Source organism: Globicephala melas, chromosome 1, assembly GCF_963455315.2.
Source record: "Globicephala melas chromosome 1, mGloMel1.2, whole genome shotgun sequence".
Taxonomy (NCBI): domain Eukaryota; kingdom Metazoa; phylum Chordata; class Mammalia; order Artiodactyla; family Delphinidae; genus Globicephala; species Globicephala melas.
In genome coordinates this window covers 78263457-78335545 of record NC_083314.1, presented here as the reverse complement: position 1 = coordinate 78335545, position 72089 = coordinate 78263457, and the positions used below count along the sequence as shown (strand labels likewise).

The 72089-nt window shown below is 44.1% G+C and overlaps 2 protein-coding genes and 3 pseudogenes across 2 annotated transcripts in view; all 5 read left to right on the top strand.

The window, feature by feature from the left end:
* The first annotated feature begins 22624 nt into the window (after positions 1–22624).
* Positions 22625–24170, top strand: LOC115846994 (involucrin). The gene is made up of 2 exons (XM_060286774.2): positions 22625–23611; positions 23660–24170. The coding sequence occupies exons 1-2, from the start codon at positions 22625–22627 to the stop codon at positions 23771–23773; spliced, it is 1101 nt and encodes a 366-aa protein (XP_060142757.1). The 3' UTR covers positions 23774–24170.
* A 9048-nt stretch (positions 24171–33218) lies between these two features.
* LOC132593675 (involucrin pseudogene) lies at positions 33219–36068 on the top strand (annotated as a pseudogene).
* Positions 36069–46970: 10902 nt separating this feature from the next.
* Positions 46971–49873, top strand: LOC132593672 (involucrin pseudogene; annotated as a pseudogene).
* Positions 49874–57094: 7221 nt separating this feature from the next.
* On the top strand, positions 57095–60018 carry LOC132593670 (involucrin pseudogene; annotated as a pseudogene).
* Positions 60019–69069: 9051 nt separating this feature from the next.
* Positions 69070–72089, top strand: part of LOC132593669 (involucrin-like) — a 3112-nt gene continuing 92 nt past the window's right edge. The window contains exons 1-3 of the mRNA XM_060286745.2: positions 69070–69104; positions 70381–71411; positions 71670–72089. The exon at positions 71670–72089 is cut by the window's right edge and continues 92 nt beyond it. Coding sequence (XP_060142728.1) covers positions 70404–71411; positions 71670–71783 — 1122 coding nt within the window. The 5' untranslated portion in view covers positions 69070–69104; positions 70381–70403 and the 3' untranslated portion in view covers positions 71784–72089. The remainder of the gene's footprint in view (positions 69105–70380; positions 71412–71669) is intronic.

Sequence of the window (72089 nt, the reverse complement as noted above, 5' to 3'; positions counted from 1 at the left end):
AAACCAGATAAATATATGATAATAATGGATAATATCAAAGGAGAAGTACAGGAAGCTGGGCCTCAGGGACCTGAACCCAGAAGTGAGAGACCACAAGGATTTGCTCCATTACAGAGCAAACTGGCCTCAATTTTCTCATCACCAATAAATTTAGCTCCTATAACTAAAGAAGATGGTCATAATCATCCCTAATTTTGATGACAGAGGCAAAAAAAATAAATAAATAGGAGGTAGGAGTGGGGCTGTGAAGGGACACATTCTGTTAGTTTGGATGATGTTTGGAGAACAGACTTTAAGAACAGGTTTCTCACCTTGTGCAAATGAAGTTCGGAGTTATAGCAGAGACCACAGCCCACACACAAAAAAGTAACTAACAATCAGCATTCATGCATTCAACCAACATTGTTTATTCCCTATATGTCAGAGACTATTCTAGAAGCTTGAGGTGAGTCCGTGTGAAAAAAAAAAAAAACTTTGCCCATTTGGAGGTGACATTTTGGTGAGAGAAGAAAGACAATAGACAAAAACAGAGCAAAGAAATTATACGTAGAGTATATTGTATGTATACAAAAAGTGTTACCTAGGAAAAGAAAGTAGAACTGTATAAAGGTGATTGGAGTGAGGGAAAGAGTAGCAGATTGTAATTTTAATTAATTAATTAATTGGGGGTATAGTTGTTTTACAGTGTCGTGTTAGTTTCTACTGTACAGTGAAGTGGAGTTCCCTGTGTATACAGCAGGTTCTTATTAGTTATACATATTAGTGTATACATGTCAATCTCAGTCTCCCAGTTCATCCCACCCCTGACCTCCACCCCTTCTTTCCATATGTCCATACGTTTGTTCTCTACATCCGTGTCTCTATTGGCAGATGGTAATTTTAAATAGGAAGATGAGGGTGTAATATCTCACTTATAAAGCCACATTTAAGCAAAGACTTGAAGGAAGCAAGGGAGTTAGTGATGAAGATCTCTTGGGGAGACTATTCCAGCCAGTACAAGCAAACGGCCCCAGGTGGAGGGGTGTGGTGTTTATGCTGAGCTAGAAATGAATAAAATAGAGTCCTTACCCCCCCAAGGGATCCTTGTTTCTCCCATGTTTAGAACCCCTCAGTGGCTCCCATTGTCCTCAGGTTAAATCCAAACCCTTTCCCATGGCGTATAAGGCCCTCATCGGTACAGTGTCCACCCTTTCTCCTTTCTCCCCGCTGTGCTCCAGCCACACCGAGCTTCTCCCCTACACAGGACACCTCCATGTCCCACTCTCTATCTCCCGTTGACACCCAATCCCTGCTTAAACATCACTCCTTCTGGAAAGCATGCCAGACCCCAAACCCGACCCCATGTGCTCCCTTGGCAACCTGTGCTTCCCCTGCCATCATTCTCATCACACAGTACTGATGCCGTCTACTGTCTCTACACAGAATTAAAAGAGCTTTGAGAATGTCAGCTATTGAGCTTGTACACTTCATGTTCAGGATGGAGCCTGGTAGACAGTAGACAGTACATATGTGTGCGTTAGGCTTATGTCTTAGGTAATCGAACCATTATGTTTTTTTTTTAACATCTTTATTGGAGTATAATTGCTTTACAATGGTGTGTTAGTTTCTGCTTTATAACAAAGTGAATCAGTTTTACATATACATATGTTCCCATATCTCTTCCCTCTTGTGTCTCCCTCCCTCCCACCCTCACTATCCCACCACTCTAGGTGGTCACAAACCACTGAGCTGATCTCCCTGTGCTATGCGGCTGCTTCCCACTAGCTATCTATTTTACATTTGGTAGTGTATATATGTCCATGCCACTCTCTCACTTCATCCCAGCTTACCCTTCCCCCTCCCCATGTCCTCAAGTCCATTCTCTAGTAGGTCTGTGTCTTTATTCCCGTCTTGCCCCTAGGTTCTTCATGACCTTTTTTTTTTTTTTTTTTTAGATTCCATATATATGTGTTGGCATACGGTATTTGTTTTTCTCTTTCTGATTTACTTCACTCTGTATGACAGACTCTAGGTCCATCCACCTCACTACAAATAACTCATTATGGGTTTACTCAAGAGCTGCCTGTGCCCTTCAGGAGAGAAGAAACCAAGGGGAACCCTGCTATCCAGGCAGCAGGGGGTGCCGGTGAGTCAGTCACAGTCACAGAATATTGGGGAGAGAGAATGACAAGGTCACAGAGGCTTAGAACCTCAGAAGCTTGGCATCCGGAGGGAACAGAAACCATTTGACTTCTGATAGTCATGGATTCACTAGGCTGCTGAGGGCGGGGGCATATCTGCTGCCAGTCCAGGGAAGACAGTTTTTGGAAGCCAAGCATGAGAACCACGAATTGAAAAGAGACAAAAAAGAAGTGTCCAGAGCAGGTAACCCGGAGAAAACTTGTCGATGGGTCCTGCCTTCATGGCTGTCCATTCATCCATTCATTCATTCCTTAGTACTGAAGTCCACATAATGTCATACACTGTGTTAGATGCTGAGAACAGTGGCGAGCAGGACAGCAAGGATGCCTGTGCCCATGAAACTAACAGACCAGAGGAGAAGCCAGACAATTAGGGAAATCATGATAAAAATGTAGCGAGAAGTGTAGGGAGCACCAAGAGCTTATATCAGGGCCACAAACCCTACGGGTTAGTGTTGTTTTCCTCAAGTGATGTGTAAGCTGAGACTTCAGGTTTGAGTAGTATTCAGTGAGGGTGTGGGGATAGGTGTTCTAGGCCATGGGAAGAGCAGTACAAAGATCCAGACAGAGGCCAGCAGGATTTAGCAGGGATCTGCTCTGGGCCAGTCTGATGACATGGAAGGAACAGTGGCTAGAGATGAGGCTGGGCTGCTGGGCAGAGGTCAAGGAGAGGGCAGTGAGACAAAGGAGAGAGCACTGGCTCAGAACACATGGGACCTGAGGGCCTTGTCCTTTCCCTCCCTGTGCTTTAGTGCACAGGACTGATTCCTAAGATGCTCTCCATCTTTGATGCAGCACCCCACCCCCAATCGGGACCTGTTCCCGGGACCTGCCCAAAGGGAACGTGCTGGGAGGGGATGTCTGGAAGCAGCCAGGTGAACCCCTGGATGGGAGCTCTGGGTACCCTCTGGCCACTGGGATGAGAACTGCTCCTGTAGAAACAGCCCAGCCTGGACTTGGAAGGATGGAGTCTGACATGCTGGACTTCCTGGTGGACAGGAGGCTCCCAACTGTCAGTCCAGGGGCACTGGCTACAGAGGGATAAAGGTAAACCACAGACACAGAGGAGGAAAGAAAGAGAGAATGGAAAACAGTGACAGAGAGAGACAGGCAGGGAGAAGAAATTGTAAAGGAAGCAAAACATGCACAGAGAAAAGCAACAAAAAATTTTAAAGGGCTCACTGTCCACTCTCCCACTCCCCACCTCCCTCCCACTCCCACCTTCTTCTCTACCCTGGTCTCAGGTCTGACCCCCTCATGGGACAGATTCTGACAACACGGAGACTGCGCCAGATACCAGGCTCCTTGCACACGCTCACGTGCGCGTGCGCACACACGCACATGCACAAGCTCAGCCCCCAGGGCTCCAGGAAGCCCAAGTGCACACAGACTTTCTGTCAAACAGCTTCAAAGACCATGGAGGAGGCACCGAGCAAGGCTCCTATGGCCCTTAACTCTCCCCTCTTTTTCCCCATTTTCCTGCTGATGTCTGGGTTCTATTTTCATATCTGTGTGTCTCCTTTTGCCCTGCTTCTCCTTCCTCCTCCATCCCGGGCAAGTCAGGGCATCGACAGGGCAGAACTCTGCCACCTCAGCCTCTCTGCAGCGTCTCTTGACCTGGAGGGAGGGACTGTGTCACTTGTGCCCTACTCCCACCCCTTAGGAGTCCTGGTCCAGTGTCGTGTGCCTAAAACTGAGCAGAGACCTCTTCCCGGATGACAGAATTAGTTCCTGAATAACTGGCAGGCATAAGGTCACAACTGAATTGAGGCCAACACCCTACCCCACAAGTCACTTTTGCCTCTCAGGTGAGAACCTGCCCCTGACCCAGCTGAGGCTGCAGCCAGACTGCCAGGGACCTGGGAGTGTGGAGAGTGCAGACCCATGGTAGGGACCCCGTGAGGTGACCCTTCTCAGATTTCTTTTCCTCCTGGTGCTCTAGCTCAGGAGATGCACAGCCTAGTGGACCCCAAAGGGTAGCCACCCCGGTCTGTCCTCAGCCAGCAGCAAGCAACACAGTGACATCCTCCTCAGGCTCATGGCGGTGGCTCCTTCCCCCAGAGAAACCCCACGCCCAGCTCAGTGGGGCCCAGCTTGCACACCCGAGCTGAGTGAGGTGGATCCCCAGAAGCAAGGGCTGAGCTATGGGCCTGACACCCATCATCTGAGACAGCCGAGACCCTGGGTCTACAGCAAAGTGTGTCATCGGACAGGTTTCCTCCAGGAACCACCTAATGTAAGAATCCCGCACACCTTCCGGGAACCAGATCTGCCTTCAGTGGCAAAGAGGGGATGGTAAGGCTTTCCGTCCCACCCAGGGAACCCTCAGGGAGCCTTTGGTGTGAGGGGGAGTTGTAACTCCTGTCCCCAGGAGTCCCCCCATCCTCACGACACAGAGAAAAGAACAGAAAGATGAGAGCCATGGCTTTCTCAGCACCGGATGGAGTATTTGGAGTAGGGCTGGGAGGGGGTGGTGGATGGCAGGGCAGGGGTGGGATAGAGGACGGGGAAGAATCCACCGGCAGGAGGGACTGAGGCCAGGACAGAAGCAATCTCCTTAGGAGTTATTCACACAGACTCCAATTTTAAAGCCTGATGAACAAATACAATGAAATCTGTTTGGTCCAGCCACGCAGCCATGGTCATAAACTTCAAGTTCTTCCTACCTTGTTCTTGTGCTTCTGCGTGGACACACACACACACACACACACACTCACACACAGGTGGGTGCACACATGCACACACACAGATACACAAGTGTGTGTGCCTAGTGGAAAGCCCACGGCAGTAACTGGTTCAGCTTAAAAAAACAGTTTGGAAGGACTTCCCTGGTGGTCCAGTGGTTAGGACTCTGCACTTCCACTGCAGGGGGTCTGGGTTTGATCCCTTGTCGGGGAACTATGATCCCACAAACTACGCAGTTGAAAAAATTTTAAAAAATCAAAAAAAAAAAAAAGAAAAATCATTTTGGGCCAGTGGCTTATCTGTGGGTTCTGGAGGCTGGAGGGTGGTGGCAACTTGATCTCAGCAGTTGTCACTTGAACTCCCACACACATCCTCCTCCACCCGGGTGACAGGCTCTGACAGACCTGGCACCTCCCTGATGTGGGTGTGTGGACTTGTGGGATGAGCCCCCATCCGGGGTGCTTGCTCATTTCTTCTCCTCCACGTCTCGCCCTGGGCTAGAAGACACCCCAGGTCCCTCTGCCTGCTGACTCTGGGCCACTTCTAGACACTCTGTCCTGCTCTGGGACCTCCCAGTGGCTTTCGTCCACGTGCCATAAGAGGGACTGGGCAGAAACCATAGCGGTGCTGCCCTAGGGGCCATATATTGAGTCCTAGGTGTGTGGACTTAAGGAGAACTTTCCTGGATTTCCTGGGTGGGAGGTAGGTGGGTTGATAAGGAGCAAAGAAAGAGTTGTTTGGGTTTTTCCTACTCCTAGAAGAATCGGGAGATTACAGAAGCCCTGAATGGTTGAATTAGAGGACATCTACAAGGTCCAGTTGTTTCCTCTTCACCCCTAACGCTGCCCCCACACAAAGGAAGAGATAAAGGTCAGAGAGGTGAAGAGAGCTGCCCTGCCCCCTGGCTCAGGAGTCATAGAGCCAGACCTGGAACTCGGTCCTCCATGCCAAGAGCAATGACCTTTCTGTCTCCTTTGCTGGAAACGTCCCCAAGGCAGACACTTCCTACGTGCTGAGGGGCGTGGGGGGGATGATGCTTTCAGGAAGGGCAAGACAAAAGATCCATCTGTCTCAAGATAGTCGGTCACCCTAGAAATAGTCCTGTTGCACCTGGGTCCCTGGGTACCATGTTGGACACCAGACCAAGCACATGCTCTGGGTTGGGATGGAACCTGACTTGAATCCACTTACTAGCAACTGAGGTAGATCTCTGAACTTCAATCATACTGATAGGTAAGATGGGGTGAAAACACCAACTTCTCAGGCTGGCTGTAACCATTCATGAGATGAAGTTCTTGAAGTGCCTGCCACTGGACTCAGACTCGGCTGCCAAGGGTCACACTCTTCCTCATTAGCTAAGAGACCTTAGGCAAAATTCTTACATATTCCGGTCTTTCCTTTTCTATCTGGAAAACGGCTCCCTAGTGAGGAACCAGCACACTGACCCATATGAAGGCACAGAACTCTGGGACTGGGTTCCCTCTGAGCATCCAGCCTTGCTTTCCCAGCGCTGGTCTGTGTCATCACTCTGAAGATGGATGTATCTGGGGGTCAAAGAAGAGGGGAGTGAATGCAGGCAGCCAGCTTTCCCTCTGAAAATGTTCTTTTTGTTCTAGGACCTCCAAAACTTGAGAAGAGGTGTGACCAACCAAAATGCAGCCCAAGCTGCCCACTAAAATGAAGCCCATGCTGCCCGCCGAAGCCTCTGTGTTACATTCAGCCCACGTGCTGCTGTTTGGAGCCCAAGCCTGGGTGCACGTGCCTTAATAAGGAGACTGATCCCACTGCACCAAAAACTCAGAACAATAACTCCCTAAGCCAACAGCAGTCCCAAAGTCCAGAACTGGTGCCCAAATCAGGTCCCCAGGGGCAAGAAGCAGCCAAACAAGTAGACTGTCACAAACAAGTGGACGGTGCCATGCCCACCACCTGGTAGAGTCAGGCTAGACCTACTTTTAGAAAAGCTGATTCTCATTGACCACCAATTCCTCCCAACCAGAAGCCCCTATTTCCCTTCATAGCCTCCCAACCTAGGGAGGCCCCAGCTGGAAATGGAAGGTTGAAGAGGCTAGAAACATCTTGCCTAGCGATCCTGATATTAGATAGCACAAAAATAAAAGAGCAATACAAAATTGCCTCTGTTTCCTCCTTTACCTATAAAACCATCTCCCTTGTCCAGCCTAAGTCCAAGAAAATATTCTAGGCATGTCATCAAGGGCCCAGGACCCAGAAAACCAGAGTCCAGAAGTACAAGGCCTCTGCTGAGCCAGAATTAGTGTGACTGACTCATCCCTGTTTTAAAATGAAAGTCCCACGTTCCAGGAATCCCTCCAGTCCCAGGAAAAGGGGGCGGCCAGTCACCTAAGAGCAGGAATTCCAGTGCCCCTGGGCCCCTGCGCACCACCTTTGAGGTCAAACCAGCAAGAGCACATGCCGAGGAGTGATTCCCCTCCCTTATCCCAGAGATTTTCGTAGAGATAGAGCTCTCAGGACTCAGCACAGCACTGCAGCTGGCCCAGGCAGCAGAGTCTTATGGCATCAATACCAGCTCTACGATGGTGGAGCAAGTTGTTGGACCCACTCAGGCTCCATTCCCTCATCTGTAAAATGAGGGTAATGGTACTTACTTCAAAGGGTTTTTATGAGAATTAAATGGGATTATTCATTTAAAGTGCTTGACATAGGATCTGACACATCATGGATACTCAATGCATTGGTTCTCCTCAAACTTCCCTCTCTGTCAACAGGTCTCTATTTCTCTCCAAAGAAGCCACCATGCTCCAGCAATTTGTTCCCAAAACACACCTCCGTTAATCTAGGTGGACAGGTAGAAATAGAGAAATCAGTCTCATTCACTATACTTGTAAACTTCATTTTTTCCTGCTTTCTTGGTATACAACTGACATATTCGTCACCTTCAGAATTTTTCTAATGACCTTTTGTGTTTCTTCCCTCATGATCCTCCCTGCCCACCAATCTCCAGAAAACAACTGATCTACTTTTGGTCCCTATAAGTTAGTTTGAACTTTCAAGAATTTTATACAAGTGGTATCATCCAGTATGTATTCTCTTATGCCTGGCTTCTTTCACTTAGCAAAACTACTCTGAGACTCAAACAAGTTGTTGCATGTATCAATTGTTCATTCTTTTTTATTGCTGGGTAGTAAATGCCCTCATTGTACGGATAACACCACATTATGTCTATCCATTCATCTATTGATGGACATTTGGATTGTTTTCAGGTTTTGACTATTACAAATAAAGCTGCCCTGAACGTTCATGACAAGTTTTAGGATGGGTATATGATTTCATTTCTCTTGGATAGAGACCTAAGAGTAGAATAACTGGTAGAATAACTGGTATGGTAGGTATATGTTTTACTTTTTAAGAAATTACCCAACTGTTTTCCAAACTGCTTGTGCCGTTCTACATTCCCACTGAAAGTACGTGAGAATTCTGGTTGCTGCACATCTTTGCCAACATTTTGTGTGCTCAGTTTTTTATTTTTAGACATTCTAATTGACATGTGTTAATTGAGTTTAATTTGCATTTCCTTAATGGCTACTGGTATGAGCATCTTTCCATGTGCTCATTTGTCTCCAGGTATCTTCCTTGGTGAATTATCTGTTCAAATATTTCCTCCATTACTTTGCTGAGATGTTTGGTTTCTTATTACTGAATTCTGAAAGTTTTTAAAAGATATATATATACATTTTGATATAAGTCCCTTATCAGATAAGCTATCTGCACATATTTACCCCAGTCTGTGGCTCATCTTTTCATGCTCTTAAAGAGTTTCTTTCAAAGAGGAGGAGTTCTTAATTTTGACAAAATCCAATTAATTTTTTTTCTTTTATGGATCTTGCTTTGGGTGTCATATCTAAGAAATCTTTGCCTAATCCTAGGACACAAAGGTTTTCTCCTATGTGTTCTTCTATAAGTTATTTTTTGTATATGGTGAAAGTTTTGGACAAAGGATTTATTTTGGGGGGGGCAGTGTGGAGGGGCATATAGGGATATTCAATTGATCTTTTCTCTACTGAATTGCCTTTGCATCTTTGTCAAAAATCAACTGACCATATTTGTTTGTATTTACCTCCAAATTCTTATTTTGTTACATTGATCTATTTGTCCTTCCTGACACTCTCATCTTATTTACTATAGCTTTAATGTGTCTTGAAGTCAGATAATGTAAGTCCTCTAATTTTGTTCCTTTTCGAAGTTGCTTTAGCTATTCTAGGTCCTTTGCACTGCCATATGAATTTTGCAATAAACTTGTCCATTTCTACAAAAAAAAAAAAAGAAAGCCTGCTGAGATTTTGACTGGGATTGAATTAAATCTGTAGATTAAATTGGAGAGGAATGGACATCTTAACAATATTGAGTCTTTCAATTCATAAACATGGAATATCTAACCATTTATATAGGTCATTTTAATTTCTTTTTAAGTTTTGTAGTTTTCAGTGAAAAGGTTTTGCACATATTTTGTCACATTTTCCCTAGGTATTTCATCTATTTTGATCATAATTTAAATGGGGTTTTTAATTTCAGTTTCTGATTATTCATTGTTAGTATATGAAAATGCAATTTTTGTATAATCTTGTATACTGCTTATTAGTTTCAATAGCTTCATGTAAATTCCATAATATTTTCAATATATGTGATCAGGTCATCTGAGCATAAAGAGAGTTTTACTTTTTCCTTTCCAATCTGGATGCTTTTTATCTCTTTTTTTGCTGCCATTTGAGGATGGTCCTTCTCTTTCTACTTTGCTGGGAGTTTTTAACAAAAAATGGATGTTGAATTTTGAAAAATATTTTCTTCTGCATCTATCGAAATGATCATACAGTTTTTCTCTTTTGGTCTATTAATATGGTGAATTACATTGATTGATTTTTTTTAACATCTTTATTGGAGTATAATTGCTTTACAATGGTGTGTTAGTTTCTGCTTTATAATGATTGATTTTTGAATATTAAAACAGCCTTGCATTCCTGAGTCAAACCCTATTTGATTGTGCTGTTAGTCCTTTTTACATGTGTTTAAGTTTGATTTGCTAAATTCTTGTTACCTTTTTGCCTCTACGTTAAGGAGAGATATTGGTCTATAGTTTACTTTTCTTGTAATGCCTTTTTCTGGTTTTGGTGTCAAAATAATGTCCTTATGAAGTGAGAAGTAGTCCCTTCTCTTCAGTTTTCTGGAGTAGCTTGTGGAGAATTTGGTATATTTCTTCCTCAGGCGTTTGGTAGAATTCACCAGTGTTTCTTTGTGGGAAAGTTTTTAATTTAAAATATAATTTCTCTAACTGATTTAGAGTTTTTCAGATTATCTATTTCCTCTTGAATGAACTTTGCTAATTTTTTTCTTTTAAGAAATTTATCCATATTATTTGTTTTTGAATTTGTTGGCATAAAGTGTTTTATAATATGTCCTTAACATTTTTTAATACCTATAGAATTTGTAGCAAGGTGACCTCTTTCATTGCTTTTTTAAAAAAATTATTTATTTTTATTTATTTATCTTTGGCTGTGTTGGGTCTCTGTTGCTGCACGTGGGCTTTCTCTAGTTGTGTTGAGTGGGGGCTACTCTTCGTTGTGGTGCACAGGCTTCTCATTGCGGTGGCTTCTCTTGTTGCGGAGCACAGGCTCTAGGTGCATGGGCTTCAGTAGCTGTGGCATGTGGGCTCAGTAGTTGTGGCTTGCGGCTCTAGAGCGCAGGCTCAGTAGCTGTGGCACACGGGCTTAGTTGCTCCGCGGCATGTGGGATTTCCTGGACCAGGGCTCGAACCCGTGTCTCCTGCATTGGCAGACGGATTCTTAACCACTGCACCACCAGGGAAGTCCTTTCATTTCTGATATTGGTGATTTATGTCTTCTCCCTTTTTTTCCTGCTTAGTCTGGCTAGTGTTTTCAACAATTTTATCAATCTTAAAGAATCAGCTTTTTGTTTCATTGGTTTTCTATGTTGTTTTCACTTTTCTGTTTCACTGATGTCTGAGCTGATTTTTATTATTTCCTTTCTTCTGCTTACTCTGGGCTTACTTTGTTCTTCTCTTTTCTAGTTTCTTAACATGAAAGCCAAGGCCATTAACTTGAAGTCTTTCCTCTTCTAGTATGCACATTTAATGTTATTAATTTTCCTCTCAGTACTGTTTTAGCTAGTTTCAAAATTTTTTTATATGTTGTGTCTTAACTTTCTAGATCAAAAGACTTCCTAACTTTTTGAGTTGTCCTTTGATCTATGTGTTAGCTATGTTTTTTTTTTTTTTTTTTTGCCAAATGTTGGGAGATTTTTAAAAGATCTTTATGTTATTTCTAATTTTATTCCTCTGTAGTCAAATAACACACTTTGTATTACTTGAATCCTTTTAAACTTATTGAGACTTGTTTTATGGGCCAGAATATGCTCTATCTTGGTGAATGATCCAGGTACACTCAAAAAGAAAGTGGAATCTGTTTTGCACGGAATGTTCTATAGTGTCAATTACGTTAATTTTTGTGACAGTGTGATTTCAGTCTTCTATATTTCTAATGATGCTATGGCCACTTATCAATTATTAAATGAGTAGTGTTGATATCTCTGAAGATAACCATAAACTCTTCTATTATTTCTTGTAACTCTAACAGTTTTGATTCATATATTTTGAAAATTTTTTATTAGATGCATAAACATTTAGGGTTTATTATGTCCTCTCCATAAATTGCCTCATAATCATCACAGAATGACTTTCTTTGTCACTGGTGATATTCTTTGCTCTAAAATCTACTTTCAAGTCAATTTAGTCACTTCAGTATTCTTTTGATTGGTATAAGCAAGACATTACTTTTTCCATCACTTTATTTTCACCCTATTAGCATCTTTATATTTAAAATGGGTTCCTTCTAGATAATATATATTTGGGTCTTTTTTATTCAATCTGATAATCTCTGCTTTTTAATCAGAGTATTGAGATCAATACTTTTAATGTGATTATTGATATGGTTGAGTTTAAATCTACCATCTTACTATTTGTTTTCTATGTCTCACCTATGTTCTGTTTTCTTTTGCCTTTGTTTTTCCTTTCCACTGAGTCTTTTATATAATCCCATCTCACCTCCTCTGTTGACTTACTCTCTATAACTCTTTGTGTGATTTTGGTGGTTAAATTGTGTTGTACAGATCCATCCTTCACTTAGGATAGTTTACCTTCATATTACACCACTTCACTTGCAGCCTAAGAACCTATAAACAATATTCTTCCGTTTCTTTCCTTCTGACCTTTGTGCTTTGGTGTGATACACTTTTCTTTTACATATGTTAAAAACCTCGTAATACATTGCTATCAATTTTGCTTTAAATAATTATTTATTCTCCAAGTAGGTTTAAATAGTAAGCAAAAGTCTTTTGTTTTTATCCAGGTAGAGTGCTCTTTCTTCCTTTGTGTGGATCTATAATTCCATTTTATATCACTCCTATTCATCCTGAAGGATTACCTTTTTTTTTTTTTTTTTTTGCGTTACGCGGGCCTCTCACTGTTGTGGCCTCTCCCGTTGCGGAGCACAGGCTCCGGATGCGCAGGCTCAGCGGCCATGGCTCACGGGCCCAGCCGCTCCGTGGCACGTGGAATCCTCCCGGACCGGGGCACGAACCTGCGTCCCCTGCATCGGCAGGCGGACTCAACCACTGCGCCACCAGGGAAGCCCATGAAGGATTACCTTTAACATTTCTTAGAATACAGAGTCTTCTGGTGTTAAATTATTTCAGCTTTGAAATGTTTGACAAAGTCTTCATTTTATAAAGATATTTTACTGAATATAGAATTCCAATGTATATATAGTGTCTCTTCCAGTACACTTGCTCTGCTATTTTCTGGCTTGCATTGTGAAGAGTGAGCAATTTGTTCTTACTCTTTTTCCCTCTGTAATATGACCTTCCTTGTGCAATGTGTCTTTTTCTGTGCTGGTTTTTGTGATTATTTTCTTTATCACTTGCTAGAAGCAATTTTATTTTGATGTGGTAATATAATTTGTTTCACATTTCTTGTGCTTGAGCTCACTAATTTTTTGTATCCGTGTAGATCCCCCCACCCCGGTTTGTAAACATTTCAGTAATTGCCCTCCTACTCCATCTTTCAGGGACTTCAGCTATGCTTGTACTAGGCTGCTTGATATTTTCCCACAGCTCACTGAAGCATTGTTCCTTTTCTTTTAAAATTGTCTTTCTGTATTTCATTTTGGATCATTTCTAAGTGAGATAAGTCAGACAGAAAGACAAATACTATATTTTCTCACTTATGTGTGGAATCTTAAAAAAAAAAAGCCTCATTGAGACAGAGTGAAGTGGTGGTTGGCAGGGACTGGGTGGGGGCAGGTGGGGGAGGGAATAGGGGTAGAAACCACCATTTATAAGGTAAATAAGCTCTGGGAATTTAATGTACAAAATGGTGACTGTAAGTAACAATATTGTCTTATTTATTTGAAAGCTGCTAAGAGAGTAGATCTTAAATGTTCTTACCATACACACAAACAAATGGTAATTATGCGATAAATATGTTAACTAACCTTATCGTGGTAATTACTTTGTAATATATACGTGTATCAAAGCATCATATTGTATACCTTAGACTTACATGATTTTTATCAATTATATCTCAATAAAGCTGGAAAAAAGAGGAACCATTTCAATGGCAGAAAACTCAGGTTAGGAAGGTGCAAACTGGGGAGACTTAAATGTTTCCTCTCCCCTCCACTCAACACTAGATCAATTGCTGTTTGCTTGATTAAGCATTGGATGAAGTGGTTGGGTTACATTTAGGAGTCATAGACAAAAATTACAAACTGAATTTTTAAACTCTGATATCCTGCTGCACACACCAGAGATGCTTGTACTATGTGAGACCCAGGAAGCTGCAATGGCAAGTTAAGCATGGAAGATGGGGCTCCTTGAACCTCAGCCAGACTGAATGCTCCTCCTTCCCCAGTTAAAATAATACTATACTTACCCTGGCTCCAGCCCCCGTCATCTTTCTTGCCTCCTGGAGGTGGGCATAGCACAGACCCTCCAGAAGGGCTGGGGCTGGCTTGGCTCTATTAGCCCTCAGTGCCTGCAGGGATGCCAGGACTGTCTCTTCTAGTCTCATCCCTGAATGCAGATTTCACACTTTTGTTTGGCCTCATGGCCAGTTAGATCCACCTGCTGCTTGGAACGACTTAGAGGCAGGGGCAGAGGATGGCTGGAATTCCTGTATTGCTAGGGCTGGAGGCAGGGAGAGGAGAAATGAAACTCTAAGCACAGAAATACCACCAAAAAGCGCCAGGGCAGACGCAGGAGGAAAAATGGGGTCCTGGTTTTGCTCTCTAAAGCTTGAGACTATGAATGTGGAGGAAGGAATGTTTACAAAGTCACATGATCACTACTGCTACAAAGAAGGAGAGACTATGTAGGGGGGTGAAATTTTGGAATATTTTAATCCCATCCTTTCTCTCACACAAGACTCCCTGAGGAGCCGTCTTCCATCTTGCGAGCAGCACAGACCCCAGAGGAGGGTCTACGGCTGGATCTTCAAAACAAAAATTAAGTTTCTAAGCAGGCTTTTGGGATTCATGGCACAGATCTAAAATCTTCTACTTTCCAGAAAGCAGTCTTAAAATAATCTGAGGGGTAAGAGGAGAAGGAATGGAAGAGGGGATCTTACCTTGCCTGAGGTTAAGCCAGAGTTGACTGAGTTTATCCGGACTTGAATGCATTAAGTTTTCTCTCATCAAGAACAGTGACTAGATATTAGACGTTAAATTTATTTATGGGAAAACACAGTTACATCTTTTTAACATGAGTAGACATTCCTTCCAGAAGTATTTACGTAGGTGACAGACATATTGGACATGTTGAGGAGACCATGTGCCAAGTACGGTCCCAAGTATTGGGAAAGTCGAGAAATTAATACAGTAAAGAGCTCTCCTCTCATGAACTTACATTCTAGCGAAGGAAGAACACAAGTAAAAACCATAAGTTCAAATGATGACGAGCACTCTAATGAGATAAATAGCATGTTGGAGTGAGCGGTCTATTTTAGATAGGGTGGCTGGAGGAGCCTTCTCAGGGAAGTGACATTTCGAGTAGAGGTCTGAATGAGGTGCAGAAGTAAGTCATGGAGATATTTGCAGAAGAGGTCTCCAGGAACAGAGAAGAAGTGGGAAAGTCCCAGCCTGGATCCAAACCTCCACAGGCAGGAGCAGAGGAGTGGGAAGATGGGGTTGAAATGAACATGGGCTGTAGAGCTGTCAGGGTCTCGTGGACTTTGGTCTGTCAGTGACGACTTCCCAGCAGAGGAAGGGTAGAGTCATGAGCAGAGTTTAGAAGATGCTGGAGGAAGGGAATCAGCACTGGCTATTCTCCCATTTATCTGCTTCTCTTCCCTATAAGACTTTTTGAAAATGCTGTCTATTCTCACTGTCCCAAGCCCTCTCTTCTCATTCGCTCTTGAAGTCACTGCAATCTGGCTTTCATCCTCACCTCTGCCCTTGACTGCCTTTGTCAAGGTCTCCAATGGACTCCATGTTGCCCAGCCCAATGGGTGTTCTTGGTCCTCATCTTTACAGCATTTCCTCCAATTGTTCATCCCTTCTCCTCAATGTCTCCACTTGTTTTCTGGGATACCCCATTCTCCGGATGGGTTTCTTACCTGCTCCTTCTCAGTTTGTCCCAATTTTCTTGACTTGTTCCTTCTCATCTGACCCCTTGACACTGGAGTAATTCAGGGGATGGTCCTGAACCTCTTCTCTTTACTATCTGTATTCATTCCCTTGATGACCTCATCCTGGCTCATGACTTCACATGCTATTTATACACTGATGATTTCCAAATTTATGTCTACAGCATGAACCTTCTTCCGAACTCCGCTAGTATATCTAACTGCCTACTTGACAATTCTACTTGGGTGTGTCTAATGGGTATCTCAAACTTAACACGTCACAAAGCTCACTGTTGATTTTTCCCACAAAGCCAGCCCCACCCCTGGTCTTCTCTATATCTGTTAAATGGCAGCTCCATCCTTAGTCATTCATTCAGGCCAAGAATTTTTGAGTCATTGTTTGCTCTCACCTATACCTCACATCTAATCTGTTAGTGAGTATTACTGATTCTATTGTCAAAGCATATCTATAATCTGACCACTTCTCCCTGCCTCTGCTACTGTTACCCGAGTTCTAAGCAGCTACTGTGTGGCTGTGGTTGCCTCTTACGGTTCTACCTGCTTCCACCCTTGCCAGAGAGATCCTTTTAAAGTAAGTCAGATGATGCCAATCCTCTGTGCAGTACTCTGCAGTGGCTTCTCATCTCATTCACTGTAAAAGCCCAAGTTGCTGCATGATTTCTCCCACTGCCTGGCATCACCCACTCCTCCACCCTCACCTCTGACAGCTCTTTCCCTCATTCACACATGCCCAGCTATACTGGCCTCCTTGCTGGTTTCAGAACATGCCTTAGGGACATGGCCCCTGCTGTTCCCTCTCCCCCCACTTATCCTCACCTTGACCTCATTCCTTCATGTTCTTGCTGTAGGCCTTTCTTGACTACTCCATTTAAAATACACAACATCCCCTCCCTGAGCACTCCATAAACCTCTTCTTTGCCCTATTTTTCTACACAGTATTTCTAACACGCTTTATATTCCAGGCATGTGTTTATTTCACTTGCCACCTGCCTCTCACACTGGAATGAAAATTTTAGGAGGGTGGGGACTTTCACCTGTTTTGTTCAAGGCTGTACCCCTAAGTGTCTGGAACACAGGCACACGGGAAGCTCTCAATCTGCTCTCAATGGACAAAAGATCAATAAGGCAGAAGGTGATAAAGGGACTTCCAGCACAGAAGCACAGAGGTGAGTAAAGGTGAACTCAGGAGATGAGGGGATCTGGACCTGGCCGGGACCTGCCACTGACCCGCTGTGTGATTCCTGCCCTTCCTTCCCGTCTCTAGACTGTGTCATCCTTCGTGAAGCCAGGGTTGAACTTGATGACCGTAAAGGCTCCTCCAGCACCAACTTTCTCACATGTGGATCTTAAGCTGGTAAAGAAGCTGGTTTGGTGGTGCCTGGGGCCTGAGGCTCCCAGAAGTACTGGAGGCTGGACCACAGGGGAGAGAAAAGGCGAGGCTATAGCCGAGCACGCAAGGACTTGCCTGTAAGAGGAAGACCTGGGCTTGCCTTTCTCCCCTAAAGACTTCTGACTTCTCTCTCTCCTTCCTGCCCTCCCCCCTCCACCCCACTCCAAGCAGGCTTTCTAGTAAAACCTGAGTGACAGGAAAATAACTTTTCGGCCACTCCTGCAGTTTCCAGCTCAGGCGTCTTCTGGTTTGCAGCTCTTCAATCTTCCTCTGTGGCAACCCTGGACGCTGCTTCTCCGGTATCTCCGGTATCTATTGCACCTGGTGGACATCTCTGCCTTCCCTGGTGGAGAGGCTGGCCTGGGAGCAGACACACCCACGCTTGCTCCACTTGCTGGCTGGGGGACCCCTGCTCTGAGCCTCAGCTTCTCGTCTGTGAAGTGCAGAGGGTTAAATGAGATAGTGGATGAGGCTTGTTTAGCACCATGTCTGGTAAACAGTAGGCTTTGAAGGTTTGCCTCCTTTGCCTCCTCCCCAGGGAGACTCACAGCCCTGGCCTGTTCACCCCTGCATCCATGCCTAGGCCAGTTAGTTGTGTGCTCATGTGGCATGGCATTGAATCGTACCCATCGCTCTGTTCCTGTACCTGTCTTCCCATCAGATGGGAGCTTCCTGGGAACGGGAGCCGTGTCCCCCTAAATCTGGGGCTTTCTGAGGTCAGGGGTTGTAACTCCCTGGGAGGTTGGGGTGGTAGCCAAGGCCCTCCCCAGTACACTGACCCAACTGGGGCCCCAGAGACCAAGACTCGCCTTGACTCTGCATTGTGGCCTGGTTTGATGCAGAGAGTAAGCAGGAGGCGTGTTTTAGGGAAGAAGGAAGAGGCACTATTTGATACTCTACACCAGACAGACCCATCTGGATGCCTGGAGCAGTTAGACAGCTTAATGACAGTCAAACAATGCACAAATACAAAGAACAGATGAGGTTAGAAAAGGGCCACACTGGGGCTGAGCAGGACCCCAGCAAGACAATTAACTCCTCCTGGTGAAAGCCTCTTCTCCAGGATCAGATGATGCCAATCCTCTGTATAGTACTTTTATGTAGCCCAGAATGTGATTTCCCAGGGAGCCCCAGGGGAGGGCATCCTGCCAGCTGGAGGAGAGGACACTGAACAGCTCCTTTTCTCTGCTACTGATAAACTTTCCTGGCTTTGCCCCACTTTTTGCACCAGGGGCAGAACTCTGACTGTTCCTCCACAGGGATCAGATTCACAAACAAGAGCCAGCGATGGGGACTGAAATTGGGAACCAGCAACCCCGTAGACCAAGGAGGGGAAGCCAGAGGAAGACATAAGGAAGGCAACCAGGGCACATCACACAGGCCAACCCAGGAGGCCAGAGAGGAAGAATCAGCCTCTTGGCCCTTTCTTGGTCTTCTCTCCCTTCTTGGAGCAGCAGACGGGCATAAAAGACAAATGAGGCATGGAGGTCAGGTTCAGGAGGCCATGGAGAGGAGAGTGAGGATTCTGGGCCTGTGGGAAGGTGACCAGTGTGGGCTGCAGATTGTTAGATGATGTAGGCAACAGTGCGCTGAACAGAGGAGGAGGCCTCAGGGGATGGAGAGGAAGTTAGTGGCCTCAGAGGATGGAGGTATTGCCTCTTCGGGAAACAGCTTAGTCATGGTGACCCAAGGTGGGAACATGAGACCTCCTGGTCCAAGTCTGCCTCTCAGGACCATCTGCCATCACCCCGTCCCTTACAAAGAGTTGTCCTCATCCATTCACATCCCCCAGGATGTGAAATTCGTGACCCATTCCTCCTGCCCCCACAGCTAAGCAACAGTTCAAGAAGGTCGTTTCTTTTGGAGAGTTTCTAGCTCTGCAAGAGAAAGAGCTGGGGCCTCTTTGAGCTGGGGATGAGCTGGCGTCAGGGCCTCTGCATGTGTCATGGGATATGAGCTCATCCTCATTACACTGGGCGGGGGATGGACAGTTACCCGGCCTCTTCATGTGGGCCTGTGGGGTCACTCGCACAGACACCGAGAGGATCTCCCCTGTACACATGCCTGTCTGTGCCCCAGATGGGGCAACCTGAGGGCAGAGCATGGGGCCTCTGAGCCCCTAAAAGGCTGGGGCTCCTCCAACCCCTCCCCTGCACACACACACGTCAGCTCCATGCTTCACCCTCCTCACCACACCCTAGCTTTGCCCAGTGACCAAAGACTCACACACACTGTCTTCCCTGCAAAGCTCTCATTATGTTATGAGTCAGAGGGCGGGAGGTAGATCTGGCAGGTACTAGCCCCTGGAAACCCATAATACCAGTGTGGCTACCTGGGACTGACTGTAATGAGCTGGGGAGGGGCAGATTCCTCCTGTGTGATGTCAGCAGCAGAGCACAGGGCATGGGTGCCCATGTGTGAGGATACAGGGTTGGTTTTGCATGGGGGAGGGGGATGTCAGGGGGCAGGGTGGAGAGGGCTTTCCCAGCCCCAGAAGATGGCCATCCCTGTGCTAAGGCGGAGAACATGTGAGGTCCCAGGTGGGCTCAGGGACCAGAGAGGGCATGAGCAGAGGGTAGTATTCTGGAGGCAGGAGTCCCTCCATCTGTCTTTCCAGACTAAGCCCCAGGAGCATGGCAAAATTAGCACCATAAATAGATCTATTTGGGGCTGGGAGGGAGGTGCCTGTGAGGAAAACTATGGGGAAATCAGAATGAATCTCAAAGTTAGCCCCAGAAATGAGTATTTTCCTTGATATTGTTCTAATATTTCTTTTTTGATTAGGTTGTGAAGAAGAGAGTTCAAATGATGTTCATAAAATAAGCTATTAACCAATCATTAAAAAGAAAGGCAAGTCACAGCTCAGTTTTGTTTACACACACACACACACACACACACACACACACACACACACACACACACACCACTAAAATGCTCAATGGTAATTGTCTCCAGGTGGTGAGATGCACTGTTCTTTCATTCCTTCGACAAATGTTTATAGAGCACTGATTATATTCGACGGTTATGACAGGTTTTGGGGACATAGTGGAAAACACACCAGGCAAAACTCCTGCCTTTTAGAGCTTATTTTCCAGTGGGAGACATGGGAAATAAACAAGTGAACAAAAGCATATAAAAGGGCCCTCAATTGTTCTTAGTGAAATGAAGTGAACCAGGGAATAACTCTCTAGATGGGGTCTCAGGGAGGCTCTCTGGCAGGTCCCCACATTTACAGTGAAGGTGAAAGACACAGAGAGCCCCCAGAGGTGGAGAGCACTGGGCTTGTCCTAGTAACTGAGGACCCTCAGCGAGGGTCTTTGAACCTGAGGCAGTGGTTTGGATTGTATTCCAGGAGTGTTAGGTCATCATCAGCACCAGGGAGGGACAAACAAGCTCTAATCCCCACTCTGAAAGCTGGCTTAAGCTATTTTTAGAGAGTAGTTTAGAGAAAGTAATGGATGATCTAGTTTTGATTTTATACCTTCATGCATTTCCCCAAACATTGTATGAAATGTTTGTTTTATCACCATAAGAAGCAATCCTTATTATTTAATTTTTATGTATTATATATTTATTTTAAATATATATATATATATATTTATATATTAAAGACTTAGAATGGTCCATGCTTTGGAGTTTTGGTGAGCATGGCGTTCTTAGAAACTTCTGTAACTACAGCCTTCAGCATAGGTCCTGGATAACTTCTAGCACATGGTAGCACCTGCAAAGCCTTCTGCTTGACTTTTTGGGCCTAAAGTTGTCAGACTCAACCCTACCCCACCCCAGGAAAGAGTTTATTTCCACACAGAATGGAGTTATAGATGTGTCTCGAGAGCAGATGGGTTATGGACTAGTGGCCAAGAGAATCCCCCAACAGCCCCATCCCTTCATGAGAAGTGATTCCTCCGACCTTTACACAATATCTCCAGACTGGACATCCCAGAAAGACATATAACTTTCTATTCTGTGCCCTTGGAAATGAATCCCACAGCCTAACAATGAGGAAAAACCCATTTTATAGGTGGAGAAAGTGAGATTCGGAAGAAAAGCTTGGCTGAGGTCATAAAACAGGAGGAAAAGGGGATCAGGTTCCTGAGATGCCTCCCCTCACCTCCCTGTGCCCGGGTCGCGAGGATCACAGGAGTGAATGAGCCCCCAGAGCCCTCTGGCCAGGCAGGAGCTGTGTGTCCCTGTGAAAAGGGGCCCTGACGGGTTTTTTGCTTAAGGTTCCTATGATGAGTCAGGAAGGGGCTAGAGGAAGTAGACCAACAGGAGCGGTGAAACCAGTCCATCTCCTTCACCTTGGGAGAGAGGCGAGGCTGAGGAACAGTATAAAGGGCACCCCGGCCCCTGCTCGGCTCAGTGTTCCACTAGAAGCTTCTGCAGCCATCCTCACTAGGAGTCAGGTAAGTGTTAGCTGGCAGAACGAAGGTTGGGACCAGGGGTCTCCCATGGGCCAGAACATGGCTGGGGGTGGCCAGCCAGGTGGGTGTAGGTATCATTTGTGTGCTGGATTCAACAGGACTACTGTCCTTCTTGGAGGGCTCAGGTCACTGTGCTGAGGGCTAGGTGCCATGGTATGGAAACACAGAACAGACAGCAATCTCCTCCTACCCCATACTTTCTTGGGACCGTATTTTAGAGAGAGAGAGAGAGAGAGAGACAGAGAGTGAGAGAGAAAAGAAAGGCAGAGAGACAGAGAGGCAGAGAGACAGAGAAATAGAAAGAGACAGAGAGAGGAGTAAGATGGGGATAAAGGGGAAATATGGCCAGTTTCTCTCCTAAAACTGATTGATTTGGGCTGACTGTGATTTTGCCTTCTTTATGGAGGCAGGGTGTCCGGGGACATGCTTGTAACTCTTGGCTGTGCTACCAAAGGGAGAAATGCAGCATGGGGAACACTTTCTATTTGGAGAACCCAGGCTGAGCAGGGACAGGGAAACCCAGCTTAGAAGTAGGAGACTTGAAAGAACCAACTCCAACTCTCAGCAACCTTCCAGCCCCCTCCCACCACCACCAGCTAAAGCTCAGATGGTCAGGAGAGAAAGCAGCTCTGGAGCTGAATAGGCCAATCTGTTCATTTTACAGAGGAGAAACCTGAGGTCCAGAGGGGCTAAATGACTTTCGCAGAACCACACAGCATTTCACTGGGAGATTTAAGCTGAGATCATGTCATGTGACTCCAGTCCAGGGCGTGCACCCTCACCTCTCAGATCCTCTCGGGATGGGCTACTGATTTTCCAGGACTCGGGAGTTCTCCAGGAGACCTTTCTTTTCGTGGCACCGTCCCTCTTCCTGTCATAATCCCAGAGCTCATCTCTCTTCTTTGTACATGAAGGTCAGAAACAAGGGAGAGACAAGGATAGGCAAGAGCAGGAGGTGAAGTGGTACCCAGCCCACCTTTGCAGAGCACCTCTGGAGAGTCCTCTTTGTTGTCTCTTGGGAACAAGAGGCTCCCAGGAGGGCCTTTCCCTGCCCCTCTCCATTCCTACCCTTCACTCTGCTGCTTCTGGGGAATGATAGCCCAGCGTGGGTGGGAGAGTACCCCCACCCAAGGGAAGAGAGGATGCTGAAAAACCAGGCACTGCTGCATATTTCCAGGGGTTCATCTACTTCCTCCCCTTCAATTAACCCTCTGACCCATCCTGATTTTCAGGTTGACCTAAAGCAGCTTCCAAGATGTCTCAGCAATGTACTCTGCCGGTGACCTTGCCCCCTGCCCCCAGTAAGGAGCCCCTCAAGCCTGTTTCTCCTCCCACCAACATCCAGCAGGAGCAAGTGAAGCAGCCAACTCCACTGCCTGCCCCATTCCAGAAGGTACCCTCGGAGATCCCAGAGAAGGATCCCATGGAGCTCGGGAAGAAACACACAACTCCTGTGAAGGAGGTGCCCAAGAAAGAGTGTGAGCCACGGCAACAGGAGCCACAGCAGCAGGAACAGCAGCAGCAGCAGCAAAAGTCAGAGGAGCAAGAAAAGCATGTGGAACAGCAGCAGCAGCAGAAAGTGTCACAGGAGAAAGGAAAGCCTGTGGAACAGCAGCAGCAGCAGCAGCAGCAAGAGTCACAAGAGCAAGGAAAGCCTGTGGAAGAGCAGCAGCAGCAGAAAGTGTCACAGGAGCAAGGAAAGCCTGTGGAACAGCAGCAGCAGCAGCAGAAAGAGTCACAGGAGAAAGGAAAGCCTGTAGAACAGCAGCAGCAGCAGAAAGAGTCACAGGAGAAAGGAAAGCCTGTGGAACAGCAGCAGCAGCAGAAAGAGTCCCAGGAAGAAGGAAGGCCTGTGATACAGCAGCAGCAGCAGAAAGAGTCCCAGGAGGAAGGAAAGCCTGTGGAACAGCAGCAGCAGCAGAAAGAGTCACAGGAGAAAGGAAAGCCTGTGATACAGCAGCAGCAGCAGAAAGAGTCACAGGAGAAAGGAAAGCCTGTGGAACAGCAGCAGCAGCAGAAAGAGTCACAGGAGGAAGGAAGGCCTGTGATACAGCAGCAGCAGCAGAAAGAGTCACAGGAGCAAGGAAAGCCTGTGGAACAGCAGCAGCAGCAGCAGAAAGAGTCCCAGGAGCAAGGAAAGCCTGTGGAACAGCAGCAGCAGCCACAGAAAGAGTCACAGGAGAAAGGAAAGCCTGTGATACAGCAGCAGCAGCAGAAAGAGTCTCAGGAGAAAGGAAAGCCTGTGGAACAGCAGCAGCAGCAGCAGAAAGTGTCACAGGAGCAAGGAAAGCATGTGGAACAGCTGAAACAGGAGAAGAAGGTCTTGGGCCAGCAGCTGGATCAAGAGCTAGCAAAGAAAGATGAGCAACTGGAAAAGAAAGGGGAGCAGCAGCTGAAGCAGTAGGAGGGGTTGCTGAAGTAGCCTCTTCTTGTCCCAACTCCTGGCCAGGTCCAAGAGACCAACCCAGTCCAGCCACTGAAGGGAGAAGTCTTGACCCTAAAGAAGCAGGAGGTGTAGTGTCCCCCAAATATAAGTAACCACCCCTAGGGGCCCAGAGGCCCCTGGAAATCCCACACAAGTGAAGAGAGAGCCAGTGGCCTGGCTTACCTCCAGTCCCCAGCCTGGGTGGCCCACCTTATCTGTGAACCTGCCTGACCCTGTCCTTCTGCATGTCCCTTGGATAGGGCTTGGCGGGGAGGGGAGCTATTGCCCAGCACCCACCCCTGATGAGCCCAATCCCAACCTCAGGTGTCCAGAGCCTCTGCTTGAAGAGACAGTGACTACAGCAACTCTGACTGCATCCCCACTACTATTGTTGAATCTGTGAGTGTGTACAATAATACAGAATAAATGCTGGAAGACCTGGGATCCTGTATTCTCTTTGGCTTTTTACCCTCTGTCGCTCACCATATAGAAACTTGTGTGGGGGTTAATGGTTGCAAATGACTCTTGGCCAATTTCCAAAGGAGGACAGACATTTTGACCCCTTTTTAATTCTGCTCCCCAAACCATTCAATACATTCAACAGCTTCTAAAAATGAGATCACAACACCACCAAAAGAAAACAAAACAACTTCATTCATGCACCTGAAAGGAGCACTTAGCAGTCATGAAACAACTTCATTCATGCACCTGAAAGTAGCACTTGGCAGTCATGAAGAGGAGATAGGTTATTCTGGTTGGGGGAAGAGGATCTATTCATCTCAGTTCAACACTGCTTTACATTATAGCCCCGGAGCCCAATCCTAGCCCATGGCCAAAGGCACGGGGAGGGAGTGGAGGCTCCACCTGGGTTCTGGTCCCTGCCCAGGTTTTCTCTCCATAGAATGTCCTCATGGTTTCCAAGAGTCTTACTAACTGCTTCCATGGTTAAGGAAGACTTTAGGAAAGCAAAGAAGCAGAACTGGGCAAGATGGGGAGAGGAGAGACTCCTGGGACTGGTCTCTGAAGGAGAGAGTGACAGTGTCACTAAAGGAAGTAAAGGTTGGGCCAGCTGGAATCATGGAAGCCAAAGTGCTGAATAGCCTGGAGAAATACAGATCCAAGGTCATTGCAGTGGTTACCCTCCCTGACATTTCTGTAGCCTTTCCTGCCATCAATCACATCAGGACGTGGGGGCTCCCTCTTTCCTGGGAATCACCTGGCTCTAACTACTTAACCACATCATCTCAGGCAGGTTGTCTCAAGTTACCCAAAGCTATTTCATCACAGCCATGAGCATATGTCAGGGACATCCCTTTTGAGACTGCCATAGGCACCCAAACTCAATAGGTTGAAGGGCACTTAGTATCTCTTACTGCCCACCCAACTCCAGGGACACCCACTGTCATTCCTCCTTAGGTATTCTCTCTCTCGGGTAATGATACCTTCTCTGCATTCACCGAAGCCAGAGACAACACATCATTCTCCACTCCTTTCCTTTGCTTCCCTACTCTCCAGCAGAGACCAAGTCCTTGCTATCCTTACCCACACCTCCCAAGCTTTGACTGAGGTCATTTCTTACCTGAACTATTGCAATGGCCCTCAAGCTGTTGTCCTTTGCTCCCTGTCTCCACACACCCTGCAATCCACCCATCACACAGAGGACAGGGTGTTCTACTTAAAATTCTGATCTAACTACCTCACTCCTTGAGTTAATGCTTGTCAGCGGCTCTCATTATTCAGAGGATGAGAATGAAGGCTCAAGTCCTCCTAACAGGACAAGAGTTAGAAGGAAGTCTGAGTAGAACTGGTTGGGAAGATTGGGGGCACAGTGAGAAGTAATCAGAAACACCCAGAATATGTGCAAATGTTTTTGAAGTCTTAGGTTTTGATTTTTTCGTAGACCTTATTTCTCTGTTATTTTCTTTTTTTAATTTGTTTATTTAACTATAGTTGATTTACAATATTGTGTTAGTTTCAGCTGTACAACTTCAGATTCTTTTCCATTATAGGTTATTACAAGATATTGAATATAGTTCCATATGCTATGCAGCAAATCCTTGTTGTATATCTATTTTACATATAGTAGTAGGTGTAATAGACCTTTCTTTAGAACAGTTTCCAATTTATGAAAAAGTCAAGAAGACAGTAAAAAGAGTTACCATACACATCACACCCAGTTTCCCTTATTATTAACATCTTACATTAGTATAGCACATTTATTATTATAATTAACAAAACTGTATTGGTACATTATTATTAACTGAAGTTCAAGGTTTATTCCTATTATTTTAGTTTTTACCTACTGTCTTTTCCTGTTTCAGGATCCCATCTAGAATATCACATTACATTTAGTTGTCTTGTCTCCTTAGGCTCCTCTTGACTGTGACAGTTTCTCACTTTCCTTGATTTTTGATGACCTTGACAGTTTTGAGGGGTCCTGGTCAGGTATTTTATAGAATATCCCTCAAATTGGGTTTGTCTGATGTTTTCTTCATGATTAGACTGGAGTTATGGGTTTTTAAGAGGAAGACCACAGAGGTAAAGTGCCTTTTTCATCACATTATTTAAAGGGGACATACTATTCACATGATTTATCACTTTGATCACCTGGCTGAGGTAACATCTATCAGGCTTTGCCACTCTCCTCATCCTCTCTCCAACATCCCATATTACTGTACTGTATTCTTTGGAAGGAAGTCACTGTGCAAAGCCCACAACTAAGAAGTGGGGAGTTGGGGCTTCCCTGGTGTTACAGTGGTTGAGAATCTGCCTGCTAATGCAGGGGACACGGGTTCGAGCCCTGGCCTGGGAGGATCCCACATGCCGTGGAGCAACTAGGCCCGTGAGCCACAACTACTGAGCCTGCGCGTCTGGAGCTTGTGATCCGCAACAAGAGAGGCCGCGATCGTGAGAGGCCTGCGCAAGGCGACGAAGAGTGGTCCCCGCTTGCCACAACTAGAGAAAGCCCTCGCACAGAAACGAAGACCCAACACAGCAAAAATAAATAAATAAATTAATAAACTCCTACCCCCAACATCTAAAAAAAAAAAATGTGGGATGTTAAGCTCCCCATCACTGAGGGTGGAGTGTCATCATAAATTATTTTGAATGTCCTGTATAGGAAATGTATCTCTTCCCTCTCCTTATGTATGTATATATATATGGACATATGCACTTAATCATTTATTTATGTCAGCATGCACTCATGAATATTTATTTTATACTTTGGGCTATAACCCAGTAGTACTTTATTTTCTCTTTCATTGTGGTGAAATAAATATTACATAAAATTTACTATATTAATCATTGTACAGTTCAGAGGTATTAAGTACATTCATGTTGTCGTGCAACCCTCACCACCATCCATCTTGCAAAATTGTAACTCTGTACCTATTAAACAACAATTCCCCATGACCTTCTCCCCACAAGCACTGGCAACCACCGTTCTACTTTTTTTCTTTTTTTCTAATCTCCCTTTTTCCCCTACACCACTGTTTCTTGTAACCACTATTCTCCCCTCTGCTACTATAAGTTCAGCTTTTTTGGTCACAAATATCAGGGTTTCCTCCCTTTCTAAGACAAAATAATATATCATGTATTATATCTATATTACATCAAAATATAATATAATGTTATATACCACATTTTCTTTATCCATTCATCCACTGACATTTAAGTTATTTCCATATCTTGGCTATCATGAATAATGCTACAATGAACATGGGGTATCTCTTCAAGATACTGATTTCTAAATGAAAAAGAAATGAAGGAAACAATAGCAAAGATCAATAAAACTAAAAGCTGGTTGTTTGAGAAGATAAACAAAATAGATAAACCACTAGCCAGACTCATCAAGAAAAAAAGAGAGAAGACTCAAATCAATAGAATTAGAAATGAAAAAGGAGAGGTAACAACTGACACTGCAGAAATAAAAAAGATCATGAGAGATTACTACAAGCAACTCTATGCCAATAAAATGGACAATCTGGAAGAAATGAACAAATTCTTAGAAATGCACAGCCTGCCAAGACTGAATCAGGAAGAAATAGAAAATATGAACAGACCAATCACAAGCACTGAAATTGAAACTGTGATTAAAAATCTTCCAACAAACAAAAGCCCAGGACCAGATGGTTTCACAGGCGAATTCTATCAAACATTTAGAGAAGAGCTAACACCTATCCTTCTCAAACTCTTCCAAAATATAGCAGAGGGAGGAACACTCCCAAACTCCTTCTACGAGGCCACCATCACCTTGATACCAAAACCAGACAAGGATGTCACACAGAAAGAAAACTACAGGCCAATATCACTGATGAACATAGATGCAAAAATCCTCAACAAAATACTAGCAAACAGAATCCAACAGCACATTAAAAGGATCATACACCATGATCAAGTGGGGTTTATTCCAGGAATGCAAGGATTCTTCAATATATGCAAATCTATCAATGTGATAAATCATATTAACAAATTGAAGGAGAAAAACCATATGATCATCTCAATAGATGCAGAGAAAGCTTTTGACAAAATTCAACACCCATTTATGATAAAAAACCCTGCAGAAAGTAGGCATAGAGGGAACTTTCCTCAACATAATAAAGACCATATATGACAAGCCCACAGCAAACATCATCCTCAATGGTGAAAAACTGAAAGCATTTCCACTAAGATCAGGAACAAGACAAGGTTGCCCACTCTCACCACTCTTATTCAACATAGTTTTGGAAGTTTTAGCCACAGCAATCAGAGAAGAAAAGGAAATAAAAGGAATCCAAATCGGAAAAGAAGAAGTAAAGCTGTCACTGTTTGCAGATGACATGATCCTATACATAGAGAATCCTAAAGATGCTACCAGAAAACTACTAGAGCTAATCAATGAATTTGGTAAAGTGGCAGGATACAAAATTAATGCACAGAAATCTCTGGCATTCCTATATACTAAAGATGAAAAATCTGAAAGTGAAATCAAGAAAACACTCCCATTTACCATTGCAACAAAAAGAATAAAATATCTAGGAATAAACCTACCTAAGGAGACAAAAGACCTGTATGCAGAAAATTATAAGACACTGATGAAAGAAATTAAAGATGATACAAATAGATGGAGAGATATACAATGTTCTTGGATTGGAAGAATCAACATTGTGAAAATGACGCTACTACCCAAAGCAATCTATAGATTCAATGCAACCCCTATCAAACTACCACGGGCATTTTTCACAGAACTAGAACAAAAAATTTTGCAATTTGTATGGAAACACAAAAGACCCCGAATAGCCAAAGCAATCTTGAGAATGGAAAAAGGAACTGGAGGAATCAGGCTCCCTGACTTCAGACTATACTACAAACCTACAGTTATCAAGACGGTATGGTACTGGCACAAAAACAGAAAGATAGATCAATGGAACAGGATAGAAAGCCCAGAGATAAACCCACGCACATATGGACACCTTATCTTTGATAAAGGTGGCAGGAATGTACAGTGGAGAAAGGACAGCCTCTTTAATAAGTGGTGCTGGGAAAACTGGACAGGTACTTTTAAAAGTATGAGATTAGATCACTCCCTAACACCATACACAAAAATAAGCTCAAAATGGATTAAAGACCTAAATATAAGGCCAGAAACTATCAAACTCTTAGACGAAAACATAGGCAGAACACTCTATGACATAAATCACAGCAAGATCCTTTCTGACCCACCTCCTAGAGTAATGGACATAACAACAAAAATAAACAAATGGGACCTAATGAAACTTCAAAGCTTTTGCACAGCAAAGGAAACCATAAACAAGACCAAAAGACAACCCTCAGAATGGGAGAAAATATTTGCAAATGAAGCAACCGACAAAGGATTAATCTCCAAAATTTACAAGCAGCTCATGCAGCTCAATAACAAAAAAACAAACAACCCAATCCAAAAATGGGCAGAAGACCTAAATAGACATTTCTCCAAAGAAGATATACAGACTGCCAACAAACACATGAAAGAATGCTCAACATCATTCATCATTAGAGAAATGCAAATCAAAACTACAATGAGATATCATCTCACAGCAGTCAGAATGGCCATCATCAAAAAATCTAGAAACAATAAATGCTGGAGAGGGTGTGGAGGAAAGGGAACACTCTTGCACTGCTGGTGGGAATGTGAATTGGTTCAGCCACTATGGAGAACAGTGTGGATGTTCCTTAAAAAGCTACAAATAGAACTACCATATGACCCAGCAATCCCACTACTGGGCATATACCCTGAGAAAACCAAAATTCAAAAAGAGTCATGTACCAAAATGTTCATTGCAGCTCTATTTACAATAGTCCGGAGATGGAAACAACCTAAGTGCCCATCATCGGATGAATGGATAAAGAAGATGTGGCGCATATATACAATGGAATATTACTCAGCCATAAAAAGAAACGAAACTGAGCTATTTGTAATGAGGTGGATAGACCTAGAGTCTGTCATACAGAGTGAAGTAAGTCAGAAAGAGAGAGACAAATACCGTATGCTAACCCATATATATGGAATTTAAGAAAAAAAAATGTCATGAAGAACCTAGGGGTAAGGCAGGAATAAAGACGCAGACCTCCTAGAGAACGGACTTGAGGTTATGGGGAGGGGGAAGGGTGAGCTGTGACAGGGTGAGAGAGAGTCATGGACATATACACACTAACAAACGTAGTAAGGTAGATAGCTAGTGGGAAGCAGCCGCATGGCACAGGGATATTGGCTTGGTGCTTTGTGACAGCCTGGAGGGGTGGGATAGGGAGGGTGGGAGGGAGGGAGACTCAAGAGGGAAGAGGTATGGGAACATATGTGTATGTATAACTGATTCACTTTGTTATAAAGAAGAAACTAACACACCATTGTAAAGCAAATATACCCCAATAAAGATGTTAAAAAATAAATAAATAAATAACCTCTATGGAAAAAAAAAAAAAAGATGATACAAATAGATGGATAGATATACCATGTTCTTGGATTGGAAGAATCAACATTGTGAAAATGACTCTACTACCCAAAGCAATCTACAGATTCAATGCAATCCCTATCAAACTACCACGGGCATTTTTCACAGAACTAGAACAAAAAATTTTGCAATTTGTATGGAAACACAAAAGACCCCGAATAGCCAAAGCAATCTTGAGAACGAAAAAAGGAACTGGAGGAATCAGGCTCCCTGACTTCAGACTATACTACAAAGCTACAGTTATCAAGACAGTATGGTACTGGCACAAAAACAGAAAGATAGATCAATGGAACAGGATAGAAAGCCCAGAGATAAACCCACGCACATATGGACACCTTATCTTTGATAAAGGTGGCAGGAATGTACAGTGGAGAAAGGACAGCCTCTTCAATAAGTGGTGCTGGGAAAACTGGACAGGTACTTTTAAAAGTATGCGATTAGATCACTCCCTAACACCATACACAAAAATAAGCTCAAAATGGATTAAAGACCTAAATGTAAGGCCAGAAACTATCAAACTCTTAGACGAAAACATAGGCAGAACACTCTATGACATAAATCACAGCAAGATCCTTTCTGACCCACCTCCTAGAGTAATGGACATAACAACAAAAATAAACAAATGGGACCTAATGAAACTTCAAAGCTTTTGCACAGCAAAGGAAACCATAAACAAGACCAAAAGACAACCCTCAGAATGGGAGAAAATATTTGCAAATGAAGCAACCGACAAAGGATTAATCTCCAAAATTTACAAGCAGCTCATGCAGCTCAATAACAAAAAAACAAACAACCCAATCCAAAAATGGGCAGAAGACCTAAATAGACATTTCTCCAAAGAAGATATACAGACTGCCAACAAACACATGAAAGAATGCTCAACATCATTCATCATTAGAGAAATGCAAATCAAAACTACAATGAGATATCATCTCACAGCAGTCAGAATGGCCATCATCAAAAAATCTAGAAACAATAAATGCTGGAGAGGGTGTGGAGGAAAGGGAACACTCTTGCACTGCTGGTGGGAATGTGAATTGGTTCAGCCACTATGGAGAACAGTGTGGATGTTCCTTAAAAAGCTACAAATAGAACTACCATATGACCCAGCAATCCCACTACTGGGCATATACCCTGAGAAAACCAAAATTCAAAAAGAGTCATGTACCAAAATGTTCATTGCAGCTCTATTTACAATAGTCCGGAGATGGAAACAACCTAAGTGCCCATCATCGGATGAATGGATAAAGAAGATGTGGCGCATATATACAATGGAATATTACTCAGCCATAAAAAGAAACGAAACTGAGCTATTTGTAATGAGGTGGATAGACCTAGAGTCTGTCATACAGAGTGAAGTAAGTCAGAAAGAGAGAGACAAATACCGTATGCTAACCCATATATATGAAATTTAAGAAAAAAAAATGTCATGAAGAACCTAGGGGTAAGGCAGGAATAAAGACACAGACCTCCTAGAGATCGGACTTGAGGTTATGGGGAGGGGGAAGGGTGAGCTGTGACAGGGCGAGAGAGAGTCATGGACATATACACACTAACAAACGTAGTAAGGTAGATAGCTAGTGGGAAGCAGCCGCATGGCACAGGGATATTGGCTTGGTGCTTTGTGACAGCCTGGAGGGGTGGGATAGGGAGGGTGGGAGGGAGGGAGCTGCAAGAGGGAAGACGTATGGGAACATATGTTTATGTATGACTGATTCACTTTGTTATAAAGCAGAAACTAACGCACCATTGTAAAGCAATTATACCCCAATAAAGATGTTAAAAAAAAAAAAAAGATACTGATTTCATTTTCTTTAGATATATACCCAGAAGTGGTATTGCTGAATCATATGGTAGTTCTATTTTTAATTTTTTGAGGAACCTTCATATTGTTTTATATAATAACTGTAGCAATTTACAGTCCTACCAACAGTGTACAAGGGTTCTCTTTTCTCTACATCCTTGCCAACACTTGTTAGCTTTTGACTTTTTTATAGTAGCCATTCTAACCAGTGTGAGAGGATATCTCATTGTGGTTTGATTCATATTTCCCTGCTGATAAGTGATGCTGGGAATCTTTTCATATTCCTGTTGGAAACAGTATGGTGGAGAAACTGAGATTCAGAAGAAAAGCTTGGCTGAGGTCACAAAACAAGAGGAAAAGGGGACCAGGTTCCTGAGATGCCTCCCTCACCTCCCTGTGCCCAGGTCGCGAGGATCATAGGAGTGAATGAGCCCCCAGAGCCCTCTGGCCAGGCAGGAGCTGTGTGTCCCTGTGAAAAGGGGCCCTGACGGGTTTTTTGCTTAAGGTTCCTATGATGAGTCAGGAAGGGGCTAGAGGAAGTAGACCAACAGGAGCGGTGAAACCAGTCCATCTCCTTCACCTTGGGAAAGAGGCGAAGCTGAGGAACAGTATAAAGGGCACCCCGGCCCCTGCTCGGCTCAGTGTTCCACTAGAAGCTTCTGCAGCCATCCTCACTGTGAGTCAGGTAAGTGTTAGCTGGCAGAACGAAGGTTGGGACCAGGGGTCTCCCATGGGCCAGAACATGGTTAGGGGTGGCCAGTCAGGTGGGTGTAGGTATCATTTGTGTGCTGGATTCAACAGGACTACTGTCCTTCTTGGAGGGCTCAGGTCACTGTGCTGAGGGCTAGGTGCCATGGTATGGAAACACAGAACAGACAGCAATCTCCTCCTACCCCATACTTTCTTGGGACCGTATTTTAGAGAGAGAGAGACAGAGAGAGACAGAGAGAGAGAGAGAGAGAGAGAGAGAGAGAGAGAGAAAGAAAGGCAGAGAGACAGAGAGGCAGAGAGACAGAGAAATAGAAAGAGACAGAGAGAGAGTAAGATGGGGATAAAGGGGAAATATGGCCAGTTTCTCTCCTAAAACTGATTGATTTGGGCTGACTGTGATTTTGCCTTCTTTATGGAGGCAGGGTGTCCGGGGACATGCTTGTAACTCTTGGCTGTGCTACCAAAGGGAGAAATGCAGCATGGGGAACACTTTCTATTTGGAGAACCCAGGCTGAGCAGGGACAGGGAAACCCAGCTTAGAAGTAGGAGACTTGAAAGAACCAACTCCAACTCTCAGCAACCTTCCAGCCCCCTCCCACCACCACCAGCTAAAGCTCAGATGGTCAGGAGAGAAAGCAGCTCTGGAGCTGAATAGGCCAATCTGTTCATTTTACAGAGGAGAAACCTGAGGTCCAGAGGGGCTAAATGACTTTCGCAGAACCACACAGCATTTCACTGGGAGATTTAAGCTGAGATCATGTCATGTGACTCCAGTCCAGGGCGTGCACCCTCACCTCTCAGATCCTCTCGGGATGGGCTACTGATTTTCCAGGACTCGGGAGTTCTCCAGGAGACCTTTCTTTTCGTGGCACCGTCCCTCTTCCTGTCATAATCCCAGAGCTCATCTCTCTTCTTTGTACATGAAGGTCAGAAACAAGGGAGAGACAAGGATAGGCAAGAGCAGGAGGTGAAGTGGTACCCAGCCCACCTTTGCAGAGCACCTCTGGAGAGTCCTCTTTGTTGTCTCTTGGGAACAAGAGGCTCCCAGGAGGGCCTTTCCCTGCCCCTCTCCATTCCTACCCTTCACTCTGCTGCTTCTGGGGAATGATAGCCCAGCGTGGGTGGGAGAGTACCCCCACCCAAGGGAAGAGAGGATGCTGAAAAACCAGGCACTGCTGCATATTTCCAGGGGTTCATCTACTTCCTCCCCTTCAATTAACCCTCTGACCCATCCTGATTTTCAGGTTGACCTAAAGCAGCTTCCAAGATGTCTCAGCAATGTACTCTGCCGGTGACCTTGCCCCCTGCCCCCAGTAAGGAGCCCCTCAAGCCTGTTTCTCCTCCCACCAACATCCAGCAGGAGCAAGTGAAGCAGCCAACTCCACTGCCTGCCCCATTCCAGAAGGTACCCTCGGAGATCCCAGAGAAGGATCCCATGGAGCTCGGGAAGAAACACACAACTCCTGTGAAGGAGGTGCCCAAGAAAGAGTGTGAGCCACGGCAACAGGAGCCACAGCAGCAGGAACAGAAGCAGCAGCAGCAGCAGCAGCAGCAGCAAAAGTCAGAGGAGCAAGGAAAGCATGTGGAACAGCAGCAGCAGCAGAAAGAGTCAAAGGAGCAAGGAAAGCCTGTAGAACAGCAGCAGCAGCAGAAAGTGTCACAGGAGAAAGGAAAGCCTGTGGAACAGCAGCAGCAGCAGAAAGAGTCACAGGAGAAAGTAAAGCCTGTGGAACAGCAACAGCAGCAGCAGAAAGAGCCACAGGAGAAAGGAAAGCCTGTGGAACAGCAGCAGCAGCAGAAAGAGTCACAGGAGAAAGGAAAGCCTGTGATACAGCAGCAGCAGCAGAAAGAGCCACAGGAGAAAGGAAAGCCTGTGATACAGCAGCAGCAGCAGCAGAAAGAGTCTCAGGAGAAAGTAAAGCCTGTGGAACAGCAGCAGCAGCAGCAGAAAGAGTCACAGGAGAAAGGAAAGCCTGTGGAACAGCAGCAGCAGCAGAAAGAGTCCCAGGAGCAAGGAAAGCCTGTGGAACAGCAGCAGCAGCAGCAGAAAGAGTCACAGGAGAAAGGAAAGCCTGTGATACAGCAGCAGCAGCAGCAGAAAGCGTCACAGGAGCAAGGAAAGCCTGTGGAACAGCAGCAGCAGCAGCAGCAGAAAGCGTCACAGGAGCAAGGAAAGCCTGTGGAACAGCATCAGCAGCAGCAGAAAGAGTCACAGGAGCAAGGAAAGCCTGTGGAACAGCAGCAGCAGCAGCAGAAAGTGTCACAGGAGCAAGGAAAGCATGTGGAACAGCTGAAACAGGAGAAGAAGGTCTTGGGCCAGCGGCTGGATCAAGAGCTAGCAAAGAAAGATGAGCAACTGGAAAAGAAAGGGGAGCAGCAGCTGAAGCAGTAGGAGGGGTTGCTGAAGTAGCCTCTTCTTGTCCCAACTCCTGGCCAGGTCCAAGAGACCAACCCAGTCCAGCCACTGAAGGGAGAAGTCTTGACCCTAAAGAAGCAGGAGGTGTAGTGTCCCCCAAATATAAGTAACCACCCCTAGGGGCCCAGAGGCCCCTGGAAATCCCACACAAGTGAAGAGAGAGCCAGTGGCCAGGCTTACCTCCAGTCCCCAGCCTGGGTGGCCCACCTTATCTGTGAACCTGCCTGACCCTGTCCTTCTGCATGTCCCTTGGATAGGGCTTGGCGGGGAGGGGAGCTATTGCCCAGCACCCACCCCTGATGAGCCCAATCCCAACCTCAGGTGTCCAGAGCCTCTGCTTGAAGAGACAGTGACTACAGCAACTCTGACTGCATCCCCACTACTATTGTTGAATCTGTGAGTGTGTACAATAATACAGAATAAATGCTGGAAGACCTGGGATCCTGTATTCTCTTTGGCTTTTTACCCTCTGTCGCTCACCATATAGAAACTTGTGTGGGGGTTAATGGTTGCAAATGACTCTTGGCCAATTTCCAAAGGAGGACAGACATTTTGACCCCTTTTTAATTCTGCTCCCCAAACCATTCAATACATTCAACAGCTTCTAAAAATGAGATCACAACACCACCAAAAGAAAACAAAACAACTTCATTCATGCACCTGAAAGGAGCACTTAGCAGTCATGAAACAACTTCATTCATGCACCTGCAAGTAGCACTTGGCAGTCATGAAGAGGAGATAGGTTATTCTGGTTGGGGGAAGAGGATCTATTCATCTCAGTTCAACACTGCTTTACATTATAGCCCCGGAGCCCAATCCTAGCCCATGGCCAAAGGCACGGGGAGGGAGTGGAGGCTCCACCTGGGTTCTGGTCCCTGCCCAGGTTTTCTCTCCATAGAATGTCCTCATGGTTTCCAAGAGTCTTACTAACTGCTTCCATGGTTAAGGAAGACTTTAGGAAAGCAAAGAAGCAGAACTGGGCAAGATGGGGAGAGGAGAGACTCCTGGGACTGGTCTCTGAAGGAGAGAGTGACAGTGTCACTAAAGGAAGTAAAGGTTGGGCCAGCTGGAATCATGGAAGCCAAAGTGCTGAATAGCCTGGAGAAATACAGATCCAAGGTCATTGCAGTGGTTACCCTCCCTGACATTTCTGTAGCCTTTCCTGCCATCAATCACATCAGGACGTGGGGGCTCCCTCCTTCCTGGGAATCACCTGGCTCTAACTACTTAACCACATCATCTCAGGCAGGTTGTCTCAAGTTACCCAAAGCTATTTCATCACAGCCATGAGCATATGTCAGGGACATCCCTTTTGAGACTGCCATAGGCACCCAAACTCAATAGGTTGAAGGGCACTTAGTATCTCTTACTGCCCACCCAACTCCAGGGACACCCACTGTCATTCCTCCTTAGGTATTCTCTCTCTCGGGTAATGATACCTTCTCTGCATTCACCGAAGCCAGAGACAACACATCATTCTCCACTCCTTTCCTTTGCTTCCCTACTCTCCAGCAGAGACCAAGTCCTTGCTATCCTTACCCACACCTCCCAAGCTTTGACTGAGGTCATTTCTCACCTGAACTATTGCAATGGCCCTCAAGCTGTTCTCCTTTGCTCCCTGTCTCCACACACCCTGCAATCCACCCATCACACAGAGGACAGGGTGTTCTACTTAAAATTCTGATCTAACTACCTCACTCCTTGAGTTAATGCTTGTCAGCGGCTCTCATTATTCAGAGGATGAGAATGAAGGCTCAAGTCCTCCTAACAGGACAAGAGTTAGAAGGAAGTCTGAGTAGAACTGGTTGGGAAGATTGGGGGCACAGTGAGAAGTAATCAGAAACACCCAGAATATGTGCAAATGTTTTTGAAGTCTTAGGTTTTGATTTTTTCGTAGACCTTATTTCTCTGTTATTTTCTTTTTTTAATTTGTTTATTTAACTATAGTTGATTTACAATATTGTGTTAGTTTCAGCTGTACAACTTCAGATTCTTTTCCATTATAGGTTATTACAAGATATTGAATATAGTTCCATATGCTATGCAGCAAATCCTTGTTGTATATCTATTTTACATATAGTAGTAGGTGTAATAGACCTTTCTTTAGAACAGTTTCCAATTTATGAAAAAGTCAAGAAGACAGTAAAAAGAGTTACCATACACATCACACCCAGTTTCCCTTATTATTAACATCTTACATTAGTATAGCACATTTATTATTATAATTAACAAAACTGTATTGGTACATTATTATTAACTGAAGTTCAAGGTTTATTCCTATTATTTTAGTTTTTACCTACTGTCTTTTCCTGTTTCAGGATCCCATCTAGAATATCACATTACATTTAGTTGTCTTGTCTCCTTAGGCTCCTCTTGACTGTGACAGTTTCTCACTTTCCTTGATTTTTGATGACCTTGACAGTTTTGAGGGGTCCTGGTCAGGTATTTTATAGAATATCCCTCAAATTGGGTTTGTCTGATGTTTTCTTCATGATTAGACTGGAGTTATGGGTTTTTAAGAGGAAGACCACAGAGGTAAAGTGCCTTTTTCATCACATTATTTAAAGGGGACATACTATTCACATGATTTATCACTTTGATCACCTGGCTGAGGTAACATCTATCAGGCTTTGCCACTCTCCTCATCCTCTCTCCAACATCCCATATTACTGTACTGTATTCTTTGGAAGGAAGTCACTGTGCAAAGCCCACAACCAAGAAGTGGGGAGTTGGGGCTTCCCTGGTGTTACAGTGGTTGAGAATCTGCCTGCTAATGCAGGGGACACGGGTTCGAGCCCTGGCCTGGGAGGATCCCACATGCCGTGGAGCAACTAGGCCCGTGAGCCACAACTACTGAGCCTGCGCGTCTGGAGCTTGTGATCCGCAACAAGAGAGGCCGCGATCGTGAGAGGCCTGCGCAAGGCGACGAAGAGTGGCCCCCGCTTGCCACAACTAGAGAAAGCCCTCGCACAGAAACGAAGACCCAACACAGCAAAAATAAATAAATAAATTAATAAACTCCTACCCCCAACATCTAAAAAAAAAAAATGTGGGATGTTAAGCTCCCCATCACTGAGGGTGGAGTGTCATCATAAATTATTTTGAATGTCCTGTATAGGAAATGTATCTCTTCCCTCTCCTTATGTATGTATATATATATGGACATATGCACTTAATCATTTATTTATGTCAGCATGCACTCATGAATATTTATTTTATACTTTGGGCTATAACCCAGTAGTACTTTATTTTCTCTTTCATTGTGGTGAAATAAATATTACATAAAATTTACTATATTAATCATTGTACAGTTCAGAGGTATTAAGTACATTCATGTTGTCGTGCAACCCTCACCACCATCCATCTTGCAAAATTGTAACTCTGTACCTATTAAACAACAATTCCCCATGACCTTCTCCCCACAAGCACTGGCAACCACCGTTCTACTTTTTTTCTTTTTTTCTAATCTCCCTTTTTCCCCTACACCACTGTTTCTTGTAACCACTATTCTCCCCTCTGCTACTATAAGTTCAGCTTTTTTGGTCACAAATATCAGGGTTTCCTCCCTTTCTAAGACAAAATAATATATCATGTATTATATCTATATTACATCAAAATATAATATAATGTTATATACCACATTTTCTTTATCCATTCATCCACTGACATTTAAGTTATTTCCATATCTTGGCTATCATGAATAATGCTACAATGAACATGGGGTATCTCTTCAAGATACTGATTTCTAAATGAAAAAGAAATGAAGGAAACAATAGCAAAGATCAATAAAACTAAAAGCTGGTTGTTTGAGAAGATAAACAAAATAGATAAACCACTAGCCAGACTCATCAAGAAAAAAAGAGAGAAGACTCAAATCAATAGAATTAGAAATGAAAAAGGAGAGGTAACAACTGACACTGCAGAAATAAAAAAGATCATGAGAGATTACTACAAGCAACTCTATGCCAATAAAATGGACAATCTGGAAGAAATGAACAAATTCTTAGAAATGCACAGCCTGCCAAGACTGAATCAGGAAGAAATAGAAAATATGAACAGACCAATCACAAGCACTGAAATTGAAACTGTGATTAAAAATCTTCCAACAAACAAAAGCCCAGGACCAGATGGTTTCACAGGCGAATTCTATCAAACATTTAGAGAAGAGCTAACACCTATCCTTCTCAAACTCTTCCAAAATATAGCAGAGGGAGGAACACTCCCAAACTCCTTCTACGAGGCCACCATCACCTTGATACCAAAACCAGACAAGGATGTCACACAGAAAGAAAACTACAGGCCAATATCACTGATGAACATAGATGCAAAAATCCTCAACAAAATACTAGCAAACAGAATCCAACAGCACATTAAAAGGATCATACACCATGATCAAGTGGGGTTTATTCCAGGAATGCAAGGATTCTTCAATATATGCAAATCTATCAATGTGATAAATCATATTAACAAATTGAAGGAGAAAAACCATATGATCATCTCAATAGATGCAGAGAAAGCTTTTGACAAAATTCAACACCCATTTATGATAAAAAACCCTGCAGAAAGTAGGCATAGAGGGAACTTTCCTCAACATAATAAAGACCATATATGACAAGCCCACAGCAAACATCATCCTCAATGGTGAAAAACTGAAAGCATTTCCACTAAGATCAGGAACAAGACAAGGTTGCCCACTCTCACCACTCTTATTCAACATAGTTTTGGAAGTTTTAGCCACAGCAATCAGAGAAGAAAAGGAAATAAAAGGAATCCAAATCGGAAAAGAAGAAGTAAAGCTGTCACTGTTTGCAGATGACATGATCCTATACATAGAGAATCCTAAAGATGCTACCAGAAAACTACTAGAGCTAATCAATGAATTTGGTAAAGTGGCAGGATACAAAATTAATGTACAGAAATCTCTGGCATTCCTATATACTAATGATGAAAAATCTGAAAGTGAAATCAAGAAAACACTCCCATTTACCATTGCAACAAAAAGAATAAAATATCTAGGAATAAACCTACCTAAGGAGACAAAAGACCTGTATGCAGAAAATTATAAGACACTGATGAAAGAAATTAAAGATGATACAAATAGATGGAGAGATATACAATGTTCTTGGATTGGAAGAATCAACATTGTGAAAATGACGCTACTACCCAAAGCAATCTATAGATTCAATGCAACCCCTATCAAACTACCACGGGCATTTTTCACAGAACTAGAACAAAAAATTTTGCAATTTGTATGGAAACACAAAAGACCCCGAATAGCCAAAGCAATCTTGAGAATGGAAAAAGGAACTGGAGGAATCAGGCTCCCTGACTTCAGACTATACTACAAAGCTACAGTTATCAAGACGGTATGGTACTGGCACAAAAACAGAAAGATAGATCAATGGAACAGGATAGAAAGCCCAGAGATAAACCCACGCACATATGGACACCTTATCTTTGATAAAGGTGGCAGGAATGTACAGTGGAGAAAGGACAGCCTCTTTAATAAGTGGTGCTGGGAAAACTGGACAGGTACTTTTAAAAGTATGAGATTAGATCACTCCCTAACACCATACACAAAAATAAGCTCAAAATGGATTAAAGACCTAAATGTAAGGCCAGAAACTATCAAACTCTTAGACGAAAACATAGGCAGAACACTCTATGACATAAATCACAGCAAGATCCTTTCTGACCCACCTCCTAGAGTAATGGACATAACAACAAAAATAAACAAATGGGACCTAATGAAACTTCAAAGCTTTTGCACAGCAAAGGAAACCATAAACAAGACCAAAAGACAACCCTCAGAATGGGAGAAAATATTTGCAAATGAAGCAACCGACAAAGGATTAATCTCCAAAATTTACAAGCAGCTCATGCAGCTCAATAACAAAAAAACAAACAACCCAATCCAAAAATGGGCAGAAGACCTAAATAGACATTTCTCCAAAGAAGATATACAGACTGCCAACAAACACATGAAAGAATGCTCAACATCATTCATCATTAGAGAAATGCAAATCAAAACTACAATGAGATATCATCACACAGCAGTCAGAATGGCCATCATCAAAAAATCTAGAAACAATAAATGCTGGAGAGGGTGTGGAGGAAAGGGAACACTCTTGCACTGCTGGTGGGAATGTGAATTGGTTCAGCCACTATGGAGAACAGTGTGGATGTTCCTTAAAAAGCTACAAATAGAGCTACCATATGACCCAGCAATCCCACTACTGGGCATATACCCTGAGAAAACCAAAATTCAAAAAGAGTCATGTACCAAAATGTTCATTGCAGCTCTATTTACAATAGTCCGGAGATGGAAACAACCTAAGTGCCCATCATCGGATGAATGGATAAAGAAGATGTGGCGCATATATACAATGGAATATTACTCAGCCATAAAAAGAAACGAAACTGAGCTATTTGTAATGAGGTGGATAGACCTAGAGTCTGTCATACAGAGTGAAGTAAGTCAGAAAGAGAGAGACAAATACCGTATGCTAACCCATATATATGGAATTTAAGAAAAAAAAATGTCATGAAGAACCTAGGGGTAAGGCAGGAATAAAGACGCAGACCTCCTAGAGAACGGACTTGAGGTTATGGGGAGGGGGAAGGGTGAGCTGTGACAGGGTGAGAGAGAGTCATGGACATATACACACTAACAAACGTAGTAAGGTAGATAGCTAGTGGGAAGCAGCCGCATGGCACAGGGATATTGGCTTGGTGCTTTGTGACAGCCTGGAGGGGTGGGATAGGGAGGGTGGGAGGGAGGGAGACTCAAGAGGGAAGAGGTATGGGAACATATGTGTATGTATAACTGATTCACTTTGTTATAAAGAAGAAACTAACACACCATTGTAAAGCAAATATACCCCAATAAAGATGTTAAAAAATAAATAAATAAATAACCTCTATTGAAAAAAAAAAAAAAGATGATACAAATAGATGGATAGATATACCATGTTCTTGGATTGGAAGAATCAACATTGTGAAAATGACTCTACTACCCAAAGCAATCTACAGATTCAATGCAATCCCTATCAAACTACCACGGGCATTTTTCACAGAACTAGAACAAAAAATTTTGCAATTTGTATGGAAACACAAAAGACCCCGAATAGCCAAAGCAATCTTGAGAACGAAAAAAGGAACTGGAGGAATCAGGCTCCCTGACTTCAGACTATACTACAAAGCTACAGTTATCAAGACAGTATGGTACTGGCACAAAAACAGAAAGATAGATCAATGGAACAGGATAGAAAGCCCAGAGATAAACCCACGCACATATGGACACCTTATCTTTGATAAAGGTGGCAGGAATGTACAGTGGAGAAAGGACAGCCTCTTCAATAAGTGGTGCTGGGAAAACTGGACAGGTACTTTTAAAAGTATGCGATTAGATCACTCCCTAACACCATACACAAAAATAAGCTCAAAATGGATTAAAGACCTAAATGTAAGGCCAGAAACTATCAAACTCTTAGACGAAAACATAGGCAGAACACTCTATGACATAAATCACAGCAAGATCCTTTCTGACCCACCTCCTAGAGTAATGGACATAACAACAAAAATAAACAAATGGGACCTAATGAAACTTCAAAGCTTTTGCACAGCAAAGGAAACCATAAACAAGACCAAAAGACAACCCTCAGAATGGGAGAAAATATTTGCAAATGAAGCAACCGACAAAGGATTAATCTCCAAAATTTACAAGCAGCTCATGCAGCTCAATAACAAAAAAACAAACAACCCAATCCAAAAATGGGCAGAAGACCTAAATAGACATTTCTCCAAAGAAGATATACAGACTGCCAACAAACACATGAAAGAATGCTCAACATCATTCATCATTAGAGAAATGCAAATCAAAACTACAATGAGATATCATCTCACAGCAGTCAGAATGGCCATCATCAAAAAATCTAGAAACAATAAATGCTGGAGAGGGTGTGGAGGAAAGGGAACACTCTTGCACTGCTGGTGGGAATGTGAATTGGTTCAGCCACTATGGAGAACAGTGTGGATGTTCCTTAAAAAGCTACAAATAGAACTACCATATGACCCAGCAATCCCACTACTGGGCATATACCCTGAGAAAACCAAAATTCAAAAAGAGTCATGTACCAAAATGTTCATTGCAGCTCTATTTACAATAGTCCGGAGATGGAAACAACCTAAGTGCCCATCATCGGATGAATGGATAAAGAAGATGTGGCGCATATATACAATGGAATATTACTCAGCCATAAAAAGAAACGAAACTGAGCTATTTGTAATGAGGTGGATAGACCTAGAGTCTGTCATACAGAGTGAAGTAAGTCAGAAAGAGAGAGACAAATACCGTATGCTAACCCATATATATGGAATTTAAGAAAAAAAAATGTCATGAAGAACCTAGGGGTAAGGCAGGAATAAAGACGCAGACCTCCTAGAGAACGGACTTGAGGTTATGGGGAGGGGGAAGGGTGAGCTGTGACAGGGTGAGAGAGAGTCATGGACATATACACACTAACAAACGTAGTAAGGTAGATAGCTAGTGGGAAGCAGCCGCATGGCACAGGGATATTGGCTTGGTGCTTTGTGACAGCCTGGAGGGGTGGGATAGGGAGGGTGGGAGGGAGGGAGACTCAAGAGGGAAGAGGTATGGGAACATATGTGTATGTATAACTGATTCACTTTGTTATAAAGAAGAAACTAACACACCATTGTAAAGCAAATATACCCCAATAAAGATGTTAAAAAATAAATAAATAAATAACCTCTATGGAAAAAAAAAAAAAGATGATACAAATAGATGGATAGATATACCATGTTCTTGGATTGGAAGAATCAACATTGTGAAAATGACTCTACTACCCAAAGCAATCTACAGATTCAATGCAATCCCTATCAAACTACCACGGGCATTTTTCACAGAACTAGAACAAAAAATTTTGCAATTTGTATGGAAACACAAAAGACCCCGAATAGCCAAAGCAATCTTGAGAACGAAAAAAGGAACTGGAGGAATCAGGCTCCCTGACTTCAGACTATACTACAAAGCTACAGTTATCAAGACAGTATGGTACTGGCACAAAAACAGAAAGATAGATCAATGGAACAGGATAGAAAGCCCAGAGATAAACCCACGCACATATGGACACCTTATCTTTGATAAAGGTGGCAGGAATGTACAGTGGAGAAAGGACAGCCTCTTCAATAAGTGGTGCTGGGAAAACTGGACAGGTACTTTTAAAAGTATGCGATTAGATCACTCCCTAACACCATACACAAAAATAAGCTCAAAATGGATTAAAGACCTAAATGTAAGGCCAGAAACTATCAAACTCTTAGACGAAAACATAGGCAGAACACTCTATGACATAAATCACAGCAAGATCCTTTCTGACCCACCTCCTAGAGTAATGGACATAACAACAAAAATAAACAAATGGGACCTAATGAAACTTCAAAGCTTTTGCACAGCAAAGGAAACCATAAACAAGACCAAAAGACAACCCTCAGAATGGGAGAAAATATTTGCAAATGAAGCAACCGACAAAGGATTAATCTCCAAAATTTACAAGCAGCTCATGCAGCTCAATAACAAAAAAACAAACAACCCAATCCAAAAATGGGCAGAAGACCTAAATAGACATTTCTCCAAAGAAGATATACAGACTGCCAACAAACACATGAAAGAATGCTCAACATCATTCATCATTAGAGAAATGCAAATCAAAACTACAATGAGATATCATCTCACAGCAGTCAGAATGGCCATCATCAAAAAATCTAGAAACAATAAATGCTGGAGAGGGTGTGGAGGAAAGGGAACACTCTTGCACTGCTGGTGGGAATGTGAATTGGTTCAGCCACTATGGAGAACAGTATGGAGGTTCCTTAAAAAGCTACAAATAGAGCTACCATATGACCCAGCAATCCCACTACTGGGCATATACCCTGAGAAAACCAAAATTCAAAAAGAGTCATGTACCAAAATGTTCATTGCAGCTCTATTTACAATAGCCCGGAGATGGAAACAACCTAAGTGCCCATCATCGGATGAATGGATAAAGAAGATGTGGCACATATATACAATGGAATATTACTCAGCCATAAAAAGAAACGAAACTGAGCTATTTGTAATGAGGTGGATAGACCTAGAGTTTGTCATACAGAGTGAAGTAAGTCAGAAAGAGAGAGACAAATACCGTATGCTAACCCATATATATGAAATTTAAGAAAAAAAAATGTCATGAAGAACCTAGGGGTAAGGCAGGAATAAAGACACAGACCTCCTAGAGATCGGACTTGAGGTTATGGGGAGGGGGAAGGGTGAGCTGTGACAGGGCGAGAGAGAGTCATGGACATATACACACTAACAAACGTAGTAAGGTAGATAGCTAGTGGGAAGCAGCCGCATGGCACAGGGATATTGGCTTGGTGCTTTGTGACAGCCTGGAGGGGTGGGATAGGGAGGGTGGGAGGGAGGGAGATGCAAGAGGGAAGACGTATGGGAACATATGTTTATGTATGACTGATTCACTTTGTTATAAAGCAGAAACTAACACACCATTGTAAAGCAATTATACCCCAATAAAGATGTTAAAAAAAAAAAAAAGATACTGATTTCATTTTCTTTAGATATATACCCAGAAGTGGTATTGCTGAATCATATGGTAGTTCTATTTTTAATTTTTTGAGGAACCTTCATATTGTTTTATATAATAACTGTAGCAATTTACAGTCCTACCAACAGTGTACAAGGGTTCTCTTTTCTCTACATCCTTGCCAACACTTGTTAGCTTTTGACTTTTTTATAGTAGCCATTCTAACCAGTGTGAGAGGATATCTCATTGTGGTTTGATTCATATTTCCCTGCTGATAAGTGATGCTGGGAATCTTTTCATATTCCTGTTGGAAACAGTATGGTGGAGAAACTGAGATTCAGAAGAAAAGCTTGGCTGAGGTCACAAAACAAGAGGAAAAGGGGACCAGGTTCCTGAGATGCCTCCCTCACCTCCCTGTGCCCAGGTCGCGAGGATCATAGGAGTGAATGAGCCCCCAGAGCCCTCTGGCCAGGCAGGAGCTGTGTGTCCCTGTGAAAAGGGGCCCTGACGGGTTTTTTGCTTAAGGTTCCTATGATGAGTCAGGAAGGGGCTAGAGGAAGTAGACCAACAGGAGTGGTGAAACCAGTCCATCTCCTTCACCTTGGGAAAGAGGCGAGGCTGAGGAACAGTATAAAGGGCACCCCGGCCCCTGCTCGGCTCAGTGTTCCACTAGAAGCTTCTGCAGCCATCCTCACTGTGAGTCAGGTAAGTGTTAGCTGGCAGAACGAAGGTTGGGACCAGGGGTCTCCCATGGGCCAGAACATGGTTAGGGGTGGCCAGCCAGGTGGGTGTAGGTATCATTTGTGTGCTGGATTCAACAGGACTACTGTCCTTCTTGGAGGGCTCAGGTCACTGTGCTGAGGGCTAGGTGCCATGGTATGGAAACACAGAACAGACAGCAATCTCCTCCTACCCCATACTTTCTTGGGACCGTATTTTAGAGAGAGAGAGACAGAGAGAGACAGAGAGAGAGAGAGAGAGAGAGAGAGAGAGAGAGAGAGAGAGAAAGAAAGGCAGAGAGACAGAGAGGCAGAGAGACAGAGAAATAGAAAGAGACAGAGAGAGAGTAAGATGGGGATAAAGGGGAAATATGGCCAGTTTCTCTCCTAAAACTGATTGATTTGGGCTGACTGTGATTTTGCCTTCTTTATGGAGGCAGGGTGTCCGGGGACATGCTTGTAACTCTTGGCTGTGCTACCAAAGGGAGAAATGCAGCATGGGGAACACTTTCTATTTGGAGAACCCAGGCTGAGCAGGGACAGGGAAACCCAGCTTAGAAGTAGGAGACTTGAAAGAACCAACTCCAACTCTCAGCAACCTTCCAGCCCCCTCCCACCACCACCAGCTAAAGCTCAGATGGTCAGGAGAGAAAGCAGCTCTGGAGCTGAATAGGCCAATCTGTTCATTTTACAGAGGAGAAACCTGAGGTCCAGAGGGGCTAAATGACTTTCGCAGAACCACACAGCATTTCACTGGGAGATTTAAGCTGAGATCATGTCATGTGACTCCAGTCCAGGGCGTGCACCCTCACCTCTCAGATCCTCTCGGGATGGGCTACTGATTTTCCAGGACTCGGGAGTTCTCCAGGAGACCTTTCTTTTCGTGGCACCGTCCCTCTTCCTGTCATAATCCCAGAGCTCATCTCTCTTCTTTGTACATGAAGGTCAGAAACAAGGGAGAGACAAGGATAGGCAAGAGCAGGAGGTGAAGTGGTACCCAGCCCACCTTTACAGAGCACCTCTGGAGAGTCCTCTTTGTTGTCTCTTGGGAACAAGAGGCTCCCAGGAGGGCCTTTCCCTGCCCCTCTCCATTCCTACCCTTCACTCTGCTGCTTCTGGGGAATGATAGCCCAGCGTGGGTGGGAGAGTACCCCCACCCAAGGGAAGAGAGGATGCTGAAAAACCAGGCACTGCTGCATATTTCCAGGGGTTCATCTACTTCCTCCCCTTCAATTAACCCTCTGACCCATCCTGATTTTCAGGTTGACCTAAAGCAGCTTCCAAGATGTCTCAGCAATGTACTCTGCCGGTGACCTTGCCCCCTGCCCCCAGTAAGGAGCCCCTCAAGCCTGTTTCTCCTCCCACCAACATCCAGCAGGAGCAAGTGAAGCAGCCAACTCCACTGCCTGCCCCATTCCAGAAGGTACCCTCGGAGATCCCAGAGAAGGATCCCATGGAGCTCGGGAAGAAACACACAACTCCTGTGAAGGAGGTGCCCAAGAAAGAGTGTGAGCCACGGCAACAGGAGCCACAGCAGCAGGAACAGAAGCAGCAGCAGCAAAAGTCAGAGGAGCAAGAAAAGCATGTGGAACAGCAGCAGCAGCAGAAAGAGTCAAAGGAGCAAGGAAAGCCTGTAGAACAGCAGCAGCAGCAGAAAGTGTCACAGGAGAAAGGAAAGCCTGTGGAACAGCAGCAGCAGCAGCAGCAGCAAGAGTCACAAGAGCAAGGAAAGCCTGTGGAAGAGCAGCAGCAGCAGAAAGTGTCACAGGAGCAAGGAAAGCCTGTGGAACAGCAGCAGCAGCAGCAGAAAGAGTCACAGGAGAAAGGAAAGCCTGTAGAACAGCAGCAGCAGCAGAAAGAGTCACAGGAGAAAGGAAAGCCTGTGGAACAGCAGCAGCAGCAGAAAGAGTCCCAGGAAGAAGGAAGGCCTGTGATACAGCAGCAGCAGCAGAAAGAGTCCCAGGAGGAAGGAAAGCCTGTGGAACAGCAGCAGCAGCAGAAAGAGTCACAGGAGAAAGGAAAGCCTGTGATACAGCAGCAGCAGCAGAAAGAGTCACAGGAGAAAGGAAAGCCTGTGGAACAGCAGCAGCAGCAGAAAGAGTCACAGGAGGAAGGAAGGCCTGTGATACAGCAGCAGCAGCAGAAAGAGTCACAGGAGCAAGGAAAGCCTGTGGAACAGCAGCAGCAGCAGCAGAAAGAGTCCCAGGAGCAAGGAAAGCCTGTGGAACAGCAGCAGCAGCCACAGAAAGAGTCACAGGAGAAAGGAAAGCCTGTGATACAGCAGCAGCAGCAGAAAGAGTCTCAGGAGAAAGGAAAGCCTGTGGAACAGCAGCAGCAGCAGCAGAAAGTGTCACAGGAGCAAGGAAAGCATGTGGAACAGCTGAAACAGGAGAAGAAGGTCTTGGGCCAGCAGCTGGATCAAGAGCTAGCAAAGAAAGATGAGCAACTGGAAAAGAAAGGGGAGCAGCAGCTGAAGCAGTAGGAGGGGTTGCTGAAGTAGCCTCTTCTTGTCCCAACTCCTGGCCAGGTCCAAGAGACCAACCCAGTCCAGCCACTGAAGGGAGAAGTCTTGACCCTAAAGAAGCAGGAGGTGTAGTGTCCCCCAAATATAAGTAACCACCCCTAGGGGCCCAGAGGCCCCTGGAAATCCCACACAAGTGAAGAGAGAGCCAGTGGCCTGGCTTACCTCCAGTCCCCAGCCTGGGTGGCCCACCTTATCTGTGAACCTGCCTGACCCTGTCCTTCTGCATGTCCCTTGGATAGGGCTTGGCGGGGAGGGGAGCTATTGCCCAGCACCCACCCCTGATGAGCCCAATCCCAACCTCAGGTGTCCAGAGCCTCTGCTTGAAGAGACAGTGACTACAGCACCTCTGACTGCATCCCCACTACTATTGTTGAATCTGTGAGTGTGTACAATAATACAGAATAAATGCTGGAAGACCTGGGATCCTGTATTCTCTTTGGCTTTTTACCCTGTGTCGCTCACCGTATAAAAACCTGTGTGGGGGTTAATGGTTGCAAATGACTCTTGGCCAATTTCCAAAGGAGGACAGACATTTTGACCCCTTTTTAATTCTGCTCCCCAAACCATTCAATACATTCAACAGCTTCTAAAAATGAGATCACAACACCACCAAAAGAAAACAAAACAACTTCATTCATGCACCTGAAAGGAGCACTTAGCAGTCATGAAACAACTTCATTCATGCACCTGAAAGTAGCACTTGGCAGTCATGAAGAGGAGATAGGTTATTCTGGTTGGGGGAAGAGGATCTATTCATCTCAGTTCAACACTGCTTTACATTATAGCCCCGGAGCCCAATCCTAGCCCATGGCCAAAGGCACGGGGAGGGAGTGGAGGCTCCACCTGGGTTCTGGTCCCTGCCCAGGTTTTCTCTCCATAGAATGTCCTCATGGTTTCCAAGAGTCTTACTAACTGCTTCCATGGTTAAGGAAGACTTTAGGAAAGCAAAGAAGCAGAACTGGGCAAGATGGGGAGAGGAGAGACTCCTGGGACTGGTCTCTGAAGGAGAGAGTGACAGTGTCACTAAAGGAAGTAAAGGTTGGGCCAGCTGGAATCATGGAAGCCAAAGTGCTGAATAGCCTGGAGAAATACAGATCCAAGGTCATTGCAGTGGTTACCCTCCCTGACATTTCTGTAGCCTTTCCTGCCATCAATCACATCAGGACGTGGGGGCTCCCTCCTTCCTGGGAATCACCTGGCTCTAACTACTTAACCACATCATCTCAGGCAGGTTGTCTCAAGTTACCCAAAGCTATTTCATCACAGCCATGAGCATATGTCAGGGACATCCCTTTTGAGACTGCCATAGGCACCCAAACTCAATAGGTTGAAGGGCACTTAGTATCTCTTACTGCCCACCCAACTCCAGGGACACCCACTGTCATTCCTCCTTAGGTATTCTCTCTCTCGGGTAATGATACCTTCTCTGCATTCACCGAAGCCAGAGACAACACATCATTCTCCACTCCTTTCCTTTGCTTCCCTACTCTCCAGCAGAGACCAAGTCCTTGCTATCCTTACCCACACCTCCCAAGCTTTGACTGAGGTCATTTCTCACCTGAACTATTGCAATGGCCCTCAAGCTGTTGTCCTTTGCTCCCTGTCTCCACACACCCTGCAATCCACCCATCACACAGAGGACAGGGTGTTCTACTTAAAATTCTGATCTAACTACCTCACTCCTTGAGTTAATGCTTGTCAGCGGCTCTCATTATTCAGAGGATGAGAATGAAGGCTCAAGTCCTCCTAACAGGACAAGAGTTAGAAGGAAGTCTGAGTAGAACTGGTTGGGAAGATTGGGGGCACAGTGAGAAGTAATCAGAAACACCCAGAATATGTGCAAATGTTTTTGAAGTCTTAGGTTTTGATTTTTTCGTAGACCTTATTTCTCTGTTATTTTCTTTTTTTAATTTGTTTATTTAACTATAGTTGATTTACAATATTGTGTTAGTTTCAGCTGTACAACTTCAGATTCTTTTCCATTATAGGTTATTACAAGATATTGAATATAGTTCCATATGCTATGCAGCAAATCCTTGTTGTATATCTATTTTACATATAGTAGTAGGTGTAATAGACCTTTCTTTAGAACAGTTTCCAATTTATGAAAAAGTCAAGAAGACAGTAAAAAGAGTTACCATACACATCACACCCAGTTTCCCTTATTATTAACATCTTACATTAGTATAGCACATTTATTATTATAATTAACAAAACTGTATTGGTACATTATTATTAACTGAAGTTCAAGGTTTATTCCTATTATTTTAGTTTTTACCTACTGTCTTTTCCTGTTTCAGGATCCCATCTAGAATATCACATTACATTTAGTTGTCTTGTCTCCTTAGGCTCCTCTTGACTGTGACAGTTTCTCACTTTCCTTGATTTTTGATGACCTTGACAGTTTTGAGGGGTCCTGGTCAGGTATTTTATAGAATATCCCTCAAATTGGGTTTGTCTGATGTTTTCTTCATGATTAGACTGGAGTTATGGGTTTTTAAGAGGAAGACCACAGAGGTAAAGTGCCTTTTTCATCACATTATTTAAAGGGGACATACTATTCACATGATTTATCACTTTGATCACCTGGCTGAGGTAACATCTATCAGGCTTTGCCACTCTCCTCATCCTCTCTCCAACATCCCATATTACTGTACTGTATTCTTTGGAAGGAAGTCACTGTGCAAAGCCCACAACTAAGAAGTGGGGAGTTGGGGCTTCCCTGGTGTTACAGTGGTTGAGAATCTGCCTGCTAATGCAGGGGACACGGGTTCGAGCCCTGGCCTGGGAGGATCCCACATGCCGTGGAGCAACTAGGCCCGTGAGCCACAACTACTGAGCCTGCGCGTCTGGAGCTTGTGATCCGCAACAAGAGAGGCCGCGATCGTGAGAGGCCTGCGCAAGGCGACGAAGAGTGGCCCCCGCTTGCCACAACTAGAGAAAGCCCTCGCACAGAAACGAAGACCCAACACAGCAAAAATAAATAAATAAATTAATAAACTCCTACCCCCAACATCTAAAAAAAAAAAATGTGGGATGTTAAGCTCCCCATCACTGAGGGTGGAGTGTCATCATAAATTATTTTGAATGTCCTGTATAGGAAATGTATCTCTTCCCTCTCCTTATGTATGTATATATATATGGACATATGCACTTAATCATTTATTTATGTCAGCATGCACTCATGAATATTTATTTTATACTTTGGGCTATAACCCAGTAGTACTTTATTTTCTCTTTCATTGTGGTGAAATAAATATTACATAAAATTTACTATATTAATCATTGTACAGTTCAGAGGTATTAAGTACATTCATGTTGTCGTGCAACCCTCACCACCATCCATCTTGCAAAATTGTAACTCTGTACCTATTAAACAACAATTCCCCATGACCTTCTCCCCACAAGCACTGGCAACCACCGTTCTACTTTTTTTCTTTTTTTCTAATCTCCCTTTTTCCCCTACACCACTGTTTCTTGTAACCACTATTCTCCCCTCTGCTACTATAAGTTCAGCTTTTTTGGTCACAAATATCAGGGTTTCCTCCCTTTCTAAGACAAAATAATATATCATGTATTATATCTATATTACATCAAAATATAATATAATGTTATATACCACATTTTCTTTATCCATTCATCCACTGACATTTAAGTTATTTCCATATCTTGGCTATCATGAATAATGCTACAATGAACATGGGGTATCTCTTCAAGATACTGATTTCTAAATGAAAAAGAAATGAAGGAAACAATAGCAAAGATCAATAAAACTAAAAGCTGGTTGTTTGAGAAGATAAACAAAATAGATAAACCACTAGCCAGACTCATCAAGAAAAAAAGAGAGAAGACTCAAATCAATAGAATTAGAAATGAAAAAGGAGAGGTAACAACTGACACTGCAGAAATAAAAAAGATCATGAGAGATTACTACAAGCAACTCTATGCCAATAAAATGGACAATCTGGAAGAAATGAACAAATTCTTAGAAATGCACAGCCTGCCAAGACTGAATCAGGAAGAAATAGAAAATATGAACAGACCAATCACAAGCACTGAAATTGAAACTGTGATTAAAAATCTTCCAACAAACAAAAGCCCAGGACCAGATGGTTTCACAGGCGAATTCTATCAAACATTTAGAGAAGAGCTAACACCTATCCTTCTCAAACTCTTCCAAAATATAGCAGAGGGAGGAACACTCCCAAACTCCTTCTACAAGGCCACCATCACCTTGATACCAAAACCAGACAAGGATGTCACACAGAAAGAAAACTACAGGCCAATATCACTGATGAACATAGATGCAAAAATCCTCAACAAAATACTAGCAAACAGAATCCAACAGCACATTAAAAGGATCATACACCATGATCAAGTGGGGTTTATTCCAGGAATGCAAGGATTCTTCAATATATGCAAATCTATCAATGTGATAAATCATATTAACAAATTGAAGGAGAAAAACCATATGATCATCTCAATAGATGCAGAGAAAGCTTTTGACAAAATTCAACACCCATTTATGATAAAAAACCCTGCAGAAAGTAGGCATAGAGGGAACTTTCCTCAACATAATAAAGACCATATATGACAAGCCCACAGCAAACATCATCCTCAATGGTGAAAAACTGAAAGCATTTCCACTAAGATCAGGAACAAGACAAGGTTGCCCACTCTCACCACTCTTATTCAACATAGTTTTGGAAGTTTTAGCCACAGCAATCAGAGAAGAAAAGGAAATAAAAGGAATCCAAATCGGAAAAGAAGAAGTAAAGCTGTCACTGTTTGCAGATGACATGATCCTATACATAGAGAATCCTAAAGATGCTACCAGAAAACTACTAGAGCTAATCAATGAATTTGGTAAAGTGGCAGGATACAAAATTAATGTACAGAAATCTCTGGCATTCCTATATACTAATGATGAAAAATCTGAAAGTGAAATCAAGAAAACACTCCCATTTACCATTGCAACAAAAAGAATAAAATATCTAGGAATAAACCTACCTAAGGAGACAAAAGACCTGTATGCAGAAAATTATAAGACACTGATGAAAGAAATTAAAGATGATACAAATAGATGGAGAGATATACAATGTTCTTGGATTGGAAGAATCAACATTGTGAAAATGACGCTACTACCCAAAGCAATCTATAGATTCAATGCAACCCCTATCAAACTACCACGGGCATTTTTCACAGAACTAGAACAAAAAATTTTGCAATTTGTATGGAAACACAAAAGACCCCGAATAGCCAAAGCAATCTTGAGAATGGAAAAAGGAACTGGAGGAATCAGGCTCCCTGACTTCAGACTATACTACAAAGCTACAGTTATCAAGACGGTATGGTACTGGCACAAAAACAGAAAGATAGATCAATGGAACAGGATAGAAAGCCCAGAGATAAACCCACGCACATATGGACACCTTATCTTTGATAAAGGTGGCAGGAATGTACAGTGGAGAAAGGACAGCCTCTTTAATAAGTGGTGCTGGGAAAACTGGACAGGTACTTTTAAAAGTATGAGATTAGATCACTCCCTAACACCATACACAAAAATAAGCTCAAAATGGATTAAAGACCTAAATGTAAGGCCAGAAACTATCAAACTCTTAGACGAAAACATAGGCAGAACACTCTATGACATAAATCACAGCAAGATCCTTTCTGACCCACCTCCTAGAGTAATGGACATAACAACAAAAATAAACAAATGGGACCTAATGAAACTTCAAAGCTTTTGCACAGCAAAGGAAACCATAAACAAGACCAAAAGACAACCCTCAGAATGGGAGAAAATATTTGCAAATGAAGCAACCGACAAAGGATTAATCTCCAAAATTTACAAGCAGCTCATGCAGCTCAATAACAAAAAAACAAACAACCCAATCCAAAAATGGGCAGAAGACCTAAATAGACATTTCTCCAAAGAAGATATACAGACTGCCAACAAACACATGAAAGAATGCTCAACATCATTCATCATTAGAGAAATGCAAATCAAAACTACAATGAGATATCATCTCACAGCAGTCAGAATGGCCATCATCAAAAAATCTAGAAACAATAAATGCTGGAGAGGGTGTGGAGGAAAGGGAACACTCTTGCACTGCTGGTGGGAATGTGAATTGGTTCAGCCACTATGGAGAACAGTATGGAGGTTCCTTAAAAAGCTACAAATAGAGCTACCATATGACCCAGCAATCCCACTACTGGGCATATACCCTGAGAAAACCAAAATTCAAAAAGAGTCATGTACCAAAATGTTCATTGCAGCTCTATTTACAATAGCCCGGAGATGGAAACAACCTAAGTGCCCATCATCGGATGAATGGATAAAGAAGATGTGGCACATATATACAATGGAATATTACTCAGCCATAAAAAGAAACGAAACTGAGCTATTTGTAATGAGGTGGATAGACCTAGAGTTTGTCATACAGAGTGAAGTAAGTCAGAAAGAGAGAGACAAATACCGTATGCTAACCCATATATATGAAATTTAAGAAAAAAAAATGTCATGAAGAACCTAGGGGTAAGGCAGGAATAAAGACACAGACCTCCTAGAGATCGGACTTGAGGTTATGGGGAGGGGGAAGGGTGAGCTGTGACAGGGCGAGAGAGAGTCATGGACATATACACACTAACAAACGTAGTAAGGTAGATAGCTAGTGGGAAGCAGCCGCATGGCACAGGGATATTGGCTTGGTGCTTTGTGACAGCCTGGAGGGGTGGGATAGGGAGGGTGGGAGGGAGGGAGATGCAAGAGGGAAGACGTATGGGAACATATGTTTATGTATGACTGATTCACTTTGTTATAAAGCAGAAACTAACACACCATTGTAAAGCAATTATACCCCAATAAAGATGTTAAAAAAAAAAAAAAGATACTGATTTCATTTTCTTTAGATATATACCCAGAAGTGGTATTGCTGAATCATATGGTAGTTCTATTTTTAATTTTTTGAGGAACCTTCATATTGTTTTATATAATAACTGTAGCAATTTACAGTCCTACCAACAGTGTACAAGGGTTCTCTTTTCTCTACATCCTTGCCAACACTTGTTAGCTTTTGACTTTTTTATAGTAGCCATTCTAACCAGTGTGAGAGGATATCTCATTGTGGTTTGATTCATATTTCCCTGCTGATAAGTGATGCTGGGAATCTTTTCATATTCCTGTTGGAAACAGTATGGTGGAGAAACTGAGATTCAGAAGAAAAGCTTGGCTGAGGTCACAAAACAAGAGGAAAAGGGGACCAGGTTCCTGAGATGCCTCCCTCACCTCCCTGTGCCCAGGTCGCGAGGATCATAGGAGTGAATGAGCCCCCAGAGCCCTCTGGCCAGGCAGGAGCTGTGTGTCCCTGTGAAAAGGGGCCCTGACGGGTTTTTTGCTTAAGGTTCCTATGATGAGTCAGGAAGGGGCTAGAGGAAGTAGACCAACAGGAGTGGTGAAACCAGTCCATCTCCTTCACCTTGGGAAAGAGGCGAGGCTGAGGAACAGTATAAAGGGCACCCCGGCCCCTGCTCGGCTCAGTGTTCCACTAGAAGCTTCTGCAGCCATCCTCACTGTGAGTCAGGTAAGTGTTAGCTGGCAGAACGAAGGTTGGGACCAGGGGTCTCCCATGGGCCAGAACATGGTTAGGGGTGGCCAGCCAGGTGGGTGTAGGTATCATTTGTGTGCTGGATTCAACAGGACTACTGTCCTTCTTGGAGGGCTCAGGTCACTGTGCTGAGGGCTAGGTGCCATGGTATGGAAACACAGAACAGACAGCAATCTCCTCCTACCCCATACTTTCTTGGGACCGTATTTTAGAGAGAGAGAGACAGAGAGAGACAGAGAGAGAGAGAGAGAGAGAGAGAGAGACAGAGAGAGAAAGAAAGGCAGAGAGACAGAGAGGCAGAGAGACAGAGAAATAGAAAGAGACAGAGAGAGAGTAAGATGGGGATAAAGGGGAAATATGGCCAGTTTCTCTCCTAAAACTGATTGATTTGGGCTGACTGTGATTTTGCCTTCTTTATGGAGGCAGGGTGTCCGGGGACATGCTTGTAACTCTTGGCTGTGCTACCAAAGGGAGAAATGCAGCATGGGGAACACTTTCTATTTGGAGAACCCAGGCTGAGCAGGGACAGGGAAACCCAGCTTAGAAGTAGGAGACTTGAAAGAACCAACTCCAACTCTCAGCAACCTTCCAGCCCCCTCCCACCACCACCAGCTAAAGCTCAGATGGTCAGGAGAGAAAGCAGCTCTGGAGCTGAATAGGCCAATCTGTTCATTTTACAGAGGAGAAACCTGAGGTCCAGAGGGGCTAAATGACTTTCGCAGAACCACACAGCATTTCACTGGGAGATTTAAGCTGAGATCATGTCATGTGACTCCAGTCCAGGGCGTGCACCCTCACCTCTCAGATCCTCTCGGGATGGGCTACTGATTTTCCAGGACTCGGGAGTTCTCCAGGAGACCTTTCTTTTCGTGGCACCGTCCCTCTTCCTGTCATAATCCCAGAGCTCATCTCTCTTCTTTGTACATGAAGGTCAGAAACAAGGGAGAGACAAGGATAGGCAAGAGCAGGAGGTGAAGTGGTACCCAGCCCACCTTTACAGAGCACCTCTGGAGAGTCCTCTTTGTTGTCTCTTGGGAACAAGAGGCTCCCAGGAGGGCCTTTCCCTGCCCCTCTCCATTCCTACCCTTCACTCTGCTGCTTCTGGGGAATGATAGCCCAGCGTGGGTGGGAGAGTACCCCCACCCAAGGGAAGAGAGGATGCTGAAAAACCAGGCACTGCTGCATATTTCCAGGGGTTCATCTACTTCCTCCCCTTCAATTAACCCTCTGACCCATCCTGATTTTCAGGTTGACCTAAAGCAGCTTCCAAGATGTCTCAGCAATGTACTCTGCCGGTGACCTTGCCCCCTGCCCCCAGTAAGGAGCCCCTCAAGCCTGTTTCTCCTCCCACCAACATCCAGCAGGAGCAAGTGAAGCAGCCAACTCCACTGCCTGCCCCATTCCAGAAGGTACCCTCGGAGATCCCAGAGAAGGATCCCATGGAGCTCGGGAAGAAACACACAACTCCTGTGAAGGAGGTGCCCAAGAAAGAGTGTGAGCCACGGCAACAGGAGCCACAGCAGCAGGAACAGCAGCAGCAGCAGCAAAAGTCAGAGGAGCAAGAAAAGCATGTGGAACAGCAGCAGCAGCAGAAAGAGTCAAAGGAGCAAGGAAAGCCTGTAGAACAGCAGCAGCAGCAGAAAGTGTCACAGGAGAAAGGAAAGCCTGTGGAACAGCAGCAGCAGCAGCAGCAGCAAGAGTCACAAGAGCAAGGAAAGCCTGTGGAAGAGCAGCAGCAGCAGAAAGTGTCACAGGAGCAAGGAAAGCCTGTGGAACAGCAGCAGCAGCAGCAGAAAGAGTCACAGGAGAAAGGAAAGCCTGTAGAACAGCAGCAGCAGCAGAAAGAGTCACAGGAGAAAGGAAAGCCTGTGGAACAGCAGCAGCAGCAGAAAGAGTCCCAGGAAGAAGGAAGGCCTGTGATACAGCAGCAGCAGCAGAAAGAGTCCCAGGAGGAAGGAAAGCCTGTGGAACAGCAGCAGCAGCAGAAAGAGTCACAGGAGAAAGGAAAGCCTGTGATACAGCAGCAGCAGCAGAAAGAGTCACAGGAGAAAGGAAAGCCTGTGGAACAGCAGCAGCAGCAGAAAGAGTCACAGGAGGAAGGAAGGCCTGTGATACAGCAGCAGCAGCAGAAAGAGTCACAGGAGCAAGGAAAGCCTGTGGAACAGCAGCAGCAGCAGCAGAAAGAGTCCCAGGAGCAAGGAAAGCCTGTGGAACAGCAGCAGCAGCCACAGAAAGAGTCACAGGAGAAAGGAAAGCCTGTGATACAGCAGCAGCAGCAGAAAGAGTCTCAGGAGAAAGGAAAGCCTGTGGAACAGCAGCAGCAGCAGCAGAAAGTGTCACAGGAGCAAGGAAAGCATGTGGAACAGCTGAAACAGGAGAAGAAGGTCTTGGGCCAGCAGCTGGATCAAGAGCTAGCAAAGAAAGATGAGCAACTGGAAAAGAAAGGGGAGCAGCAGCTGAAGCAGTAGGAGGGGTTGCTGAAGTAGCCTCTTCTTGTCCCAACTCCTGGCCAGGTCCAAGAGACCAACCCAGTCCAGCCACTGAAGGGAGAAGTCTTGACCCTAAAGAAGCAGGAGGTGTAGTGTCCCCCAAATATAAGTAACCACCCCTAGGGGCCCAGAGGCCCCTGGAAATCCCACACAAGTGAAGAGAGAGCCAGTGGCCTGGCTTACCTCCAGTCCCCAGCCTGGGTGGCCCACCTTATCTGTGAACCTGCCTGACCCTGTCCTTCTGCATGTCCCTTGGATAGGGCTTGGCGGGGAGGGGAGCTATTGCCCAGCACCCACCCCTGATGAGCCCAATCCCAACCTCAGGTGTCCAGAGCCTCTGCTTGAAGAGACAGTGACTACAGCAACTCTGACTGCATCCCCACTACTATTGTTGAATCTGTGAGTGTGTACAATAATACAGAATAAATGCTGGAAGACCTGGGATCCTGTATTCTCTTTGGCTTTTTACCCTGTGTCGCTCACCGTATAAAAACCTGTGTGGGGGTTAATGGTTGCAAATGACTCTTGGCCAATTTCCAAAGGAGGACAGACATTTTGACCCCTTTTTAATTCTGCTCCCCAAACCATTCAATACATTCAACAGCTTCTAAAAATGAGATCACAACACCACCAAAAGAAAACAAAACAACTTCATTCATGCACCTGAAAGGAGCACTTAGCAGTCATGAAACAACTTCATTCATGCACCTGCAAGTAGCACTTGGCAGTCATGAAGAGGAGATAGGTTATTCTGGTTGGGGGAAGAGGATCTATTCATCTCAGTTCAACACTGCTTTACATTATAGCCCCGGAGCCCAATCCTAGCCCATGGCCAAAGGCACGGGGAGGGAGTGGAGGCTCCACCTGGGTTCTGGTCCCTGCCCAGGTTTTCTCTCCATAGAATGTCCTCATGGTTTCCAAGAGTCTTACTAACTGCTTCCATGGTTAAGGAAGACTTTAGGAAAGCAAAGAAGCAGAACTGGGCAAGATGGGGAGAGGAGAGACTCCTGGGACTGGTCTCTGAAGGAGAGAGTGACAGTGTCACTAAAGGAAGTAAAGGTTGGGCCAGCTGGAATCATGGAAGCCAAAGTGCTGAATAGCCTGGAGAAATACAGATCCAAGGTCATTGCAGTGGTTACCCTCCCTGACATTTCTGTAGCCTTTCCTGCCATCAATCACATCAGGACGTGGGGGCTCCCTCCTTCCTGGGAATCACCTGGCTCTAACTACTTAACCACATCATCTCAGGCAGGTTGTCTCAAGTTACCCAAAGCTATTTCATCACAGCCATGAGCATATGTCAGGGACATCCCTTTTGAGACTGCCATAGGCACCCAAACTCAATAGGTTGAAGGGCACTTAGTATCTCTTACTGCCCACCCAACTCCAGGGACACCCACTGTCATTCCTCCTTAGGTATTCTCTCTCTCGGGTAATGATACCTTCTCTGCATTCACCGAAGCCAGAGACAACACATCATTCTCCACTCCTTTCCTTTGCTTCCCTACTCTCCAGCAGAGACCAAGTCCTTGCTATCCTTACCCACACCTCCCAAGCTTTGACTGAGGTCATTTCTCACCTGAACTATTGCAATGGCCCTCAAGCTGTTCTCCTTTGCTCCCTGTCTCCACACACCCTGCAATCCACCCATCACACAGAGGACAGGGTGTTCTACTTAAAATTCTGATCTAACTACCTCACTCCTTGAGTTAATGCTTGTCAGCGGCTCTCATTATTCAGAGGATGAGAATGAAGGCTCAAGTCCTCCTAACAGGACAAGAGTTAGAAGGAAGTCTGAGTAGAACTGGTTGGGAAGATTGGGGGCACAGTGAGAAGTAATCAGAAACACCCAGAATATGTGCAAATGTTTTTGAAGTCTTAGGTTTTGATTTTTTCGTAGACCTTATTTCTCTGTTATTTTCTTTTTTTAATTTGTTTATTTAACTATAGTTGATTTACAATATTGTGTTAGTTTCAGCTGTACAACTTCAGATTCTTTTCCATTATAGGTTATTACAAGATATTGAATATAGTTCCATATGCTATGCAGCAAATCCTTGTTGTATATCTATTTTACATATAGTAGTAGGTGTAATAGACCTTTCTTTAGAACAGTTTCCAATTTATGAAAAAGTCAAGAAGACAGTAAAAAGAGTTACCATACACATCACACCCAGTTTCCCTTATTATTAACATCTTACATTAGTATAGCACATTTATTATTATAATTAACAAAACTGTATTGGTACATTATTATTAACTGAAGTTCAAGGTTTATTCCTATTATTTTAGTTTTTACCTACTGTCTTTTCCTGTTTCAGGATCCCATCTAGAATATCACATTACATTTAGTTGTCTTGTCTCCTTAGGCTCCTCTTGACTGTGACAGTTTCTCACTTTCCTTGATTTTTGATGACCTTGACAGTTTTGAGGGGTCCTGGTCAGGTATTTTATAGAATATCCCTCAAATTGGGTTTGTCTGATGTTTTCTTCATGATTAGACTGGAGTTATGGGTTTTTAAGAGGAAGACCACAGAGGTAAAGTGCCTTTTTCATCACATTGTTTAAAGGGGACATACTATTCACATGATTTATCACTTTGATCACCTGGCTGAGGTAACATCTATCAGGCTTTGCCACTCTCCTCATCTTCTCTCCAACATCCCATACTACTGTACTGTATTCTTTGGAAGGAAGTCACTGTGCAAAGCCCACAACTAAGAAGTGGGGAGTTGGGGCTTCCCTGGTGTTACAGTGGTTGAGAATCTGCCTGCTAATGCAGGGGACACGGGTTCGAGCCCTGGCCTGGGAGGATCCCACATGCCGTGGAGCAACTAGGCCCGTGAGCCACAACTACTGAGCCTGCGCGTCTGGAGCTTGTGATCCGCAACAAGAGAGGCCGCGATCGTGAGAGGCCTGCGCAAGGCGACGAAGAGCGGCCCCCGCTTGCCACAACTAGAGAAAGCCCTCGCACAGAAACGAAGACCCAACACAGCAAAAATAAATAAATAAATTAATAAACTCCTACCCCCAACATCTAAAAAAAAAAAAAATGTGGGATGTTAAGCTCCCCATCACTGAGGGTGGAGTGTCATCATAAATTATTTTGAATGTCCTGTATAGGAAATGTATCTCTTCCCTCTCCTTATGTATGTATATATATATGGACATAAGCACTTAATCATTTATTTATGTCAGCATGCACTCATGAATATTTATTTTATACTTTGGGCTATAACCCAGTAGTACTTTATTTTCTCTTTCATTGTGGTGAAATAAATATTACATAAAATTTACTATATTAATCATTGTACAGTTCAGAGGTATTAAGTACATTCATGTTGTCGTGCAACCCTCACCACCATCCATCTTGCAAAATTGTAACTCTGTACCTATTAAACAACAATTCCCCATGACCTTCTCCCCACAAGCACTGGCAACCACCGTTCTACTTTTTTTCTTTTTTTCTAATCTCCCTTTTTCCCCTACACCACTGTTTCTTGTAACCACTATTCTCCCCTCTGCTACTATAAGTTCAGCTTTTTTGGTCACAAATATCAGGGTTTCCTCCCTTTCTAAGACAAAATAATATATCATGTATTATATCTATATTACATCAAAATATAATATAATGTTATATACCACATTTTCTTTATCCATTCATCCACTGACATTTAAGTTATTTCCATATCTTGGCTATCATGAATAATGCTACAATGAACATGGGGTATCTCTTCAAGATACTGATTTCTAAATGAAAAAGAAATGAAGGAAACAATAGCAAAGATCAATAAAACTAAAAGCTGGTTGTTTGAGAAGATAAACAAAATAGATAAACCACTAGCCAGACTCATCAAGAAAAAAAGAGAGAAGACTCAAATCAATAGAATTAGAAATGAAAAAGGAGAGGTAACAACTGACACTGCAGAAATAAAAAAGATCATGAGAGATTACTACAAGCAACTCTATGCCAATAAAATGGACAATCTGGAAGAAATGAACAAATTCTTAGAAATGCACAGCCTGCCAAGACTGAATCAGGAAGAAATAGAAAATATGAACAGACCAATCACAAGCACTGAAATTGAAACTGTGATTAAAAATCTTCCAACAAACAAAAGCCCAGGACCAGATGGTTTCACAGGCGAATTCTATCAAACATTTAGAGAAGAGCTAACACCTATCCTTCTCAAACTCTTCCAAAATATAGCAGAGGGAGGAACACTCCCAAACTCCTTCTACGAGGCCACCATCACCTTGATACCAAAACCAGACAAGGATGTCACACAGAAAGAAAACTACAGGCCAATATCACTGATGAACATAGATGCAAAAATCCTCAACAAAATACTAGCAAACAGAATCCAACAGCACATTAAAAGGATCATACACCATGATCAAGTGGGGTTTATTCCAGGAATGCAAGGATTCTTCAATATATGCAAATCTATCAATGTGATAAATCATATTAACAAATTGAAGGAGAAAAACCATATGATCATCTCAATAGATGCAGAGAAAGCTTTTGACAAAATTCAACACCCATTTATGATAAAAACCCTGCAGAAAGTAGGCATAGAGGGAACTTTCCTCAACATAATAAAGACCATATATGACAAGCCCACAGCAAACATCATCCTCAATGGTGAAAAACTGAAAGCATTTCCACTAAGATCAGGAACAAGACAAGGTTGCCCACTCTCACCACTCTTATTCAACATAGTTTTGGAAGTTTTAGCCACAGCAATCAGAGAAGAAAAGGAAATAAAAGGAATCCAAATCGGAAAAGAAGAAGTAAAGCTGTCACTATTTGCAGATGACATGATCCTATACATAGAGAATCCTAAAGATGCTACCAGAAAACTACTAGAGCTAATCAATGAATTTGGTAAAGTGGCAGGATACAAAATTAATGCACAGAAATCTCTGGCATTCCTATATACTAATGATGAAAAATCTGAAAGTGAAATCAAGAAAACACTCCCATTTACCATTGCAACAAAAAGAATAAAATATCTAGGAATAAACCTACCTAAGGAGACAAAAGACCTGTATGCAGAAAATTATAAGACACTGATGAAAGAAATTAAAGATGATACAAATAGATGGAGAGATATACAATGTTCTTGGATTGGAAGAATCAACATTGTGAAAATGACGCTACTACCCAAAGCAATCTATAGATTCAATGCAATCCCTATCAAACTACCACGGGCATTTTTCACAGAACTAGAACAAAAAATTTTGCAATTTGTATGGAAACACAAAAGACCCCGAATAGCCAAAGCAATCTTGAGAATGAAAAAAGGAACTGGAGGAATCAGGCTCCCTGACTTCAGACTATACTACAAAGCTACAGTTATCAAGACGGTATGGTACTGGCACAAAAACAGAAAGATAGATCAATGGAACAGGATAGAAAGCCCAGAGATAAACCCACGCACATATGGACACCTTATCTTTGATAAAGGTGGCAGGAATGTACAGTGGAGAAAGGACGGCCTCTTCAATAAGTGGTGCTGGGAAAACTGGACAGGTACTTTTAAAAGTATGCGATTAGATCACTCCCTAACACCATACACAAAAATAAGCTCAAAATGGATTAAAGACCTAAATGTAAGGCCAGAAACTATCAAACTCTTAGACGAAAACATAGGCAGAACACTCTATGACATAAATCACAGCAAGATCCTTTCTGACCCACCTCCTAGAGTAATGGACATAACAACAAAAATAAACAAATGGGACCTAATGAAACTTCAAAGCTTTTGCACAGCAAAGGAAACCATAAACAAGACCAAAAGACAACCCTCAGAATGGGAGAAAATATTTGCAAATGAAGCAACCGACAAAGGATTAATCTCCAAAATTTACAAGCAGCTCATGCAGCTCAATAACAAAAAAACAAACAACCCAATCCAAAAATGGGCAGAAGACCTAAATAGACATTTCTCCAAAGAAGATATACAGACTGCCAACAAACACATGAAAGAATGCTCAACATCATTCATCATTAGAGAAATGCAAATCAAAACTACAATGAGATATCATCTCACAGCAGTCAGAATGGCCATCATCAAAAAATCTAGAAACAATAAATGCTGGAGAGGGTGTGGAGGAAAGGGAACACTCTTGCACTGCTGGTGGGAATGTGAATTGGTTCAGCCACTATGGAGAACAGTGTGCATGTTCCTTAGAAAGCTACAAATAGAACTACCATATGACCCAGCAATCCCACTACTGGGCATATACCCTGAGAAAACCGAAATTCAGAAAGAGTCATGTACCAAAATGTTCATTGCAGCTCTATTTACAATAGCCCGGAGATGGAAACAACCTAAGTGCCCATCATCGGATGAATGGATAAAGAAGATGTGGCGCATATATACAATGGAATATTACTCAGCCATAAAAAGAAACGAAATTGAGCTATTTGTAATGAGGTGGATAGACCTAGAGTCTGTCATACAGAGTGAAGTAAGTCAGAAAGAGAGAGACAAATACCGTGTGCTAACCCATATATATGAAATTTAAGAAAAAAAAATGTCATGAAGAACCTAGGGGTAAGGCAGGAATAAAGACGCAGACCTCCTAGAGAACGGACTTGAGGTTATGGGGAGGGGGAAGGGTGAGCTGTGACAGGGTGAGAGAGAGTCATGGACATATACACACTAACAAACGTAGTAAGGTAGATAGCTAGTGGGAAGCAGCCGCATGGCACAGGGATATTGGCTTGGTGCTTTGTGACAGCCTGGAGGGGTGGGATAGGGAGGGTGGGAGGGAGGGAGACTCAAGAGGGAAGAGGTATGGGAACATATGTGTATGTATAACTGATTCACTTTGTTATAAAGAAGAAACTAACACACCATTGTAAAGCAAATATACCCCAATAAAGATGTTAAAAAATAAATAAATAAATAACCTCTATGGAAAAAAAAAAAAAAAGATGATACAAATAGATGGATAGATATACCATGTTCTTGGATTGGAAGAATCAACATTGTGAAAATGACTCTACTACCCAAAGCAATCTACAGATTCAATGCAATCCCTATCAAACTACCACGGGCATTTTTCACAGAACTAGAACAAAAAATTTTGCAATTTGTATGGAAACACAAAAGACCCCGAATAGCCAAAGCAATCTTGAGAACGAAAAAAGGAACTGGAGGAATCAGGCTCCCTGACTTCAGACTATACTACGAAGCTACAGTTATCAAGACAGTATGGTACTGGCACAAAAACAGAAAGATAGATCAATGGAACAGGATAGAAAGCCCAGAGATAAACCCACGCACATATGGACACCTTATCTTTGATAAAGGTGGCAGGAATGTACAGTGGAGAAAGGACAGCCTCTTCAATAAGTGGTGCTGGGAAAACTGGACAGGTACTTTTAAAAGTATGCGATTAGATCACTCCCTAACACCATACACAAAAATAAGCTCAAAATGGATTAAAGACCTAAATGTAAGGCCAGAAACTATCAAACTCTTAGACGAAAACATAGGCAGAACACTCTATGACATAAATCACAGCAAGATCCTTTCTGACCCACCTCCTAGAGTAATGGACATAACAACAAAAATAAACAAATGGGACCTAATGAAACTTCAAAGCTTTTGCACAGCAAAGGAAACCATAAACAAGACCAAAAGACAACCCTCAGAATGGGAGAAAATATTTGCAAATGAAGCAACCGACAAAGGATTAATCTCCAAAATTTACAAGCAGCTCATGCAGCTCAATAACAAAAAAACAAACAACCCAATCCAAAAATGGGCAGAAGACCTAAATAGACATTTCTCCAAAGAAGATATACAGACTGCCAACAAACACATGAAAGAATGCTCAACATCATTCATCATTAGAGAAATGCAAATCAAAACTACAATGAGATATCATCTCACAGCAGTCAGAATGGCCATCATCAAAAAATCTAGAAACAATAAATGCTGGAGAGGGTGTGGAGGAAAGGGAACACTCTTGCACTGCTGGTGGGAATGTGAATTGGTTCAGCCACTATGGAGAACAGTATGGAGGTTCCTTAAAAAACTACAAATAGAGCTACCATATGACCCAGCAATCCCACTACTGGGCATATACCCTGAGAAAACCAAAATTCAAAAAGAGTCATGTACCAAAATGTTCATTGCAGCTCTATTTACAATAGCCCGGAGATGGAAACAACCTAAGTGCCCATCATCAGATGAATGGATAAAGGAGATGTGGCGCATATATACAATGGAATATTACTCAGCCATAAAAAGAAACGAAACTGAGCTATTTGTAATGAGGTGGATAGACCTAGAGTCTGTCATACAGAGTGAAGTAAGTCAGAAAGAGAGAGACAAATACCGTGTGCTAACCCATATATATGAAATTTAAGAAAAAAAAATGTCATGAAGAACCTAGGGGTAAGGCAGGAATAAAGACACAGACCTCCTAGAGATCGAACTTGAGGTTATGGGGAGGGGGAAGGGTGAGCTGTGACAGGGCGAGAGAGAGTCATGGACATATACACACTAACAAACGTAGTAAGGTAGATAGCTAGTGGGAAGCAGCCGCATGGCACAGGGATATTGGCTTGGTGCTTTGTGACAGCCTGGAGGGGTGGGATAGGGAGGGTGGGAGGGAGGGAGATGCAAGAGGGAAGACGTATGGGAACATATGTTTATGTATGACTGATTCACTTTGTTATAAAGCAGAAACTAACACACCATTGTAAAGCAATTATACCCCAATAAAGATGTTAAAAAAAAAAAAAAGATACTGATTTCATTTTCTTTAGATATATACCCAGAAGTGGTATTGCTGAATCATATGGTAGTTCTATTTTTAATTTTTTGAGGAACCTTCATATTGTTTTATATAATAACTGTAGCAATTTACAGTCCTACCAACAGTGTACAAGGGTTCTCTTTTCTCTACATCCTTGCCAACACTTGTTAGCTTTTGACTTTTTTATAGTAGCCATTCTAACCAGTGTGAGAGGATATCTCATTGTGGTTTGATTCATATTTCCCTGCTGATAAGTGATGCTGGGAATCTTTTCATATTCCTGTTGGAAACAGTATGGTGGAGAAACTGAGATTCAGAAGAAAAGCTTGGCTGAGGTCACAAAACAAGAGGAAAAGGGGACCAGGTTCCTGAGATGCCTCCCTCACCTCCCTGTGCCCAGGTCGCGAGGATCACAGGAGTGAATGAGCCCCCAGAGCCCTCTGGCCAGGCAGGAGCTGTGTGTCCCTGTGAAAAGGGGCCCTGACGGGTTTTTTGCTTAAGGTTCCTATGATGAGTCAGGAAGGGGCTAGAGGAAGTAGACCAACAGGAGTGGTGAAACCAGTCCATCTCCTTCACCTTGGGAAAGAGGCGAGGCTGAGGAACAGTATAAAGGGCACCCCGGCCCCTGCTCGGCTCAGTGTTCCACTAGAAGCTTCTGCAGCCATCCTCACTGTGAGTCAGGTAAGTGTTAGCTGGCAGAACGAAGGTTGGGACCAGGGGTCTCCCATGGGCCAGAACATGGTTAGGGGTGGCCAGCCAGGTGGGTGTAGGTATCATTTGTGTGCTGGATTCAACAGGACTACTGTCCTTCTTGGAGGGCTCAGGTCACTGTGCTGAGGGCTAGGTGCCATGGTATGGAAACACAGAACAGACAGCAATCTCCTCCTACCCCATACTTTCTTGGGACCGTATTTTAGAGAGAGAGAGACAGAGAGAGAGAGAGAGAGAGAGAGAGAGAGAGAGAGAGAGAGAGAGAGAGAGAGAGAAAGGCAGAGAGACAGAGAGGCAGAGAGACAGAGAAATAGAAAGAGACAGAGAGAGAGTAAGATGGGGATAAAGGGGAAATATGGCCAGTTTCTCTCCTAAAACTGATTGATTTGGGCTGACTGTGATTTTGCCTTCTTTATGGAGGCAGGGTGTCCGGGGACATGCTTGTAACTCTTGGCTGTGCTACCAAAGGGAGAAATGCAGCATGGGGAACACTTTCTATTTGGAGAACCCAGGCTGAGCAGGGACAGGGAAACCCAGCTTAGAAGTAGGAGACTTGAAAGAACCAACTCCAACTCTCAGCAACCTTCCAGCCCCCTCCCACCACCACCAGCTAAAGCTCAGATGGTCAGGAGAGAAAGCAGCTCTGGAGCTGAATAGGCCAATCTGTTCATTTTACAGAGGAGAAACCTGAGGTCCAGAGGGGCTAAATGACTTTCGCAGAACCACACAGCATTTCACTGGGAGATTTAAGCTGAGATCATGTCATGTGACTCCAGTCCAGGGCGTGCACCCTCACCTCTCAGATCCTCTCGGGATGGGCTACTGATTTTCCAGGACTCGGGAGTTCTCCAGGAGACCTTTCTTTTCGTGGCACCGTCCCTCTTCCTGTCATAATCCCAGAGCTCATCTCTCTTCTTTGTACATGAAGGTCAGAAACAAGGGAGAGACAAGGATAGGCAAGAGCAGGAGGTGAAGTGGTACCCAGCCCACCTTTGCAGAGCACCTCTGGAGAGTCCTCTTTGTTGTCTCTTGGGAACAAGAGGCTCCCAGGAGGGCCTTTCCCTGCCCCTCTCCATTCCTACCCTTCACTCTGCTGCTTCTGGGGAATGATAGCCCAGCGTGGGTGGGAGAGTACCCCCACCCAAGGGAAGAGAGGATGCTGAAAAACCAGGCACTGCTGCATATTTCCAGGGGTTCATCTACTTCCTCCCCTTCAATTAACCCTCTGACCCATCCTAATTTTCAGGTTGACCTAAAGCAGCTTCCAAGATGTCTCAGCAATGTACTCTGCCGGTGACCTTGCCCCCTGCCCCCAGTAAGGAGCCCCTCAAGCCTGTTTCTCCTCCCACCAACATCCAGCAGGAGCAAGTGAAGCAGCCAACTCCACTGCCTGCCCCATTCCAGAAGGTACCCTCGGAGATCCCAGAGAAGGATCCCATGGAGCTCGGGAAGAAACACACAACTCCTGTGAAGGAGGTGCCCAAGAAAGAGTGTGAGCCACGGCAACAGGAGCCACAGCAGCAGGAACAGAAGCAGCAGCAGCAGCAGCAGCAGCAACAAAAGTCAGAGGAGCAAGGAAAGCATGTGGAACAGCAGCAGCAACAGCAAGAATCACAGGAGCAAGGAAAGCCTGTGGAACAGCAGCAGCAGAAGAAAGTGTCACAGGAGCAAGGAAAGCATGTGGAACAGCAGCAGCAGCAGCAAGAGTCCCAGGAGCAAAGAAAGCCTGTGGAACAGCAGCAGCAGCAGAAAGAGTCCCAGGAGCAAGGAAAGCCTGTGGAACAGCAGCAGCAGCAGAAAGAGTCACAGGAGAAAGGAAAGCCTGTGATACAGCAGCAGCAGCAGCAGAAAGAGTCACAGGAGAAAGGAAAGCCTCTGATACAGCAGCAGCAGCAGCAGAAAGAGTCACAGGAGAAAGGAAAGCCTGTGATACAGCAGCAGCAGCAGCAGAAAGAGTCTCAGGAGAAAGTAAAGCCTGTGGAACAGCAGCAGCAGCAGCAGAAAGAGTCACAGGAGAAAGGAAAGCCTGTGATACAGCAGCAGCAGCAGAAAGAGTCCCAGGAGCAACGAAAGCCTGTGGAACAGCAGCAGCAGCAGAAAGAGTCACAGGAGAAAGGAAAGCCTGTGATACAGCAGCAGCAGCAGCAGAAAGAGTCACAGGAGCAAAGAAAGCCTGTGGAACAGCAGCAGCAGCAGCAGAAAGAGTCACAGGAGAAAGGAAAGCCTGTGGAACAGCAGCAGCAGCAGCAGAAAGAGTCACAGGAGAAAGGAAAGCCTGTGGAACAGCAGCAGCAGCAGCAGAAAGTGTCACAGGAGCAAGGAAAGCCTGTGGAACAGCAGCAGCAGCAGCAGCAGAAAGCGTCACAGGGGCAAGGAAAGCCTGTGGAACAGCAGCAGCAGCAGCAGCAGAAAGCGTCACAGGAGCAAGGAAAGTCTGTGGAACAGCAGCAGCAGCAGCAGAAAGTGTCACAGGAGCAAGGAAAGCCTGTGGAACAGCAGCAGCAGCAGCAGAAAGTGTCACAGGAGCAAGGAAAGCATGTGGAACAGCTGAAACAGGAGAAGAAGGTCTTGGGCCAGCAGCTGGATCAAGAGCTAGCAAAGAAAGATGAGCAACTGGAAAAGAAAGGGGAGCAGCAGCTGAAGCAGTAGGAGGGGTTGCTGAAGTAGCCTCTTCTTGTCCCAACTCCTGGCCAGGTCCAAGAGACCAACCCAGTCCAGCCACTGAAGGGAGAAGTCTTGACCCCTAAAGAAGCAGGAGGTGTAGTGTCCCCCAAATATAAGTAACCACCCCTAGGGGCCCAGAGGCCCCTGGAAATCCCACACAAGTGAAGAGAGAGCCAGTGGCCTGGCTTACCTCCAGTCCCCAGCCTGGGTGGCCCACCTTATCTGTGAACCTGCCTGACCCTGTCCTTCTGCATGTCCCTTGGATAGGGCTTGGCGGGGAGGGGAGCTATT

Bases quoted from the DNA above. Each gene is read 5' to 3' on its own strand.
- LOC115846994 (XM_060286774.2), top strand. From the start codon at position 22,625: ATGTCTCAGCAATGTACTCTGCCGGTGACCTTGCCCCCTGCCCCCAGT. The intron at 23,612-23,659 runs GTGGAACAGCAG...GAGCAAGGAAAG, and splicing joins CTCAGGAGAAAGGAAAGCCT to CATGTGGAACAGCTGAAACA.